The 69,073-nt window shown below is 32.4% G+C and overlaps 9 protein-coding genes and 1 non-coding gene across 15 annotated transcripts; 5 read left to right on the forward strand and 5 right to left on the reverse strand.

Moving 5' to 3' along the window:
- Positions 1-1,695: 1,695 nt before the first annotated feature.
- On the forward strand, positions 1,696-4,600 carry LOC118030649 (serine/threonine-protein kinase Aurora-1). The gene is made up of 9 exons (XM_035034835.2): positions 1,696-1,855; positions 2,045-2,161; positions 2,418-2,564; positions 2,653-2,748; positions 2,970-3,065; positions 3,157-3,253; positions 3,493-3,610; positions 3,928-4,000; positions 4,278-4,600. The coding sequence occupies exons 1-9, from the start codon at positions 1,820-1,822 to the stop codon at positions 4,377-4,379; spliced, it is 882 nt and encodes a 293-aa protein (XP_034890726.1). The 5' UTR covers positions 1,696-1,819; the 3' UTR covers positions 4,380-4,600.
- Positions 4,601-5,954: 1,354 nt separating this feature from the next.
- Positions 5,955-10,806, reverse strand: LOC118030646 (ATP-dependent 6-phosphofructokinase 6). 2 transcript variants are annotated; one of them, XM_035034830.2, is made up of 13 exons: positions 10,559-10,806; positions 10,225-10,271; positions 10,044-10,083; positions 9,880-9,942; positions 9,633-9,770; positions 9,203-9,361; positions 8,995-9,048; positions 8,272-8,340; positions 8,021-8,150; positions 7,647-7,912; positions 6,941-6,989; positions 6,692-6,846; positions 5,955-6,353 (listed from the first exon to the last, which is right to left on the reverse strand). In XM_035034830.2, the coding sequence occupies exons 1-13, from the start codon at positions 10,652-10,654 to the stop codon at positions 6,177-6,179; spliced, it is 1,443 nt and encodes a 480-aa protein (XP_034890721.1). In that variant the 5' UTR covers positions 10,655-10,806; the 3' UTR covers positions 5,955-6,176. The 2 variants fall into 2 exon arrangements, with proteins under 2 accessions (XP_034890721.1, XP_073266339.1); XM_073410238.1 differs by having other exon boundaries at positions 9,880-9,925; positions 10,559-10,805.
- Positions 10,807-19,726: 8,920 nt separating this feature from the next.
- Positions 19,727-21,779, forward strand: LOC118030659 (profilin-6). Its single transcript, XM_035034846.2, has 4 exons — positions 19,727-19,982; positions 20,116-20,253; positions 21,327-21,469; positions 21,578-21,779. The coding sequence occupies exons 1-3, from the start codon at positions 19,860-19,862 to the stop codon at positions 21,459-21,461; spliced, it is 396 nt and encodes a 131-aa protein (XP_034890737.1). The 5' UTR covers positions 19,727-19,859; the 3' UTR covers positions 21,462-21,469; positions 21,578-21,779.
- Positions 21,780-24,335: 2,556 nt separating this feature from the next.
- LOC118030661 (nuclear poly(A) polymerase 4) lies at positions 24,336-30,792 on the forward strand. 5 transcript variants are annotated; one of them, XR_004684368.2, is made up of 12 exons: positions 24,336-24,708; positions 24,793-24,870; positions 25,000-25,107; positions 26,184-26,246; positions 26,319-26,480; positions 27,128-27,241; positions 27,323-27,385; positions 27,468-28,052; positions 28,224-29,291; positions 29,391-29,494; positions 30,108-30,184; positions 30,276-30,792. XR_004684368.2 is itself a non-coding variant. In XM_035034848.2 (12 exons), the coding sequence occupies exons 1-10, from the start codon at positions 24,592-24,594 to the stop codon at positions 29,490-29,492; spliced, it is 2,460 nt and encodes an 819-aa protein (XP_034890739.1). In that variant the 5' UTR covers positions 24,336-24,591; the 3' UTR covers positions 29,493-29,494; positions 30,108-30,154; positions 30,276-30,792. The 5 variants fall into 5 exon arrangements, 4 of the variants coding, with proteins under 4 accessions (XP_034890739.1, XP_073266047.1, XP_073266048.1 ...); XM_035034848.2 differs by having other exon boundaries at positions 30,108-30,154; XM_073409947.1 differs by having other exon boundaries at positions 24,337-24,708; positions 27,468-27,797; positions 27,888-28,052; positions 30,108-30,792.
- Positions 30,793-31,110: 318 nt separating this feature from the next.
- On the reverse strand, positions 31,111-34,612 carry LOC118030660 (uncharacterized). Its single transcript, XM_035034847.2, has 2 exons — positions 31,815-34,612; positions 31,111-31,690 (listed from the first exon to the last, which is right to left on the reverse strand). Exons 1-2 carry the CDS (start codon positions 34,444-34,446, stop codon positions 31,326-31,328), a joined length of 2,997 nt encoding a protein of 998 aa, XP_034890738.1. The 5' UTR covers positions 34,447-34,612; the 3' UTR covers positions 31,111-31,325.
- Positions 34,613-38,819: 4,207 nt separating this feature from the next.
- Positions 38,820-42,542, reverse strand: LOC118030662 (amino acid permease 8). Its single transcript, XM_035034850.2, has 7 exons — positions 42,252-42,542; positions 41,017-41,250; positions 40,831-40,924; positions 40,370-40,587; positions 40,140-40,279; positions 39,507-39,734; positions 38,820-39,424 (listed from the first exon to the last, which is right to left on the reverse strand). The coding sequence occupies exons 1-7, from the start codon at positions 42,370-42,372 to the stop codon at positions 38,996-38,998; spliced, it is 1,464 nt and encodes a 487-aa protein (XP_034890741.1). The 5' UTR covers positions 42,373-42,542; the 3' UTR covers positions 38,820-38,995.
- A 2,946-nt stretch (positions 42,543-45,488) lies between these two features.
- Positions 45,489-52,307, forward strand: LOC118030878 (germin-like protein 8-6). Its single transcript, XM_035035175.1, has 2 exons — positions 45,489-45,736; positions 52,076-52,307. Exons 1-2 carry the CDS (start codon positions 45,489-45,491, stop codon positions 52,305-52,307), a joined length of 480 nt encoding a protein of 159 aa, XP_034891066.1.
- Positions 50,678-50,750, forward strand: TRNAR-CCU (transfer RNA arginine (anticodon CCU)). Its single transcript has one exon. It is a non-coding gene; the product is annotated as a tRNA-Arg (tRNA).
- Positions 52,308-52,541: 234 nt separating the features above from the next.
- LOC118030663 (auxin-responsive protein IAA2) lies at positions 52,542-56,187 on the reverse strand. Its single transcript, XM_035034851.2, has 5 exons — positions 55,334-56,187; positions 54,021-54,292; positions 53,791-53,935; positions 53,562-53,614; positions 52,542-53,452 (listed from the first exon to the last, which is right to left on the reverse strand). The coding sequence occupies exons 1-5, from the start codon at positions 55,795-55,797 to the stop codon at positions 53,388-53,390; spliced, it is 999 nt and encodes a 332-aa protein (XP_034890742.1). The 5' UTR covers positions 55,798-56,187; the 3' UTR covers positions 52,542-53,387.
- Positions 56,188-62,566: 6,379 nt separating this feature from the next.
- Positions 62,567-64,881, reverse strand: LOC118030665 (histidine-containing phosphotransfer protein 4). The gene is made up of 6 exons (XM_035034852.2): positions 64,734-64,881; positions 63,457-63,587; positions 63,295-63,366; positions 63,124-63,195; positions 62,959-63,031; positions 62,567-62,870 (listed from the first exon to the last, which is right to left on the reverse strand). Exons 1-6 carry the CDS (start codon positions 64,794-64,796, stop codon positions 62,832-62,834), a joined length of 450 nt encoding a protein of 149 aa, XP_034890743.1. The 5' UTR covers positions 64,797-64,881; the 3' UTR covers positions 62,567-62,831.
- Between the last annotated feature and the right edge of the window lie 4,192 nt (positions 64,882-69,073).

A 69,073-nucleotide genomic window follows, 5' to 3' on the forward strand; every position in this document is an offset into this window, starting at 1 on the left:
ATCAAACATTATCAACAGTTAATTTATGTGTTTGGTTGTAGGCTTAATTGATACTATGAATTTGTGAGATCAAGTGATTTGAAGCACAGGCAGGGAGGAGTTAAGCTGCTGGAGAGATTTTAAATTAATTTTTAACATAAAAGGAGATTAATGTGATAATATGATAGACGTATTTTAAATTAATTTGTAGGGTGCATTTAATTAAAAAAAATTAAAATTATGTAAATTAACAAATTGTTAAAATAATTGTTAATGGTAGTTAAAAATTAAAGTGAAAAGCTAAAAGATATAGATTTGTTAACTTTCTTTAAAAAAATTTATATTTAATTAATGTCAACAAAAATAAAGTTTCGGCATAAATACAATGATTTAAATATTGCAGGAAAAAATATAGTCTATTATCTAAGTAATTTAAAAATAAAGCTTATATATTGAATAAACTGTTAATATCTTAATTCTTAGTAATTAGATTTACTTCTCTTGATCAGGGTGGCTAGTACCAGTGTTTGGTAGACTAGAGTGGCTAGTGGTTAGTAATTAGTATCTATAAAAGTTTTTTTTTTTTTTTGTAGATTTTGAGATTCTCTTTATGTTTAAGTAGATTTTTTTTTTAAAAAAAACAATGATATTTTAAATAGATGAACAATTAAAATATGTACATTAAAACTATTAAGGGTAAAGGGATTATAAACTTGTGTTCTTTGAAGGACTCACATTATTTTTATAATTCACGAATCTTGTTTTTGTAAAGAAAATGTGTGGAAGTGTCATCTTTATTCGAATCTTGTCATCTTACATATTATTCATGAGAAAAAAATTACAGGTTCTTCTTGAAATTTTTATACAATTAGGGGTGTAAAAAGATTAGTTTGTTTGACTTTAACATTTTATATTAAAAGTTTCAAAATATAAAATAAATTTTTTTAAAACTTTATAACCCAGTTTATAGGGGGGGGGGAAAAACTTACTCATAAGTTACTCACTCAAAGACAAATTTATAAACCAAAATTTGGCAGACCAGAATTGAGCCAATCAAAAGTTCTCTCTTCACAAATTTTTAGTTTATAAGTTTTTAGTTTTTAAGAACTCAACTTGTTTATAAAAAACACTTCAAAAATAAAATCTTAATAAACTAAATTCTAATTTTAAAACACTCCAAAATCATTTTAAAAAATTAAAAAAAAAACTAATAAAAAAAAAACTAAATGGGCGGATTTATGGAAAACACCATTTCCTTTAATGAATACGAATCATTGACACAAAAGCATTAACTTTTAATTAAACCAACGTAATTTTCAAACCAAAATTAATTAAGTTACACCAATTGAAGAGCACAATTACCCTGTTAGAAACTTTCAACACTCTTGTTCTTATATTTGGCTTCTGAAAAAAGATGCCCCAAAACACAGGGTTTTTTTTGCCTTCATAGTGGAACCCATAAAATATTATGCCGTCGGTCCGTCCAAAGAATTTTTAGTGCTAACTCACGTCTTATTCTCCCACTTAACCTTTTGAAAAAGCCCAATCACACGTACAGTTCACATGTCAGTAACCATGAATGTCACTGCTCTGTCACATTAGACTTCCCGCTTTCCAAGACCCCATCCAAGCCAACGCTCCTCTACGTAAAAAAAAGTCAAAATAATTTGAAAAAGGAAAATAAGAGGGATTGGTCCCACGTACCAATTCGACCGTTGCAAAAAAAGTTATTCTTAGGAACCCCCCATTTTCTTCTCCGTCTCTCATCGATCTCGCAAAATCTCACTCTCTCTTGAAAAAAACTCTTCTCTCTCTTCCTCTCTCTAAAAATATTTCTCTAATGGCGATTGCTTCAGAGACCCAACCCCAAGAGAAGGTAATTTCTTGTAAAAGGTCGTGACTAGTTTAACTTGATTTCAAAATCTAGGGTTTTTGTTCTCTCATCTTGTAAAGGAACCGGTTCTCTTCTTTAATTTCTCTTTTATAGATCGAAATTGAATCTTTTCGTTAGTTTATATTTAGGGTTTTGAATTGTGGGTTTTTTTTTTTTTTAACTTTGGTACAGGCCGGTACGGAGGTATCAGGAGAAGAGAAGAAGAGATGGACGCTAAATGATTTTGATATAGGAAAGCCACTTGGACGTGGAAAGTTCGGTCATGTTTACTTAGCCAGAGAAAAAAGGGTGAGTTTTTCAGTTTCATTGATGATAAAAACCCTTTATTTTTATCTAATTAAATTTGAAATCTGTGCTTATTATTGTACATAAATTGGAGCTTATATGTGAATTTAGTTGGGTTCTCTTGTGTTAAAATGAATTTTTAATTTTTAGGTTTTTTTATTTTCGGGTTACCTTAGAAAATTAAAGGAAACTAGCAGGATTTTGTTTTAACTGATCATTGTACAATCAATTGATCTTTTAATGTTTGTTGCGGGTTCAGAGCAATCATATTGTGGCTTTGAAGGTTCTGTTTAAGAGTCAGTTGCAGCAATCACAAGTTGAACATCAGCTCCGTCGCGAAGTTGAAATTCAAAGTCATCTTAGGCATCCCAATATATTGCGCCTTTATGGTTACTTTTACGATCAGGTGTGTTTCTTACGATCCTCGTTTGAATTTTTGAAAGTTTTTGGTAAATTTGACTGATTTGTGTTTTTTCTACCTGAAATTGTGGCAGAAACGAGTTTATTTGATATTAGAATATGCAGCCAAAGGTGAACTCTACAAAGAATTGCAAAAATGTAAATACTTCAGCGAAAGACGTGCTGCTACTGTGAGTTATTTTTAAGCCGTCTCTTTCAATTATCTTCAGTTTACTTGTCCTACTGTTAATACCCTTGTGCCAGCATGTTTTACCTTCAGTTAATTTGCTTCAAACCATGATTTTTCCTTCAACTTCCAATTTGAGACACGAAAATTACATTTTGCACTGTCATGTCTGATCATGCGAATACTGATTAGTTATGTTGGGTGTGGATTTGGTAAATGTGGCAGTATGTTGCGTCATTAGCCCGGGCACTGATTTATTGTCACGGCAAGCATGTAATACACAGAGACATCAAGCCAGAGAACCTGTTAATAGGTGCACAGGTGATATGACAGCTATTCTTGATTGAATTTCCTATATCTATTAGATGATTATGTGCTCATAAACAAAGTTAACATTGATTTCTGTTATCAGGGTGAGCTCAAGATTGCAGATTTTGGTTGGTCAGTGCACACTTTTAACCGCAGGCAGACAATGTGTGGTACATTGGACTACCTCCCACCAGAGATGGGTATGTATGTAAGCCATTGGATTTAAAGGCCAATGGAGCTTCCTGTTTTTATTCTTGGATTTGTATTGTGGTCACTTGTATGGTTTGATTTGAGTGAAGCCATTCATATACCATTTGATTATGTGAAGGAAATGGTTTTTGAATAATCTTGAAACAGCTCTTCCAAAGCAATAACTTTATCTGATTCCATTGAAAAATAATTGTTACGGTATTCTGTTTTTTTTTATTTGATATTGCAGTGGAAAGTGTAGAGCATGATGCGAGTGTTGATATATGGAGCCTGGGTGTTTTGTGCTATGAATTTTTATATGGTGTTCCTCCATTTGAGGCCAAGGAACACTCAGACACTTACAGAAGGTAAGCATGAATTGGAGAAATGAAAGAAAATGAAGAAAACTGCAAAATATTCCTTAGTTCAGAATACATAAATACTTGTCCAATTTAAAGGCAATGAAGGGTCCTAAATGCTTCTCGTTTTTTATTTTTATGACTTGCTAATTACATTTCTCATATCTCTTGCTTCTGTGCTATAAACAAGAAACAAGAATAAAGTGATTTGTTGAAACCTTTGCTATTGAATTTATTTCTATTTCTCTCTTTTTTGTGGCATTATTTAGAGCAAACTTATAATCCTCGTTTTACTCTGTTGCTGATACCTGTTACCTTACCAATAGGATTGTGCAAGTGGATCTAAAGTTCCCCTCAAAACCAATTGTCTCTTCTGCAGCAAAGGACCTTATTAGTCAGGTGAAAAATCATTTCTTGCTTTTTAACCCACAGTGGCTGCTGCATCTTCCATGGTAGAACTTAATTTGAATGTCAACATTATAAATTAATTGCCTAAAATACGTTGGAGATGGGATTGAAAGCTGTGATAATATAACTTACATGGAATTAAAAACTGTGTTTTAGACCTTGCTAGCAGAATTAATTAACAATGCAGGAAATAATATTATGTTATCACTTTTGGAAGGATCTGTACTCATTCTCTTTTGCATTTTTTTTTTCCCTCTTCGAACAATAGATGCTTGTAAAGGATTCTGCAGAGCGCCTACCGTTACATAAGCTACTTGATCATCCCTGGATTGTTCAAAATGCTGATCCCTCTGGCATCTTTAGGGGTTGATTTGTCTTTCTCTAGATGCCTTACTGTTTCAAGGACCAATGGTGCAAGTTTATAGAGAAGAACGCAAAGAACCTCCAGGCGAGAGGTCTGTGTGAATTTGTGAAGAACCGGATCATTGTAACTTTTTCTTTTAAGAGTTCATTGCTCATGTTGTCTCCAAGCTCTATAGAACATAAAAACTAATGGTTTATTGAATCTATTTCAATTCAATTTTATGTTAATATGGGGGCACATTCTCTTCTTTCTAGGCTGTGTTTATTTCTTGAAAAATTATTTTTGAAAAATTATTTTTCAAAATTTTTTTTATTTATTTGCTATTAAAAAAGTTAATTAATAAAAAACGCTTTCTAGTCAAAAAAATAATTTTGTTTAAGTTTTTAGGAAAGTATTTTTTTTTATTATTTTAGGTGGAAAACACTTTCCAGAAATTGTGAAAAATTTAGAAATATTATATTATTTACTGATTATATCAAATTTGGTTCTCAAACTTTTAATTGCTACATATATATTTTGTTTTATATTCTTTTTCAATTTCATCTCTTAAAATTTGATTTTTATATCAATTTTGATCTTTATTTTTATAATTGTTATTTGTTTTTTTCTTATTATTTTTTTAATTAAAATTTTTTATCTATCAAATTTGATCTCATTTTATTATTTATTTTATTTGAAATAATTTAAAAATGTTAATTATTTTTTATTTTTATTTTTTTATTTTTATTTTTATTTTTTTTTTTTTTTAGATTTAATTTTTATTATTTTAATTATTATTTATTTTATTTGAGATAATTTATGAAATTATATTTTTTTTTCAATTTTATTCTCATTTTATTCCTTATTATTTTAATAAACCTGAAAAAAATAAAACATTAATAAGTTATTTTCTAACTCATTTCATAACATAACTAAACACTAAAAGTATTTTTCAACTTATTTTTTATTATACTACCAAATATCAAAAAATAATTTATTTTTTTTAAAATTTTCAAAATATAACTATTTTTCGACACAAATAAACAGGACAATAGATCTTCCATTTTTTCCATTTCCAGCTGTGACACGTACAGCACAATTTTTTTAGAGCAGTACTTGGTAGTGCGACTTTGCAGGGAAGAGAACGCAAAAAGGCAAAACAAAAACAAAAAATGGGTGCCAAACTGGCGTTATTGTTGATCATTTAACCATGCCTGTTTCTGATTTCAACAGCATGAAACAGTAGCTGCAACTTCATTAGGCAATTGCTCTTTTTGCGAACTGTTGACACAGCTTTTTCTATTCACAGCATGTGCCAAAAGCAACGAGATTTATTTATTTTTTCTTCTGTTGGGGGATGACTAGGACCTGATATGCCAAATTAACTTACCAAGCCGCATATATAATCATGAAAATAAATCATCTTAGATAAAAAATTTGTAAAAAATTGTAAATCAATCAAAACAAAGGCTGCATCTGAGAAACAGAGCAGAGAGCGAAACTTCCCCCTTGAGCAAAATATTTTTCTCACCATTTTACGCTGTTAAAAAGTTTCTGCACGGGCCTGTGGCCACTGCTGAATATAAACATCGCAAAAAGATATACAGCAAGGATAACTTGATTTAAAAATCTTAAGATTTGATCAGACATATAACCAGAGAAACTCCCACCAAGAACATGTTTAAGAAAAGATCCGCCCACACAACAGATAAATATTACGATGCAAATCCAAAGATAACAACTCCTGTGACCTGAGGTTTTAGCCTGTATGATGTTGGTTGGAAGTGGCTGATGGTGAGATATCATGCTAGGAATCTCTCAATATTAGTGATTGTTCTCACATCTGTCACCATCCAATAACTGGGTTGGAGGTTTGTACTGTTTTTTCTTGCTTTCGGCAACAACTCTGGGGCTTATGAAGCTTGGTTGGTTAGTTGAAGAAAGGAGTCTTGCCCACATCCTGTCAGTAATCACAACCTGGTTCTGCCTCTCATTAATGCGCTGAAAACAAAAATGAATAAATAACTCCAGCAATAAGCATTGGTGTCAAAAATCAACATCTTTTCCAAAAGATATCCCATCACAAATAGAAGTTGATCAAAGTAAATGATACAGAACAAAGGAAGAGAGAGCTGAGACTTGCAGCTGTGATTGCAAGGCTTTGAATTTATGGTAGTAGTCAAGAGGCAGAGGCAAACAATGTAAAATTTCCAGTCAGTGTCAAGTTAGTGGGCTTCTGACAGGAAAAAAAACAAAAATCTATAACAGCTAATGATTTTTTATCAGTTATTTCCACAATAATAAGTATAATTGTTATTTTGGTACATAAAGGAATTTACCTCAAAAGGAATGTAAGAATGTCGACCATTGACAGGTCCAACTGTAAAGCCTGTATATCCAGCCATTGCTCCATGAACTGCACTTTGAGCAAGGAGTGAGCAGTAGACATTATCAGATGCATTACCTGGAACAGCACGAATCATGTATGTAGGATCTGCAAGATGGTTGGGTCAAAGTTACGCCTTTGCACCTGAATTGAGTTAAAGCATAAAAACAATAAACAAAGAACGTTAATACAAGTCACATACCTATATATTTGAGAGTGATGGCCATCTTCTGTACTCTTGCAAAATGATCCTGCACAGAAGTTTAAATGAGGACAATAAATTAGCCAGTGGAGAAATTCCTAAAAATCATAAAATTTGCAAAGAATGTTCATCGTCAGAACTTCTCATCTGAGAGTACAAAAATGTGTATGGTATTTGAAAATCAACACATTATGATGGCTCTTTATCAAAGATATGAAGAGGCATTGAAATTCTAAGAGCTTGAGGTCATCATACCATGGTATATATAGATTTAAAATTCAATAAAAGAAGAGCTCTTACACACACACACACACAAAAATAAGTGAAATGTTTATGAAGCCATTCAGGAATAGAAGCAAATCATAAAGTAGACAACAACTATTAATTGACAAATTTCTATCTTTTGTATGTATAATATTTTAATCAAATGATCATCATGCTAAGCATTACTTAGAATGATTTTCTTGTAAAAGTAACATATCATTTAAAAGACCTTTACAAGGATTAAAAAGAAAAGATAAAAAAGGATTGCTCCATCAGCTGCATAAGAAAACGGGAAAAGTAAATTACTGATTGCTTAACAAGGCTAAGCTATTGTGATTTCATAAGATTGCCATGAAATTGAAAGTCGCCAAGAAATCACAAAAACAGGGAACAAAAGTGATAATAATATGAGATTATCTCTAAATTTTCTGTCAAGTATTACATTAATTTTATGAGATATCCATAACCCAACATCTTGAAGCAGATTGTTTCCTGAAGCATCTTGCTGGTTCATAGATTGCAAGTACTTTGCAAGAAGATCCTGTCCTGCTCCTTCAGCGACAACGATAACCATGTGTCCATTTTCTTTAAGTCGACGTTTAATGAATTCAAATAGTCCACCTTTTCCTTCAAGATAGAAGGGTGATTCTGGAATCAAACAGCAATCCACATCCCGGCTAGCAAGAGTTGCATACATTGCAATGAAACCTGCATCCATAATTCCCAATAGATTGGAGAGATGGTAAAACAACACATGGAGAGGTCTAATGTGTGACATGGTTGTCAGAGATTGTATCTGTCTATGCCTCAACTTACCACTGTGGCGACCCATCAGCTTCACAATGCCAATGCCATTCTCGAAACTTCCAGCCTCAACATGGGCTGCATTAATTGCACGTTGAGCCTCCTCGACTGCAGTATCAAAACCGAAGGACCTGTCGATGACCTGAATCATAATAAGGACACTCAATGCAACATATTTCTCCAATACTTAATGTGGGTTGTGCAGAAACATGACAGGAAAGAATTCAATGATATCACAACTAAAGATGTGTCAATGAAAGTACAGGAATGTCATTATCGATGGTTTTGGGAATTCCAGCAACTGCAACGTTGAGGCCGCGTCTTCTAATTTCCTGAACATCAAGAAGCACTTTGTTCAAAATTTAGCAAACACATTAAGGTAATGATGTGTACAGTCAGATAATCAAAGGCATTGAGAGATGGAAATCACATTGTGAAATGAAACGCAATATCACAGATGTACAAATGGTATGACAGAATGTTAAAAAGATCTGTCAACACAGCCTAAGAACATTTCAGTAGGCATGGAGTAGCAGAGCTATATGTATACTGAATTCAGAACCTCCTTTTATCCTGAAGCAGCAGTTTTTTGGGTTGAACATGGAAAGAAATACATGATAGGGTGTCAAAATTGGAACCCGCCAACATTCTCGAAAAAAAAAAAAAAAGCAACCTGCTAAGGATGGTAGCATTGAATTAATTGGTAAGATAATAAAGTAATTCCATCCAAGCAAAATCATCAAAAAACAAATTTATGCTGACTGTAGCTCAAAATCGCTGAAGAATATGTTGACTAGAGGAGAAGAAAAAATTCAATGGAAAAGTGTGGCTCAACACACATTCAAGAATTCCTTATTATTCAAGCAGCCATAAAATTCAAACTACGTGCCCCATGTGTCTAATATATCATTTTCAGCTAGTGGTATGTTATGCTCGGTAGATCAAAGAAGCCATTGAACAAATCAACTGTTACACATAAAGCTTACCTCATATATCACTGCTGCTCCTTTTTGAGTTCCATCACCTCCAATTATATAAACCTGGACCACAAGACGAGATGATCAGTGCCTTCACAAGGAAAGTGTAGGCCTACACTACAGTGAAAAATGAAATTTAAATTAACAATGCACTCAAAAATTCATTTTTTTTGTTTGGCAACTTCAATCTACAAAGAAAGTCACACCCAATACCAACCTGATTAATCCCCCGATCCTGAATACTGTCAACTATCTTTGATGTGTCATGACCACCTCTTGATGTCCCCAGGATTGTACCGCCACGTTTATGGATGTCATCAACTACCTTAGGAGTTAAATTAATGGTGTTCTTGGAATAGAAACCCCTGTAGCCTCCCTACAATGCGACACAATAGATTCATGCCATTGAGCGTGTGACATTACCAAATTTTGAAGAACAACATCTCAAACTTCGATACATTTCATTTTTTGAATTCACTACAATTACATTCAAATTCTTACTTTGTAGACAAAAGAATTCTAACAACTATAGGAAAAACACCTGAATGCATGCTGTGCAGGAGAAAAATGCAAAAATTGGATTACAAAACTGTGTTTGTGTCAAAACCATGTTTAGGCATCAAATAAAATAGAAATCAATCACTCACATCAATCCCAAGGACCTTGGTGACACCATACATGTGGTAAAGGCCACACACAATTTCCCTGATCACTGTGTTGAGGCCAGGACATAAACCCCCGCATGTTACTATACACGCGCGCACATCATCCGACTTAAAATACACCTGAGCAGAACAACAAGCTCCTATCAGTAAGGACATAAACACCATAAACACAAGATTAATATCAGTGTTTCAACATATTCAGACAGCAATCTGTAAAGGGCAACCATACCTTTTGACGAGGTCCGGCACGTCTAAAATGTGTCCCTCTTGGACTGCTGTTATGAACAACAATCTAAAAATCATTCATTACAACAAAAACATTAACAGCCAATATCTTTATCAAAAGTTATAAACATCTAACAAAATGAAATCGACATTGACAGAGCAACTAACCTTTTGAGCAACAGTATCATCCACATTAACAAAGTACTGCCTGAAATCAAATCATTCCATTTTATTTATTGGAAAAAAAAAAAAAAAACAGCAACTTGTACAATAACCTTAAGACAACAACCGAATCACGATTCATGCCACCTATTAAGTCAAATATATGCATATCAAAATTTTTACTTACTTGACTCCTGCATAGGCTGGATTGTCTTGTAACTGATTTGGATACGTCTGCCACAAATATAAAATGAAAAAAGAATGAAATTTATAAATTATGCAAAAGAAAAAATCTCAACTATCAAAAACCTAAATAGTAAATCTCAAATTCATTTTACTGATTAATCAAGCAAACACGATTGTTAAACAAAAGGAAAAGGAAGTGCAAGGTTTAGTGCTTTGGAGTACAGCGAGCAGAAGCAAACAATCAAAAGCACAGATTCGCACATTGATAAAAATACTTATAATCATGCGTCTATGATATAGACGTAAGAGAAATGAAAAGAGAAGGATGACATTACAGGGAGATGCGGAATATAGTCCGTTAAATGAGGCACATCTTCAAGCACATAACCAGCAGCACCATTCACTATTTTCATCTGTGAAACTCCAGCCATCTCTGATCTCTTTTATGGGTGCTTGAAGAAGAAGAGGTGGCAGATAGAAAGAAGAGCATAGTAAGAACTAAGAAGTGTAGCTTTTCATAGCCTGCGTTTGTTAAGGGGATGTGTGTCTATAAGCGACGTCGTGTGTGTCGGGGGATTTTTGTGGGCGGGGGTATGACGAAACAAGGGGCGTGGGTTTTGAGGAGTCATTTGATAAGACAGGATGCCAACTGGTTTTGGAAATGGTTTATCAGGGATGGTTTTGGTGTCTTGTCGTTTTAAGAACCTTGAAACCAAATGGGAATTCACTAAATTCTTTAACTGATGTTCGGGGGTTTTATCATTTTTCATCGTGAATTTTTTTTATTATCAAGTTGAATGATGGTATATTTATAATTAAATAAATATAAATATTATTAAAAAATATAATTAACATGTTAATTGCACGCCTTAGCACATAAAATTAAGTTACACCATTTAAACAATGCATGTGGGGGTATTTTGGTAGCTAAATGGTGATTTTTAGAGTTGCGAACAAATTATCTTGCCAAACTCATTAATATTTTTTTAATTTTATTAATTAACTTTAAATTAGTTGGAAAATAAATTTATATTTAAAATTTTATGAGTTATGAGTTTAAAAAATTAATAAAGGTTTAGAGATTTATTCAAGGTTGCTTTACCCTTTTTTAAGTTATATTTTTTTTAGTTTCATTCTTTAATATTTGTATAATTAAAGAATAAGCTCTATTTTTTTCTTTGTTGTTGTAATATTTTTCATTAAATTTGAAAATAATATAGATTATCTTAACTTTTTTTTTAATATCTAAAAAAAAAACTCACGATGAATCAATTGATAAATGTAAAGCTACAGTAATGGCTAGAGGATTTATACAAGGGCATATCATGGACATTCATTGGTGGATAAAATCACTTGTATAAGAATTATAATATATATTGTTGTTTCATTAGGTTTAAAAATATGGTTTTATAGCTTATAAATTTCATCTTTGTATTTGTCATCCGAACAATGGAGGTAGTTTAAATTTTTTATTAGTGATAATATCTTATTGTTGATAGAGATATTGTATATATTAAAAAATTAAATATATTTTTATTAATTTCATCCCTTATTATTTATTTAATTGAGAATTAAGCTTTATAATTTATTTTAATTTTTTATATATGGAATTATCATAATACCATTAATCATGTTATGAGTTCAATCAATCTAGGTCAATTCATTAATTCATCACCTCAATATATTGAAAGGATATTTATCTTATATGTTTTCGTTTTAATTGTTTTTAAAAGACATTGTTTTGTATGTATTATATTTTGAATTCATGATTAATTTAGAAAAAGAAAAACATTTTAACAATGTTTGAATATTATTTTTATATTTGAAAAAAAAATGACCTGTAAAAACTATATACCGTGGTAGCATGATAGCATCTAATAAATTTTAAATCGAATTTTAAATTAAAAACAATAGAAGATAATATAGAATATGTATTTGACCGATGGTTATACGTGGGCAAAAGAAATGAAAGTAAATGGTGAGCTTGTAGAACAACAAAAGTCCTTGTTTTTTTTTTTTTTTTAATATTTAACCCATTAACCATTACGTTTCAGCCCATGGAAACATTTAACAAATTTTTAATACAAAATAGCTGCCGCCCCCTGATAAATCTGCAGGTATTTAACTGTTTTGGAAATCATATCCAAATGAACAATAGCCCATCATGTTCGCCCTACGGGCATTGTAAAAATCCAGTTAATAAAATATTAAATTGAAAATAGAGTGTTAAATTAAATCAAAGATATATAGTTAAAATAATAAAGGATAAAAATAAAAGAAACTAAAAATTATATATACCAGATGTTGCCAGAAAAAAAAAGTTGTAAAAAAAGATAAATAAAACTATAAATAATTAATTAACTTTACAAAAATAAATTCCAAAAAGATAAAGCTTGGAGCTTGAAAAGAGAGATAAGTTGAAAACCAAGAGGCTTGAGAGAAAATTATTATCGAAACTGTAAGGGGCTTACCAAAAACTACAATGAACGTAACTATTTTTCTTGTTCCTAAAAATTGATATCTACATATAATTTTCATAGTAATGAGGTCTAAAAATATTTCAAATAGTTTAGAAATAAGATTTACATGTTAAATAATTGATCAAGCTTTTGATTCTAGCAATTAATACATTCTCTCCAACCAAGATAACTGATAGCTTATACCTAATACCTGGCAGGTCAAGGTAGCTGGTATATATAAAAGATTATCTTCTATAGATTTAAAGATACTTAAATGTTCAAGTAATTTATTTTTATAAAGAGAAAGTGTAATAATGTTTTTAAAAAATAGACTTTGAAAAATATATATACTAAAAATATTGAGAATGAGGATATTATGAATCTGGAGCTTGAAGGATTTATGAAATATTTATAATTTATGAGTCTTGATGATACAAAATAATAAAATATACAAACTAAGTCTTCGATAATTAATTAATTTATAACTTAAAATACAGCACATCATATACCTAAAAAATAAACCCTCGACGAACATATAATATATCACCTTTTGTTTCAAATATTAATTGGAACTTTATTGTAAATTCTACCCGATAAATCCAAATTTAAAGGGCTTAAAACCCCTAACAATCCTAAAAAAAATGGGTTTAAACATTGCTTGAACCTAACAACTAAGGGCTTCGAGTAGTGTATTTGAACCCATTTTCACCCTTATCAGACTAAAGCAACTCGCTCGAGCCTAACATCTTTTTAATATTTTTTTGAGACCTCCATGCGAGTGTCTTAATATTTTTTATTGATCCAATAAGTATTATTTTGAGTGAAATATAACTCAAAATATTATAAGAATGAAATGATTTTTCAATCCCTTCTTTCCATGAAAAGAAATCTTAATTAATTTTGTTTACTTTTTTATTTAAAACAGGGCGCCGTATTAACTAAAAGAAAGATAGTTTATATTGGGATATATTATTTTCGTAAGTAAAAACAATACCAAACAATCACTTGGATTGGTTGATTAGTGGATTTATTCTTTGGCTAGGATTTGTATTTTACAAGATATTGTAAATAATTTTTACAGAAGCACCAAATTCAGGTGTGGATGGCTTGATGATACCTTTTTGTACAAATTCAATCAGGAAGGCATTTAATTTTTAAACGTGAAAATCAGTCCAATAATATCCTTAATATTAAAACAAAAAAAATCATAACCTATCATGTTAAATAAAAACTACCATTGTTGAAATTTAACAAAAACTTTTCAAATAGCCAGTAGACATTCTCAATTTAGTTGGCAAAGCCATTAGTGTTATTGTAAGTGAAAAATAACTTATCGCGTTCATATTAAGATTGTATTTCATTGGAGTTGAAAACTGAGGATTAAATGCTCGGGATGTCAAAAAATGGTTGTAGAACAAGATATGAAGGATGATCGATGAACATTAACACAAAAACTAAGAGGCGTGGGGTTTTACTGTGCATGAATACAATATATTGCCTCTCACATTTCTTTGTGTATTCATTCAATGTATTTTTTTTCCATTTTGATAGTAGAATTTTTAGAGTGATTTAATCTTTTTATGGTCAAATTGAAGGTGAATACCTTCTGATTTGTTGATGCGGGAACGATTGGAAGTTAAGGGAACGAAGTAAAAAAAAGAGGTGGAAACTAGGTGGTTTTCTCAAAATTAGAGTGGAAAGTTAACTTTAATCTTTTTATTTTTTTATTGATAGTTTTTCAGTCCTTATTATTTTTTAAAATTCAATCTTGACCGAAAAGTTCATTTTCTTATTTCTCAGTCCTTGGTTTGAAATATAAAGGGAAAATTATTGAATTCTAGTGATAAAAAAAAAAAATCTCAATTGACATAGATAATGGGATGATGAGAATATGCAGAAATTCTATTTACATGTTATGAAATAAAGGAAACTTTACTGAAATTTTGATAAAAATAAATATTAAAATAAAAAAATTCTTGCACTTTCAATAATAATACAATATATTAATGAAATATCTTGCATTTGAATTTATGGGTTATTACAGGCATGGTTGTGGAAATTAGAGTTTAAGGAATGGAGGGGAGTTCCAGATTACTATAATTGTAGTTATATAATAATAATTAGTACTACTGCTGCTATATATATAAAAAACTAATTCTTATAAAGGATACATAGTGACCTGCCTCCCTCACAAACTATTATTGACATCTACAATAGCTTCTTTTTTTTTTTCAATTTTTTCACGAAAATCAAGAAGAGAGAGAGGCAAGAGGGAAAAGAAAGCAAGAAAGAAAAAGGGTTCCTATGCACTGTGTCATCTAGCATGTTTGAGAATATGGCTACAATTATTTTTTTTAAAATAATTTTTATATTGAAATGCATCAAAATAATATTTTTTTTTTTTTTAAAATTAACGTATCAAAACGATCCAAAACATATATAAAAAAAACTATTTAAAAAAAACAATTGAATTTCTTAGAAACGCGTGCAAGATCAGCGCGTCAAAATGATTCAAAACATATATATAAAAAAATATTTTTTAATAAAAAAATTTGTTTTTATGAAAATGCGGGTTGGCCCATGTTTCCAAACGCTCCCTTCATCAATAGCATGAGCCTTATTGGGATAGAAAGGCTGACAAGATGATTTCATAGACATTAAAGACATGTGATATCGAATCTTCGAGTAAGCTACACGCATTGTCTAAACATGACGACTACCTCACACGCCGACCTATGCAATTTTTATTTTTTAAAATTCCCCCCATCAATTTTTTGTTTTTTAATTCAATCCTTGATTATTTGATAACCATTAATTTTTTGTATTTAGTCCCTAGTTCTTTAATAGCTTTTTAGTTTGGTTTCAAACTTCATCCTTTTAGAGCCCAATAAAAACTCAAACGAGGAGAAAGGAAGGGAAGGGAAATGATTTTTTTTTTCTTTTAGTCCCTGGTTGCATGATGAATCTTATATTTTTTTTTATTTTTGTGTCAGGTTCTTTTGTAACTTTATAGTTTAGTCTCAAATTTCATCTTATTCGAGATTAGTAAAGACCCAATTAGGAAAAAAGAAAATAAAGAAAAATGGAAAAGACATATGACTATACCAGGTTAGCTCATTATGACCATGTCATAACCATGCCTGTTCATTTAGCATGTTAAACCGGGTTGGTAGGGGTCGATCCAATTCAACATTATATTTTTGTTACCCTCCTTGAATTTTTTTTTTCTTTTACAATTTTATTCTTATTTCGTGTTTGAGCCCAATCGAGCTAGTTAAGGTTTGAAATGACAATTTCCTTTTTTTTTTAGTCAAATATGATTTTGAATGAGGTTACCAGATCACAGATGGATCTCTTGATCAAATGGCACACGTTAAAACAAGTCCAACGCGACTGGGTTTGGAACCCAGGCCATCTAGTGACCAATGATATAAGGCAACGTTGGAAAAATAAAAAATCACAAGATCTAGTTTAGAAAATTGTTTTGTTTTGGATTTGATTTTTATTTTTCATTCACAAAAAATATTAACAAGTAATGAAATAAATATAATGAATAGCAGCATGCCACATCAGGTTTTTTTATCTACATTCATCACTTAGCATTTTGGTCCCATCTTTATTTGTTATTAATGTTTTTTTTTTTGGCATTTTTAATGCATATAATTTTCAATTAATTTTGCTGAACACACTAATCAAGTTTTCGATGCGTATTTTGAATTTTTCATCATCAGCAAAAATATTAACACTGTCCATTTTATTTTATGATTAAATTGAATTTTAATCTAACCTAGCACGATCACTTGAACTAGTTTTCTATCTAATCTCGGTATCCAGAAAAGTGTTGGTTCCCTAATAAAACAAATGTCCTCATTATCTACTCCACACAAATACCAAAAATAGTATTCTGGTCACCGTCGAAATCTCTAACCTAGCTGTCTTTTCTCCCGCCTTTAAAATTCAACCTCCCTCTTTTTTTATATAATTTCTAAATTTTGATACGATGGATGATCATTATCCATGACAATAATACATGTATAAATTGGTATTAGACCCGATAGGATAATATTTTAAGATGTTCTCTATGATTTTTTTTTTTATGATAAAAACATTGTTAAGCAACTTTCCATGTTGACCGATATTAAATCTTTATCCAGATGATTTTAAATAGAGGTAATTATTTTCAATTCAATTTGATTTTTATTAAAAAATAATAATAATCAAATCAAATTTTTTATTTTTAAAAAAAGTTGAAATCGGTTTAAACCGACCAATTTTGGTTCAGGTTGGTTTTTTAAAGATAAAACCGGTTCAAACCGGTTTTGCTCGGTTTTCGGTTTGGATTTGATTTGGTTTTTTCGGTTTTATATTTATAAAACCGAAAACTAAACCAGTCAGTTTTTTTAAAATTTTAATCTATTTAATCGGTTTTTTTTCATGGTTTAATTTTTTTAATTATTTTTTTTCTGATTTTTTTTGTTTTTTAATTTTTTTGTTCATCCTTAATCTTCAAGAGAGTGTGTATTCAGTTGATAAAAATCTAATACTTTCATAAAAAAAAAATTAATAAATTTTTCTTAGATGTTGACTAAAAAACTTGAAAAAAAAAATCAGGAGGACAACCCTAAATTCCCCGTTATAAAATTAACTCCTGGATAGGAGCTAAAGAAAAATTTTGAAATTAACAAGTTAATTATTTAAAATTTTGTTATTTAAAATAAAAACAAATTGGAATTTTTTTAATTGTTATTAAAATATCACATGGTAACATTTTCAACCAGTGACTTCCTCAAAGGATGAAGATTACATGGTATTATCATAATCAAATGCAGGACCACTTATGATCACCATCATATTCTAAAGTTAATCAATACTATCAAAGATTAGAAGAATAAAACTTGAATTTAAATGCTAGTCAAGACATTGTCACACTCAATATATATAGACTCTCGTTGGGATTGAATAATTGCTTTCTCATTCTTAAAAAGTATATTAATAAAAAGAACAATTTAATTCTCGACGTTACTACTTATTTTGGGAGATAAATGTGAGCGATAAAGCTTTTCATGAAATTATTAATTCAATATTATTATGGTATAAATTAAAATAGGTAGTGTTTTTACTATTCATCACCTTATAAAATATTATTTATTTTAATTGTTTTTTTAACTTATATTTATTTTTTAATTTTATACTTCAATATTTAGTTTACTGGAGAATAAATTTCATAATTTACTGTGGTTTATTTTATATTTAGTTAGCTCAATCTCATAACTAGTGTTACAGTTTGGTGGGTTGACTCGGGTTTTTTTTGTTTTTTTAATTGATAATTTTTTATTTTTCAATTTCATCCTTCAAAATTAAATTGATTGAGAATTATACTTCATGATTTATCTTGATTTGCTTTTTATGAAGTTATCTTGGTGTTATGATTCAAGTCACGGGATTTAATAGGTTAATCAAATTGACTTGAGTTTTTTTTTTATCTTTTTTAATTGATATATTTTTTTATTTCATCTTGAAGTTATCTTGGTTTTATGATTCAAGTCACGGATTTAATAGGTTGAATTATGAATTAAGCTTCATAATTTATTTTTGTTTGATTTCTATAAGATTATCTTGGTTTTATGACTCGGGTCATGCATTTTGTGGGTTAACTCAAGTAGACTCATGTTGTTTTATTTTGTCCTGTTTTTATATTGTTTCCCCCCCCAACATTTAACAACAAGTCTATTAAAAATTAGGTATCATAATTTATTTTGATTTACTTTTTATAAGGTTATTACAGTTTCATGATCTTAATCGTGGGTTTGACAGATTAATTCGGGTTGACCAGAGTCACTTTTTTTGCTTACTTTCTACAAAGCTACCTCGATCTCATGACCCGAGTCATGTGTTTGGCAGGTTAACCCGAGTCATTTTTTTGTTATTTTTTTTTTCAATCTCATTTTTCAATATTAGGTTGATTGATAATTGAGTTTCATAATTTATGTTGATTTACTTTATATGTATCATGGTCGCATGATCTAAGTCACAAATTTGTCGAATTAACTTAAGTTGACCCGAATGGATCAAATATCTTATCGTTTCAATATTATATTTTTTTTAAATGTTGTGTTTAATATTTATATTATAAAAATTTTAGAAATGCCAAGATGTTTTTTTTTTTATGTTAAAAATAGTTTTTTTAGATCACGTGTTTTGCGGATTAACCTAGATAGATTCAGGTTGTTTTATTGTGTCCTCTTTTTATATTGATTTTTTTTTTCATTTTCAACCTTTAAGAATTAGCTTATAGAAAATTGAGTTTCATAATTTATTTTTTACAGGGTTGCCATAATCTTATGACCTTGGTCATGGGTTTGGTAGATTAATTTGGGTTGACTCGAGTTATTTTTTTTTGTTTATTTTCTATAAGATTATCCTGATCTCGTGACTTAAGTCATAAGTTTGACAGGTTAACTCGAGTTATTTGTTTTTTATTATTATTATTTTTTTTTAATATTAAATTGATTGATAATCAAGCTTTATAATTTAATTTGCTTTATATGGAGTTATCATGATCTTATGATATGGATCACTGATTTGACTAGTTAACTAAGGTTGACCCGAATCAATCTAGTATCTTGTTGTTTCAATATTATTTTAAAAAAAAAATATTATCTTGATTTTTTGTGAATCAAATTATAATTTTATTGATTTTTCTAGGATACTTATAGATCCTTGAAGTTGATCATGTCACATCATATTAATCCACACACAATTTAAAATCTTTTTATTAGAAAAATGTTAGAAATAATTGAATGCTTCTTTTACATGTTAAAAATCATTTGATCCGACCGTGGGTGAACAGTCTAGCATTAACTAATTTGAAAATATCTTCATCTCTCTATTTTATTTATTAATTTTTTTTAAAATTAAATATAGGGATGAAATTAAACTCAATTAATTAAGAAGCTAATAATTAGAGAAGGGCCACGGTGGGCAATCGCGTTGGCTGTCGTCAGCGTAGTCATAACGCAACCTTCCTTTTTTAGCCCACTTTCATTCATCTCTCTCCCCTATATCTCTCTCCCCCTTCTCTTCCTCTTCACGCATCCTATCCCTCAACCCATAACTACTAGAAACTTGTCATATCAATCAAAACAGCGGCACCACCACCGCAAAAGCCAGAAACAAAATGTCGTGGCAGCAGTACGTTGATGAGCACTTGATGTGCGATATTGACGGTAATACCCTCACTTCCGCTGCTATCATCGGCCATGACGGTAGCGTCTGGGCTCAAAGCGCTTCCTTCCCTCAGGTTTCATTTCATCCAATTATTAATTTCTCCGATCTGATTCAGATCGGATTGGTTTTTTGCTCGACATGTCGTTTGCTTCATCTTGCATCCCTGATTTGTTAGTGCTATTCAATGATTAAATAAATTTTTGCAGTTTACCGCAGAAGAAGTGGCTGCGATTATGAAAGATTTTGATGAACCTGGATCTCTTGCTCCAACGGGGTTGTTCCTTGGTGGCACTAAGTACATGGTGATCCAGGGTGAAGCTGGAGCTGTTATTCGAGGAAAGAAGGTGACGACTCCCTTTTTTTATTCAGTAATTTTATTGCTAATTTTGAAATCTTGAATCTTTTTTTTTTTACCAATCTTAACTAATAATAATTATTATTATCTTCATGCATTGACAATTACCACATTGTAAGGGTCTGATTAACGGGTGCTGTTAGGGCATTTGCAAGGGATTAGTTGCTGTTAGTTAAATGTTGTGATGATTGGATAATTTAAATCCCAAACTTTTTTTTTTCACAACTTTTTGGATCAAATATCCAACGGCATTTAATGCATAGATTAGTAACGGTGATGATATGAAAATTTTGAAATTTTAAATTGTTTAATTATTGCAATGTTTAACTGACGACAGCTAACAACAACTAATCTCTTAATGATCACCCTAATCTGATAGCTCTTCCCATTGTCAATTTGCATCTGCAGTCGTTGCAATGCTAATAAACAAGCACATGGACTAAAATTTTCGTAAAGATCAAACTTTCTCCAAATTTGACTAATTATTTAATGCTTTTGAGACTCGGATATTACCACTTATTACTTGGCATATCAAATTGTAAGGAGTTTTGTGTTTTTTATGGTTTAAAAGCTGCTTTCTTATTGATTTAGATTTGCTATGTACAAGTTGGCAATGGTTTAATTAACAGTTAGTATTAAGCTGGCTTTTGAAATGGAATGATCGGTTGGTTATCTAAAGTCGCTGTCATTGGTGTTTTTGGAACAAAGGAAGGATGGCGTGATTTCTGGATGTGGATTTGAAATGCAAATTTGGCTTTTGTTGTTGTTCATTTCCTAGTTTGCAGCTAAGATGTTTGAATGAAAAGATGGCTTTAAATGTATGAAAGCTAGGGGCTTGCCAAATATATATTGTAGAGACTCATTGCTGAACTAGAATCTTAATTTTGAATTTGTGGAATGCGCATTAGCTGGCTGTTTTGTACATAAACTTTAAAGAACAGGAAAGACTAACATTACAGTTCTTCTTGCATGGTACACTGCGTTCAGCCTTTATTTACCATGATCTTTCTTTATTTGTCTCACCTTTACATGTTGCCATTGAATTGACGGTATTTTTATCAGGGTTCCGGCGGTGTCACCATCAAGAAGACCAATCAGGCACTTGTCATTGGTGTGTATGACGAGCCTCTAGCTCCCGGTCAATGCAACATGATTGTGGAGAGGCTTGGTGATTATCTATTTGACCAGGGTCTTTAGTCATCTAGGTATGTGGTTTGATTCTTTTATCTCTGTTATCCCATTTCTTTCTCTGGGAAGTTGATTTTAGGTTTGGAGGCTTGCATGAACCCACACGAAGTTGGAATTTCTTGCAGTTGCCCTCGTGTTTAAAGTTGAAGATTTGTCGGGGTCCAAGTGTGAGGTTGAAGTCGTTTTGCACTCTCTGAAGTGACAGTCATGGCTTCTCTTGTATGAAATATTTGTATTCTTAATATCAAACTTCTGAATGGAAGTGTGTTGATTTATATAGTGGACCTACAAGGGATTTAATGGATTTGAGATTGAAGTTTTTTGTTAGACTTGTATTTCTTGATTTTTAATATTAGCATCTCTTTACTCCTCTCATTTCCTTCCGAATAAAAAAACAAGATTATTTGTTGCTGTGAAATAATGGAAATGGAGGATCCAATCAGTTCACGGCCAATGGATGCAAAAAATTGAGTATCATCTGTCCATTTCTGAATTGTCAAAACAGATGCTAGTTGAAGAAGGCGCATGAATCTCATTCAGAAAAGAATAACGAGTCAAGGTTGAGGCTCCGGGAGGGGGCATGCCCAAATTAAAACCTCCTCGCCCCAAAAACATTTCAAAAAAAAAAGAAAAAGAGAGAGAGAGTGACATTGATTCTGAATACAAAGCCACCTAAGAAAATCCATGAAGCTCAAATCATGGCAATTGATCAATGGGAGAAAAAATGGGCGACCTTATTTGTATCGTCCTCTCGGGGACTTGCTTCAGAGGTCCTTCTATTAGCCAATAAGGAAAAAGGAGACGAGTTTTTATTTTCTTTTACGAGACCCCGTCTTTCATCCACAGAAAGAACAATAAATATTGTCAAAATTGACAGATTGCATCCAGCGCCATGTATATCGTGCCATATTACCTTCGTTCTAATTTTTCATGCTTGACATTATACCTTAGAATGCGCACCGGTAGATAGCATTAGTCGCACCATCTTCATCATTGCTGGCACCCAATTACATCAGCTACGTCTTTAGTCATCTCTGATCCATTGCCAAGTGCAATGCCTAGAGAAGCCAGCTCAAGCATCACGATGTCATTTTCACCATCGCCAATAGCCATTATTTGAAATATAAAGTTCTGCCATCCATCATCACCTCCCAATTCCAAGCATGTAAATATTTTTATGTATTTTATATTGTTTTTAATGCATTGATTTAAAATAAATAAATTATTTTAATATATTTTAACATAAAAAATATTTCAAAAAAACAACCACAATCATATTTTCAAACAGAACAATTAAAATATTATCCTACTATTAATCATTAAACTTTGATTAAACTTTGATTGATATATTTATTTAAATTTAATTTTGATGGTAAAATATTCAACTGGCTGATTTTCTTTTTTTGAAAAAATAATAATAATAAAACACCCAGATAATATTCGAAATCAATTCATATATAATATTCAAAATCAATTCAAGTACTATTCTGAGTTTTTTCTATATAAAAACAGCATCTCAGTTAGATTTTAACAATTAAGATATTTAGTCAAATTTAAAATTTAGATTTTAACAGTTAAAGAATCTAGTCAAGTTTAAAATAATCATTCCCAGCAAATTAAGAAATTTACTTCGATCAATATATTATAGTGTCACGCTTGACACTCTTAGCACACTATCAATCTTTTTACAACTATAATCACTAAACTTGGATTAATATGTTCAAATGAATTTTAATTTGAGAATTAATAGCCCATTCAGTTCAATTTTTATATCTAGATCAGTTCATCATGTAAGCTGATTAGCCTAGTTAAATAAATTTAGTGGGTTTTATCAAATCCAACTAACTAATCTGCTTTGTTAAAAAAAAAACACTCAAATAATATTCCAAGTCAATCCATATATTATATTACTCGAAATCAATTCTATGTATAAAAAACTCGTTTTAATTAGATTTTAACAATAAATTTAATATTAAATCCTGAAATAGTCATTCCCAATAAGTTGAAAAATTTACTTCAACCAATCAATATATTATAATGTTAACACTCAACACACTAATTTTTCCGCAACTATAATCATTGGATTATTATTTTCAATTGGATTTAAACTTGATGAATTAATAGCTCATTCAATTTTATGTTTTTTTTCGATTTTAAAATATTATTTTAAATCTATAAAACTGGTTAAAAGTGAAATCAAATTCAATTAACTAATCTCTCTCTCTCTCTCTCTAAAATCAGATAATATTCAAAGTCAAGACCAATACAATAACCTCATTAAAAAAAAAAAAAGTGTTTTCATTAGGGATGTTTGAATGTATAATTATAATTATTTTTTGAAGTATTTTTAGCTTGGAAATGTATCAAAATAATATATATTTTTTATTTTTTAAAAAATTATTTTTATAACATTACATTAAAATATTTAAAAACACAAAAAATATTAATTTAAAATAAAAAAAAATAAAAAAATATTATTTTTTAAAATACTTTTAAAAAATAAAAACAAAATTTTTTTTAATACGATGATTATTTAATAGATTTAAATTATAAATAAAAAACATTTTTTAAAAAATTAATATTACCACAAAATACTTTATAAGTCATGTGGTATTTGGTCCATATTTCAGTTTGAATTTTTTTAAAATCTTGATTTTTTTAAGTTAAATTTTTTATAATTTTAGATTATTTTGATAGGTTAATATTAAAAGTATTTTTAAAAATTTAAAAATATTATGTTAATATATTTAAAAATAAAAAATAATTTTAAAAATAACCTTCAAATACTATTTGATTATTTGATAAGACAAAGGGAAAGCGCGTGCTATGCAGCGCTCTTTTCTGTTACTAATAATAATAATAAAAATAATCTCTAGTACCTAATAATATCATTAGATACTCCAAAGTCCAAACACTCCCTTAGCCCACCGCTCCCTCTCGATCCCCACCCTCCCTCTCTCAATTTTTGACTTGACTTTTTCTCCGGATCTAAAAAATTCCCAATTTTATTAACTTCAATTCAGGGTTTTTAATAAAAAAAAAGGAAAAAAATCAACAGATTAGGGTTTTTTTTCCCGATCTGCTAATCTTTTTATTATTTCAATTTTGTGTTTTATTTTATTTGTTCGTGGGAATCGGAATGGCGGGTTCTCAGAGTCCAAACGGAACTGCGGCGAAGAGGTACGGAATAATGAAACCAATCTCCGTCGCGGGTCCTACTGAACCTGATCTCCATCGAAATGCCGAATTAGAGAAGGTGACCAGTGGATAATCACAAAAATTTGCTCTTCATTCTTTTAATTAATTTTACTTGCTATTAATCCAATTATGTTTTTGGTAGTTTTTGGTTGATTCGGGTTTATACGAGAGCAAAGAAGAGGCTATGAAGAGAGAAGAGGTTCTGGGCCGTATCGATCAGGTAACAATATTCGAAATCAGTTTTCTTATTATTGTATTTTATGTGTACTGTTTTGTTTTTTAATTAGATGGGATTTTTTTGTAGAAATTATTATGGTTTTGTGAAGAAGTTAATTTGTTGTTGCCGTAGATTGTGAAAGACTGGGTTAAGCGATTGACGCGTCAAAGGGGTTATACTGATCAGATGGTAGAGGAAGCCAATGCTGTTATTTTTACTTTCGGGTCTTATCGTCTTGGGGTATATATTTTCTTGTGCTTTATGATGACTTTATCTGTTTCCTCCTCTTTTTGTAGTTGTTTCTGCACAGTTGTATGAATGCTTGAATATATTTGTTGCTTTTGGATTGCCAATATGTAGTTTTTAGCTCAATAGGAAATTGCAATAAGATTAGCAGATTGGAAAAAGAAATGGTGATCTTTTATGTTTGTTAATGTATGGAAGCGGTAATGAACCTAGGAAAATTGTTTTCTTGCTAATTCAATGATTCAATATGATGTTATACTGGCCTATTATTCCAAGCACGAACCTGATGTGGAACAATGATAAAAAAGAATTAAAGCAGGAAAGAGAGAAGCTTTAGAGAAAGAAGCTAAGAACTAAAAGCAAATAAAGAGAATAAAAGGCCAGAAAAGAGAAGAATGGGAGTTGGAAAAGTATGCAACTCTGCAATTTTTATTCAATTCATCAAAAACTCCCTAACATTTAGAAAAGTATGATATAAATACTAAAACCCTAACTAGAACAAGCAATTGGGCTTATAGCCGACTAAATAAAATACTCAACAATAATTAAATCAAGCCCAACAAATAAAGTCTAATTAATAATCTCAACTAAAAGTTAAAATAAATTAAACCAAAACATAAGCTAAAGCCCAATCTTTCAATGGTGTGGGCTACCTTCCATCGTTTATGATCATACAAGTGTGTAAACAATGTCTCGGGTCTGGTGTCCCCACTAGAACCTATCATAGTTTTGCTTGAGCCACCCGGCTGCAAGTGTGTCCTTAGCAAATACCTAAACCAGTGACTGTGTGCCCAACTGTTTTGTCCTGCTTCACTTAAATCCTTGGGGTTTTAGTTGCAACCAACACTCATTCTGTACTGTTATAGTTTAGTTCTAGCTAATATTGTGGTGAAAGGATACTGCTGGCTTTTCTGCCCAGATGAAACAAAGTGGGCTTTTTAAAAATCATTCAAAAGTACACTAGAATTGTTAGGCTGTTGTTTCTGAATATGATGTAATCTTATTTTGTTACTTTAGTGATCTAATTACATTTTCTGTTGCATTTATGGCAATGATTACTGTTTTAACAGGTTCATGGTCCTGGGACTGACATTGACACCTTGTGTGTTGGACCATCATATGTGAATCGAGAGGTGACTTATAAACGTGGCTTATTTTCTTTTAGTTCTATGGTATTTTGACTGACATGCTAAGTTGTGTTTTAGGGAGACTTCTTTATTGTCTTGCATGATAAGCTGGCTGAGATGGAAGAAGTTACTGAACTTCAGCCAATTCCAGATGCTCATGTCCCGGTTATGAAGTTTAAATTCCAGGGAATATCAATTGACCTTCTTTATGCAAGTATATCCCTTTTGGTTGTTCCAGAAGTAAGCTCCCTAGTCTTTGAAATATCCATGCTACACATTATTTTCTTATGCTCTTTAATTTTATTGTGGCACATGCAGAAAAGTTTTAACATTTATCACTTGGTATGGTCCCCCCCCCTGCTCTTTCCTCGTTTTCATCATTCATTTTTCTCTCATTGATAAAGAACTTCAGTAGCAAATCTGGAGTCCAGTGTTTCTTTTTTTTTTTTTGATTTGAGATGCACTTTAATACTAAGAATGCTAATCTTTAACTCATAAAAAATCTCCTCTCTGTATTTTGGTAAAATTTTCTAAGACCTGCTCCTCCCATCCTGTTTTACCACTCTAGCCCAATAGTAGTTACTTTTGACAGTTGTAGGTTTTTGTAAAATATGCTTGGTGATTATTATATGTATTTTGTCAGAATCTTGTTTTGCATGGATTGCGGGGCTGGGTTTGCCTTGCATAGCCACTATCATCAGCTTTTGGAGTGTATTGTTGGTTTGTCAAAAGCTTCTTAGCTGACTGGGTCTTGTCAGCTTCAAGTTCTAGCATTTTTTTTTGTCATGAGTTTGGGGTAGCAAAGCCTATGGTTTGATGCGTTTTAACATTTGAAGCACTGATTATTGTTGCTTGCTCAATTTGATCTGGAACTAACTTGTCAACAGGACCTGGACATCTCCAATGGGTCTGTGCTCTACGAAGTGGATGAGCAAACTGTTCGAAGTCTAAATGGGTGCAGGGTTGCTGATCAAATTCTTAAACTTGTTCCAAATGTTGAGGTGACTTATTGTATTCTTACTTATTTTACTATAGTGCTTCAGTGATTTGACAGTCATTTTTAACCATTGAAAAAATTGTAGCACTTTCGGGCAACACTCAGATGTCTGAAGTTTTGGGCTAAAAGGCGCGGTGTTTATTCAAATGTAAGATTGGGCATCTTGATGAGTTATTCCAATTGCCATTTCACACTAAATTATGGTTTTCATCTTCTTCTTAAATGTTTAGGTTACTGGTTTCCTCGGTGGAGTGAACTGGGCTCTTCTAGTTGCCCGAGTGTGCCAGCTTTATCCTAATGCTATTCCTAGTATGCTAGTCTCTCGGTTCTTCAGAGTTTATACACAATGGCGTTGGCCGAATCCTGTGATGCTATGCTCAATAGAAGAAGATGCGCTTGGGTTTCCTGTGTGGGATCCTCGCAAAAATCCTCGAGACCGGTTTCATCATATGCCAATAATAACTCCTGCATATCCTTGCATGAATTCTAGCTATAATGTGTCTACAAGTACTCTTCGTGTTATGACAGAGCAATTCCAAAGTGGTAACAGGATATGTGGGGTGAGAGCACAAGTAGCAATCTATTTTCCTCTACTCTCCTACATTATACTATTGATACTTTGTTGCTTTGTCACTTTGTTCTCTTTGCAGGAGATTGAGCTGAACAAGGCACAGTGGAGTGCTCTTTTTGAGCCTTATCTTTTCTTCGAGGCATACAAAAATTACCTGCAAGTTGACATAGTTGCAGTAGATGCTGTTGATTTGCTAGCTTGGAAAGGCTGGGTAGAGTCTCGGCTTAGGCAGCTTACCTTGAAGGTAAGAATCCTACCTTGTAATCTTGTTGCAAGCTGATATACTCCTTTCAGTTTTTAGCCATGTTTTCTAACGTAGTAGTGAGTGTTTGTCTTATTTGAAGACAAGATGATCCAACAAAGTATGACAGCTGTCTTGCTTTACTTGCTGTCCTTTACATGTGACATTTCTCAGATAGAGCGGGACACCGATGGGATGCTGCAGTGCCATCCTTATCCAAATGAGTATATAGATCCATCCAAGCAATGCGCACATTGTGCTTTCTTCATGGGTTTGCAGAGGAAAGAGGGAGTGACTGGCCAGGAGGGCCAGCAATTTGATATACGGGGAACAGTTGATGAGTTTAGGCAAGATATAAACATGTACTTGCCTTGGAAACCAGGGATGGATATATATGTCTCTCATGTTCGTAGAAGACAGCTCCCGGGCTTTATTTTCCCTGATGGGTACAAGCGTTTTCGACCATCACGACATATGAACCAACAGACTAACAGGACTAGTGAAGATGTTGCAAGATCCCAGTCTGGGTCTGCTGAGAGACATGTTAAGCGGAAAAATGATTGTGAAATGGCAGATTTGAAGCCAGTTAAACCAGAGAAACGGGCGTCTACAAGCCCACAAAGACTGCAGTCTGTTTCTCCTTCTAGTAGTGCTGGTAGGTCTGGTGTGACATCTCTGGCTAGTTCCTGTGAAGGGGTTATAGTAGGGTGTTCAACCATCAGGGACATTGTTAGCAACTGCGAGGATGTTGCTAGCAACTCCGAGGTTAGGTCAACTAGTGGGAAGTTAGAGAGTGAAAAAGGTGATTTGGGGGATGCTAGGCAGCTGGGTGTGACTGTCTATCAGGAGTCACCCTTAAATCAGCAGACCTCAATGGATGTACATGATTCACCAATAGTTAGGAATGAGCTAGAACCAGCTGATCATATGAATGGCTCAGAGCCAATGGGATTGATGTTCGATCCAATTACAAAGCAGGAGTTGGTCGGTTCACATGAAGTGCCAAATTTTGAAACTGGGGAAAAACATAAGGAGGTTGGCGTGAATGAAAAAATTGAGGATTTGGGGTCAAATTTCTTGGAGAATGGATCTTCAAGGAAACTGACGAATTGGGTTGGGGGTGCTAGTCGAGGCATGGAGGTTGACCGAGAACTTGTCAAACCATGTAGTCAGACAGCTGTTGTAGAATTTGCTGAAAGTGTTGTAAGTTCACATTCTGGCTCTCAGAACCTCAACTACGAGGTGAGTTATTCTGTTTGAAGTTTTTGGGTTAAAGATTGTTGTGGATAGTTGTGGCAATACTAGAAGTTCTGGCAATAGTGAGAGTGGGGATCTTTGCAGGGTAATGTGTGTGCTGTGGATGCGGATTCACTTCTGGAAAGTGGATGTTTGAATGTGAGTGGAGCTGAGTATTATTGCAGAACGGCTTGCCAGAAGAATTAGAGGTTTAAACTCTGAATTGCTGCTGTACTTTACTATTACTATATAATAAAGAATTTTCTACATTTACTCACTGTGTTGCCTGCTCATTTTTCTTTCTTTCCTCCTCTTGCCTTGGAACTGGGTCAATGCGACAATGGCTCTGTTTTTATGAAAATTTTATGTGGAGAATCATGCATTTGGATTCCAGAAATTTGTTAGAGACCTCCAGCCTTGTAATCCTTGCAGTAGGAAATCAGGACCTAATGTTGAATGGTTCCACGCAACGAGATCTTTACTGTTGGCAGATCCAAAATTAGCAGATGAATTTGAAACGTCTGAATTGCTCTTTTATATTCTAGGTTTCATCTTTGCACAACTACTGTAAGGTTCTGTAATTAATACCTGTTCAATAGTCTTACCATGCTAATTGTTTTGCACAGAGTATCTCCCAACTGGTGCATGTGTGGTGACAGGTCCTGCACCACTATAAGTGCTATGTTTCCAGTAACTGTGCTTAAGAACCTGACCATGTTTTATGTCTAAGGCTCAGATACATTAACCCTTCCTTCAATTTTTTTTCTCCAATATTTGTCAGGAAGTTAACTCACCTCCTTGCCTTTCTTTTGTATCATGTAGCCGAAGACTGCAATTGGGAAAGTTTTAAATTCTCAAGATGGTGCTAGGTCAGAATCCTTGCAGAAGCCAATGATAAGGCATGCATTTTAAAACCCTGATTTTCATCATGTTAATCATGGTATCTTTATGCTGTCCTGTTTGGTTGGTTGCATGGCTCTCTCTTTGCAGGTCGAGTCTGAAGTCAACAGCGTAGCATTGGGCAAGGGGGAACACTGTAATGTAATCACTGTTTATAAAGGAAAGGACCAGCAACTTGGTAAGTTAAACATTAATTGCTGGCTTTCATTGCGGGTTTCTTGGCGTGGTGTTTGGCACTACCCTGTGGACTGGGACAGGTCAGCCATGAATTAAACTGTGAATAGCTCAGTGGTTTGGCCAAGTTTTGGGTGTGCGTTCCTTTGCTGCGTTTGGCAGAAGCTGTAAACTTCCTGGTGCCAAGAAACTGTTGAGCATGCTGGTGCTTTGAAGACTTTGTGCGTTGTTAGAGTTGTATTTGTTGTTTCCTTGTGGGCGTGGGGAATTCACCTAGGCAGTCCCCCCCCAGGTGGGTGAGGATAGTTTCCTGCCAATGAAATGTCTATTTGGAATCAACTATACGGCAAACAAGATCAACTTCGTTGTGTGATTTGTAAAGGTTTTTTGGTCTTTGTATACTCGACTTCTTGTATGTAAGTTTATTTAGTAATCCCTCTCCATCTCCCATTGGACCAGACATGCTTTTTTTAGTAATCTCTCTCTATCTCCCATTAAAGTGGACAAATGGTGGAATTTTTTCCTTGCGAAACCTTAGCAATTTAGGGCATCTTTCTGCAGTTACCTGCATGTCGTGCAGAACTCCTGTCTCTAGAGTTGTGGATGGCTTGCCGTCGGAAATAGTGCAGGATTGTTGTGGGAAGTGTTTCACTAACCAGTACCCAACAATTTAATATCTCCATGATCAAGCTCCTCTTTCAAGGTTCGCTGCACTAAATTGAATCCGGTTCTGCAGTCGTTTGACACTAAATTAAGGGTCTGAAACAAATTTAATACGATCATCAGAAACGAGTGGCTGCTTCGGACCGGGAAGAGACCGGGTATTATTTCATGACTATGCTGCGTTATGTTACCAAAAAAAAAACGGAGAGAGGCAGAGCTACGATACATCATAGGCTGTAAACTAAGCTGCTATTATCATATGGCAGTCTCGTGCTGTGTTGTGGCAGAAAGAGAAGTAGCTGTTCAAAGAAAAGGAACAACATCAAGCTCGGCACCTGTCTTTTTCTCTCCATTACTGTCTGCTGAACCTCGACGCAGAATCTCCAAAACATCCTTCATAGAAGGTCTGGTGGATGGCATGGAGTGCGTGCAAATGAGTCCTAGGTTGAATACAGTGGTCATTTCTTGCAAGAAACATGGTTCCGTAATCTCCTGGTCAAGGCAATCAACAACAGGCTTTCCCTGTCCAAACTGCTGCCATGCCCACTCTGCAAGGCTGGTATGCTCATCTCCACTATTAGGTTCTCTTCCAGTCGCCAATTCCAGGAGTACAACTCCAAAGCTATAGACATCTATCTTTTCATTCACCCTTGTCGTATAGGCATACTCTGCCATAAAAATGAGGAAAAAATAGATTTAAATGGTGTGGTGTGATCTCAAAATTCTGAGTTGGAATTAAATGAACAGTGAATATACTTGATAATGCACATTGAAGTTGTTGAATGATCTTACCAGGGGCCATATAACCGAAAGAACCTGCTACAACAGACATGGTATGAACCTCTCCTTGCTTAGCCAATATTCTGGCCAGTCCAAAATCTGCTATTCTTGCCTTCAATTCAGAATCCAACAAGATATTACTAGACTTCACGTCTCGATGAATGATAGGAGTGGAGCAATCATGATGCATGTAGCTTAGGCCTCGTGCAGCTCCAATGGCAATCTGGAACCTTGTGGGCCAATCCAAGACAGAATTATGGACTGAACTTGTTCCCATCGATGAACTTCTCTTCCTCCCATGAAGCCACCTATCAAGGCTTTGGTTCTCCATGAACTCATAAACAAGAAGCTTTGAGCTCTCACTTGAAATACAGCACAATAATTTAACTATGTTTGCATGCCTAATTGTTCCCAGTATCTGAACCTCTGCCAAAAATTCCTTTTCAAGATTGTGATCCATTTTTTCATTATTCAAAATCCTCTTGACAGCAACGCAGTCACCTGCACGGTTTATGGCCACCCGGTATACCTTTCCCGATCCTCCACTTCCAATCAGATTATTTTCTGTCAAACTTGCCAAAATGTTTGCTTCTGTGAAGTCCAATCTCTGGAATGAGGTCAGCTTCCATCCTGCCAGATCACGTTTTGCCTTCTTTCTTTGGTAGTCCCTAACCATAAAAAAGGTGACTATCATAGTGACTAGAAAAATGGTCACAGTAAGAACCAGAATCAAGGCAAGAGTTTTAGAGGGCATTTTTTTAGAGTCGCGAAGTTTAGCATAGCAATTTGGAAAGTTTAGAACTGGATTAACAGCACAGAGATTAGAATTGTTCAGGAAGCTGTTATCATAGGCAAGGTTATCAAACTGATCAGGGATTTTCCCAGATAGATGATTGGAGGACAAGTTGAGAAGAAGAAGTTTCAACTGGTCAAATTCAAGAGGGATTTCACCAGAAAAATGGTTTTGAGACAAATCTAAATACTGCAGGCCAGGTAAAGACCCAATCTCCTTTGGGATCTGGCCAGAAAGTGCATTTCTTGAGAGATTTAAACTAGTCAATGACTTCCAGGATATTATCTTGGATGGGAGTTGACCTGAAAATTGATTTCCATCAAGCAGAAGATTTGAAAGGTGAGGCAGACTCGTTATTTCCACAGGAATTTCACCAGAAAGATGATTGTTGCTCGCCTTGAAATCAACCACGTTCACCCAGCTAGAGATTCCAGGAGGAATCGGACCAGAAAATCTGTTGTTGCTGAGTTCCAACCTTGACAAATTCCATGACAGCTTGCTCGGAAGTCCCCCCGAAAAGGAATTGTCACTTAACATCAAGTAAGTCATATTGGAGGCTGTCCAAACACCTGCAGGTACCTCACCTGAAAAGCTGTTGCTGTAAAGTTGAATCGTGTGCAAACTATTGCAGTTTCCAAGAGATCGAGGAACCCGCCCAGAGAGATTGTTTTCAAAGGCAACTGCACCCTGCAAGACACCTCCAGCACATAAAGTCTCAGGCAGTTGGCCACTGAATTGATTGGTTGAAACATCAAATTCTTCAAGTTTTGAATAAAGGCCCATTTTAGGTGGCAAGGCTCCACTCAAGCTGTTGCTAAAAACCTTAAATGCTGTCAGTGCAGGAAGAAGGCCTATACTTGGTGGTACCTCACCGGACAAGTGATTGTCAAACAGACTCAGAAGTTGCAATTTCTTCAACTCGCCAAAATCTTCTGGAATCGAACCATTTAATTGGTTCATTGAAAGATCAATCTCCACCAAATTCAACGTTTCGACTCTCTGAGGTATCTCACCAGACAACTTATTCTGGAAGAGATACAAATTAGTCAAATTCTTCAACGAAAACAACCCATCAGGAATCTTACCTTCCAAATCGTTTATAGCTAAATCCAAGTGCTCAAGACTTGAAAGACTGGTCAAGCTCTCCGGTATTTCACCAATCAAATTCGCTTGTTTCATCCTCAAATACCTCAACTTCTTTAGCTGACCGAACTCCACGGGAATTGAAGAGGGCACAAACTCATTATACGCCAATTCCAGCTCTTCAAGATTGGAAAGCTTACCAATCTCCTTAGGAAACGTTCCGTTGAACTGATTCCCAAACAGACGCAATGTCTGCAACCCTGTCAGGTTCGCTATCTGTGGTGGAATACTGCCTGTGAAGTTATTATCTCCGAGGTCTATATACCTGAGACCTGATAATTTATCAATATCATCAGGTATTGGACCGACAAAAAAATTCTGTGACAGGTCCAAGTACTGAAGCTTTGTGCAATTGTACAGAACTTTTGGAAATCCTCCTGGAATGTGGTTCAAATTCATGTCGAGAAATGTCAGGTTTTTCAGGTCACAAACTGTTGCTGGGATTGTTTTTGTGATGTTTTTATCTCCTAGGTGAAGTCCAGACACCGAGCCATCGTCTCCACAGGTTACCCCTGTCCAATTACACGGTGAGGATGATGTGTTCCAGGACTGAATGGACGATGGATTGCCAAGTTGTTTTTGCAGGTTTAGAAGGATAGTTTTTTCAGTGTTGGCATCTTGGGAAATTACTTTGAAGGGCAGGGAAAGTAGGACTAGAACGCAGAGGAGGGTTGAAGTTCTGAGAAATAGGATGGTTAATTCGGACATCCTGAAGGGTTTCAGGTGGTTTTTCCGGTTGGGTTTATTTTGCCGCGAAGAGAAGGGCGAGGCTTAACGGCAGGATTTGAAATGTGGTTGGCATTTGGCAAAGGAAGATGAGGGGAGATGTTGGGTATAAATCCGGTTAGCGAAATGACATTCACAGCGACAATAATTACATATGCACCACTGAAAGTGATTTGATGAATCAACGACTAGTAAGAGTTTGTGGTTCTTTCACTGATCAATTACTTTAAATTAAGTGACCGTTTGTCATTTGATGCTCGTGCTTTTAAAATAGTTTTTAAATTATATTTAGTCTGAAAACATTAAATAAATTTTTTGAGATATTTTCTTGATAATTTTAATAATTTAATATTAAAAATAAGAGAGATTTTGATAAAAAAATACTATATTTTAATATTTTTCTAATTAAAAAGTAATTTAAATATACTATATCATGAGTTACTTTACATGTTGATACTCGTGTTTAGTATTATAATAACAATTATTTTTTAAAATATTTATTTTATTTAAAAATATTATTTTTTAAAATTTATTTTTAATATTAGTGCTTCAGAACAATCTCATGGCATAAAAAATAAAATTTAAATATAAGGTGTGTTTATGTATATAACTTGTCTTTGAGTGGACTTGAAAAGTGAATGATACTATGAGATCATAACAGTTTTTTTAAAAATCTACATGATAATTTCCTAGAATTTTCTCTAGAAAAAAAAATTCCTTTTATTTAAATTTAAAAACCCTTTGAGACACAACTTGCATAATAATTTTTTTAAAATATTTATCAAATTTGTTTTAGTAAGAATGGATAATAAAAATTTATATTTAAAAAAAAAAATGCTAATAACGTTGTAGCTCTGATTTTTTTTGCTCAATCATTAAAAAAAACTATTTATTTAGTTAAATAATTTCTATTTTTTGTACTCACTCTATATATAATTACATTTCAAATTTTAATTTTATAAAAACTAAAATAACATTTTTATTTATTTATTTTGCATCTAAAATTTATCTCACATAATCAGATATACTTTTTTAAAAATCACATTTAAATGGGTTGGGCTAGAGTGGGATCATATCCTGGGCCAATATGTCATAGTGGTCTAGAGATCAGGCTACCTGTATTGCAATTATGCAGCCGACCAAGTAAAAGTCCTCACAGTTAATGATTTATGCAATGGCGGTAAATTAGTTTCTTATGGAAAAACTTTGTGCCTCTAACCTTTGTAGCTAGCTAGTAGGCACTGTTGTTCTCTTCTCTGAAACTTGGCAAAATGCATTTTCTGAATCAATTTGAACAGAGTATGGAAGTCACATCTTAAGTATTGTGCTGCCCCGATTCTGTAACATCTAGAAACTTGACCATTATCCCTTTTTATGCACTGTTTGTTAAGTTAATTGTTTATAAGTAATACTGTATATGACTATTATGAGTGAGCTGAATGAAAATAAGCTTCTCAAATCTTTCGTGTAAAAGCTCTCTTCATCATTTATCTTCTCCTTCAGTTTGTAACAGTATACAGCTATACCAGAAGCAGCTGCAACATTATGCTTTATATATAGTTATGAAAAATTACCACCATATTATTCTCCTGAATGACTGGAAGAGTTACAAAAACCAAATTTTTATATATGAACTGATATGAAGGAGCTTTTAAGCCAGTGAAGTAAATAAATAATTACCAAAGTGAAAAAAAATAAATAAACCAATTGCTAAATCCTCATCTGGGTTCTTGTAATAATTTCCTTCACATGATTATTGCCCAATAATGAATGATAACAAGATTGAAAATCTGTTTGTTGGTGAAGAAGAAGGTGGTAATGGGATACTGCCAAACACGGTAGGGTAAGAGGGTGCATTGTCAGGCAATAGTCTGGTGACGTAAAAGAGGCACGAGGCAGCGACTGGGAAGGAAGGAAGGAAGGTTCATGCCCTTGGGTCTCCTTTACTCAATGGCTTTGATTCGCTGTACAATGCTGACTATTCTTATTTAAGTCTTCGGTCAAACTTCTGAAATTGAAAACCATTGTATTGCTTTTGGATGTATCTATCTATTTTCTACTTGAGGGGGGCTGGAAGGACGCAAAGATCCACTCTCTTTAATGGTCGTGGTGGCCACGTCTTGGACCGTACGTTATTTTCTTAATGAATGAAGGAAAGAATATGGAGGCATTCTATGGGAATAATGTTTTATCACTCTAAGCTAGAAAATCTATTTTAATCATTCTAGATTGAACTCTCGCTAAATTAGTGAAAGCATAGACCCACTAATTAAGAACTGAAATTAATAATAATAAAATTTAATTTCATCCCACGAGTTTAAAGGTTAAGCCGAGATATGAGCTATCATGTCCGAGCTCAAATATTTTTTAAATTTCATCTTTTAATATTGGATTGAATGATAATTGAGTTTTATAATTTGTTTCAATTTGCTTTCTATTAAGTTATTCTGGTTTAATGACCCAATTCGTTGATTTGACATGTTAACTCAAGTTGACTCAGATTATTTTTTTTGTATTTTTTAAATTAATTTTTAATAAAAATTCATCCTTTAACATGGAGTTTATTAGAAATTGAGCTTTATAATATGTTTTGATTTTTTTTTTATGAGGTTATTATGGTCTCATAACTCGATATACAGAGGTTAACCTAATTTAATCCAAATCGATCCAATATATTTCCATCTTGAATATTTATTTTGAATCAAATTATATTTTTATCGGTAATTTAGATTATCTTTTAATCCATTAAGTCAATTGATCATATCAAATTAGTTCTCATACGATTTAATTTTTTTCAAGTAATTTTTGTAAATATTACTAAATAATTTTATGCTTTATTGGGTATTAAATATTGTCCCCAAGAGGCGTGGCGTGGTGGCAAAGGGTTTGAGATCTGCACAGCAGGTCTCAAGTTCGAGTTAGGGCGTGCATCTTTTGTAAGAGCCTGGGACAACCGCGATTTTACTCGCTTATCTGGACTCACAAAATACGCTTTCCGGGAAGTGGGGTTTCCTCGAATAAAAAAAAAAAGGGTATAGATACCTGTAAGTTAATAAGTTTATAGCATTTGTTTTTGTTATAGCATGGTTAATTGTGCGCTATTTTCTCTGTTATTAAGTTTAAAGTTCAGAAACATATTTGATATCATAAAGATTATTTAGATTTTAAGTTGTGTATGGATTTATGTGTAGTATTTAATTAAACATTCTAATATATGCTTGAATTTCTATACAAAAGTTCCTTAATTGTTGTAAATTATGGATTAACCTCTGCAATGTGAGGCATAGTGTAAACACGAAGGAAATGTGGTGGAGTATGCATGCAATTGAATTCAAAAGTTTGGAGCACTGAGAGCATGTACCAGTTCTTCTTCGTCTGCCATCATCATCTACATCTTCAATAGCTGAAATGGCTCGAAGATTCAAACCAGATTCTTGAAAATCTACTGAACTCCCCAGTGTTTTGAATTATAAAAATAAAATCTACGTTAAATTGGTAAATTAAAACAAATAGCCCTGCTACTTCTCATGCTTAATGTGTAGATGAATTAAGGAGCATAAATGATAAATCTACACCTCACAGTTATATAAAGAGCCTCAAAGAATGCCCACAAAAAAAAAAAAATTAATAATTCCATTCTTGCACTTTTGATGTTGATGTAGAAAGAGCACGCAGCATCTGTATCTAGCTTTCTTTTTGTAGGCATATTGATCTTAACATTATAAAAATTTAAGGGTATGATATGAAGCAAACCATACTGTTATACACTAAAATTAACCAAAAATTTACAAAATAAGCCAAACTTGATTGCAGACTAGAAGTGGGCTTGAGCAGTTTTGAGTAAATAACAATAATAAGATTGGCGAAAAAAAGTATAAAGAGTGATCTACATGGTGCAAGATTTTTAAAACAAGAAATTAAATAGGATGAACGTAGAGTTACTTGAAGTTACCTTAAATGAAATATGGTGAATGAGTAATTATTGAAAATTATTTTGAATTTTTTTATTTAAAAAAAGATGCAAGATAGAGGAAAACAACAACAAAAAGAACAGTAATTACTATGCAATTGAATCAAGTTCACAAGGTTTTCAAAGCTTATTTATCTTGTAGGTTGATAGATTTAGTAGGCTTGTAAAAATACACTTAAAATAGTAGACTTGTAACAATAAATTTAAAAATAAATAGACTTGCGTTTTCATTGTAATTCGGTAAGCTTGTAGTTTTTATTATAAAAAAAACTTAAAAAATATAAAAAATATGTTTTTTTTTTATCAAGAATCTCACTTCTATCAAGAATAACTTTATAGTTAATTTAAAAGGTTTTTTTTTTTCTAGTTGAGGCATCCCTACAAAAAAACAAAAAACCCGAGTCATATATAATTCAATTACTTGCCACTTTCACATTTAGAACTCACGGGTTAATTTTACATGGAAGATTTATGGGCTATTTATTGGTGACACATTTGATTCAGACCTAGCTGATGACCCATGACTAAAATCCATTGAACAACGGCTGCACCGTAAAGGGATCACACTTTATACTGGAAGGGCTTGGAGGCACGGAGACCGTGACCCATACCCTGGATGGCACCGCTCGCTGCAGCTATGGACACAAGGAAGCAGACCAGGTTCAAAAGCTGAAGGGCCAACCCCCTAATGCTTAGCCTTTTAATCTTATTCTGGGCAATGTGCATCTCCACAGGGAAATAGACTGTCATGGGGCCATACGAAATTGCCCCAAGAAGTGCTAGTATTTCATTGAAGAAAGGCAACGCCATTGCAAGCAAAGTTGCTACCACAACGAAGGTTGTTCTCCCAGTTAGCCTTAAGAAGTTGACGCTAAAATTCAACTTCTTGCTGCCAATTCTTAGTGGGTATTCGGTGTTTACAAATTCGGAATCCGGCCACCTCATGCTAGCCCACGACTCAAATGTGCTGAAAAGGGGCTGGGCAAGTACCTGTCAATGGAGAGAAACTCTTTAGCAAAACATGCCATTAAATTGATATGCAGGGATGGGATCTTAGGAGGTATGGAGGCACCTGGTATGCACCCACGAGGTGCACCACAATGCAGACATTGGCTAGGTCTATCAGCCAGAAAGGCTCGTAAAATCCAAAGCCAGTTAGCATGTTCCCTGGTGCTTTGTTCCCAAATGCGGCGTAGCCAAAGCAACCACACATCAAGTAGAAGGTTGTTGAGGTTAATATAGCTATCATGTTGGCCTTCTTCATTGCTTTATTTTCTGGTGGTGATGACCTTAGTGTGTCCTGATAATTCACAGTAAATGCAGTGTCAAAAGGGTTCAGTGCTCCGTAGAGCTCAATTGGAAGCAACGCAGACTCCTTTTATGATTTGTTCATACAAAACACAGCACACAAAGGAGGTAATTTAGCCTTGCTATTTAACATTCAGCCACGCATCAGGATTGTGGAAAAGCAAATTGGTCAAAGACGTACCCTTGAGCTTTTAGTCAAACCCAACTCAGCCCCTAACCTTTTGTTTTTCTGATTTTAGTCCCTAAAACTGACCACCTCCATTAAAAATAGATGGCTATTTTGATAGGTTAAAAACGTAACTGATATGGCTGTAAATTACTATTGTCATTGTTGACTATGCTCTTAACTTTTGTTTCAGGCACTCAGAAATGTTGCTCAATATTCTCGAAATCTTACTTGAATTTCAATCAAAATGACAGAATACGCGCAAGCGAATGCCATATCACCGATTGCTCTAAATATTGTCCATATTTTTTCTGCTGCTGTTACATCCACTCCAACTTCTACTCCTGTAAGTGTTGTTCTATGCCCATGCCCTGTTTCAGAAGGAAAAAAAGACACCATTTTAATACTACCTGAGAAAAAAAAAGAAGGTGAACTGACTTGAAGGAACAGAGGAAAACTACCTGAGATGACCTTGGCAAACGCCAGTCCTAGTCCAATTGATGAATAAGCAAAAGACATGATGGCAGCAACGATTGAGAGCCATGAAAGCTTGTGGAAATTTGGGATTTGTGACACCAAGATTTCAGTAATCCCAAGTCCAATCATGTACTTGTTGTTGGAAAACTTGCATGGAGCTCCACGGCCTCTCTTGTGGAAGCAATTTGATTTTCTTATAGCCCTAGAACAATATCCACCATCTTTATACAAACAAGCACACTTAACTTTATAGATTATAGCCAGCAACACTAACATGTTCATCAATCATCCTATAATAAATCTTGTTTTATATATTTTTTTAAAATCAAGGGCCATTTCACTGCGTTTGTGCATATGCTCACAGATTGTGATTTCTGTCCACTATATTACATGTAAATCATTGCTCACATCATCATATACGTAAAAAAAAAAAATGTTTACTTACACCATGCTAACAGAAGCAGTAATCGTGTAGCCAATTGTTGCTCCACCAAGAATGAGAAATTGGAACAGCCCACAAACCTTGCGCATGTTTTCACCTGTTTGTTGAAATAAACAGTCATCTAAGACTTTAATGACATTTACATAAAGTTTAAGCTGTGCATTTACTTATACTCTGCAAAAAACATACCCAGATAGGCATTGACAGCGGCCATGTAAGTGTAGTTTCTCTTGCCAGAGACAGACTTTGGATATCTGTAACAATCTGCTAAGAGACTAGAGGTGTAATATGTAATGACTGAAAAGGTTAAGAGAATGCCTATGCCAGCGATCCATCCGAGCTGGGCCATGCCCCAGGCTAGTGAGAGAACCCCGGAGCCTATAATTGCTGTTATTATATGTGCACTTGCCGTCCACACCATCCCTGCATTTTCACACACAATTACAGTTATTGAAATCATGTTTTAACGATAATATTTTGACCATAGCTCTAAAACTCGAGCTAATGCACATATTACAGCCAAGATCGTGGGTTCGAGTTGTAGGGATGACAGAAATAATTTATTGGATCTGGTCTTTAGGCCCGTGCATCTATTTTTTTTTTTTAATTAATATTTTTTCTCTTTTTTTTTTTATTTGAGAATAACTTTGAGATTTATCCCACAATTAAATGAACTTATTAGGCATCGGATAAGCATGGAAATTAAGAGCAACATATCTGAAAATGTTATTCTGTATATATCCACCTTTTTAATTAGAAAGTAGTTGTGCTAGTTGTCAAAACATACTTTTCCCTATCTTTCCAAACTGCTTATGTTGCTAATAAAATAATATTTTTGTTATAAAGTGACTTATTGGGTTGGTAATACTGTATTATATTATTGTTATATTTTGATTTAAAGTACGTTTGTTTTCATGGTTAAAAAATATTTTGGAAAATTTTTAATTTTTTTTATATTTTTAAATAATTTTGATGTGCTGATGTCAGAAAATAAATTTAAACAAATAAAAAAAATATTATTTTAATAAAATTTTAAATAAAGATTACTACCTCAATTTATTTTTTATATTTTCCTTGTAGAGAAATCTATTTTCTTTCTAAGAAATTAAAAACTGTTTCATCAATAATTAACAAGTTGAAGAACAAAAAATCCCAGTCTCCAGTTATATTATCTCTTAAATAGAAACGAGTTGCGTGTATTGAATAAAAACGGAGAAAATTTAAAGGTAGCTGTTATCAAACTAATAAATATCCATGGCTTGTCCATTGCATAGTTAATGACATTTGAGAACTACAAGAAGTGGAGTAGGCTACACATGTAATTAATTACAGAAACGGCCATGCATGACCACAGGACCACATGAAGATTGTGAGATTCAAGAATTGCAGTTGATTAAGGAAAGAAACATAGAGAGATGGAGTACCTGTTCTTCTTGGTTTGCCATCATCATCCACCTCCCCGTCTGAAATGGTGCGATGATCGGAGCCAGATTCACACACTGCATGTTGGATCATCAACTCTTGACGGCCTATCGCCGTCCCCATGCCTTTCTCCTCTGGTTTCTCAGGTGAACCTTGAAGAGCAAAAACAGATTGAATCGGCTGTATGAGATTGACAAAGCAAAAATATCTCTGTCTTTCTTGCTCACTATCTCCGGATTCTAGACAACGAAGAAGCCTGTAATTACTACCTCTCAGTCAACTTCTTTTGTGTGTGTGTGTGTGTGTGTGTGTGTGTGTGTGTATACAAACATATATATATATATAGCTGGTAGCGTATCTCTTAACTTTAGTTTCTCAATGTGGAGCGGCCACGTTGATACAGCACCAGGCACCGCGAGGTGTCAACCGCACTTAGAAAAATATGTCAATCCCAGAGAATATATACATAATACATAATTTAATTACTAATTTAGAAGAAGAATATCTTGCATTGTGGATTTGAGTTGTACATGATACAGTGTTATTAAATTAATAGGAGAGATGCTGGCTATATATCATTCATACCTTTTATAGCATTTTTAGGATTATGATAATGATTACTTTTTAAAATATTTTTTATTTAAAAATATATTAAAATAATATATATTTTTTATTTTTAAAAATTTATTTTTGATATCATCACATTCAAAATAATATATAAACACAACAAAAAATATTAATTTGAAGTAAATAATTTTTTTAAATTTTTTTAAAATACAAAAATAAATAAGCTTTTAGTCTAATATACAAGTCACGTAATATTTTTAAAATTTTTCTACTTTGGTGATATTTTTTACGAGGGTAAAAAAATAATTTATTTTTTAAAGTAACTATTATAAAGAGAGATTTTAAGGATATAAAACTTGTTTTTGAATAATATTTTGTGTATTCATAAATCAAAGGGTTAAATGTTAGTGAAAATAGGGGGAAATAATTAAATTATTAGTAATAATAAGTGAGAGACGGTTAAAAAATAATTTGGTATATATATTTTAAATAAAAAAGAAGAGGGAAATTTAAAAATTGTTTGGAGGGTAATAGTAATCCATTCCAAATTTTTAAAAATTTAAAAATTGTTTGAAGGGTAATCCATTCCCGATTAGCAATCCTCTTAACAATTAAGTACCCCTCTTAAATAATACCAAATAAGCTTAGGATTTATAAATGCAAAATCAAACCCATTATCAAACACTCCCTTATAATGTAAAATAGTCTTATTAAGTTTTGTACTCAATATTGAGTACTCAGAACAAAATGTTTTTCTCAATTCGAACCCAATCTATAAAACATTATCCGATTAACCCCATGTTAAATCCAATATTATATACTAACTCGTGTTAGAAAATGTTAAGATCATAAATATTGTTTAGAGTAAATTATATAAAATCTTAAAGATTATTATCTTAGGATACACACACACATATAACCATATAACCATTGGGTATTAAATATTCCTAATTTTTATAGTTAAGTTCAAATTTATTATTCTTGTAAAAAAATGAAATATATAATTATTGGTCATACATTATCAAAGTTTATATAAAAATATTATTTAGATTTTAATTTTTCAAGTGTCTAAATTGTATTCATTATTTTATTTTCATTTATAGAAAATCTAAAACAATAAAAATATTAAATATATAGATGGATAGCACACGTTTCACGTGGCTAGAAAACTAAGTGATAAGAAAAGTGTATTTAATTTATATTCTTAGAACTTTCACAATAAAGTATTAATTTGTCCAATTGGTGAAAAAGTCAAATAAATCTAATGTGCTGAACTGGAACTCATGACAAAAACGTCGTGGTTTCATGATCTTAACGTGGATTCAGATTGGAGACGTCATGGGGAAAGGTTAGTTTGCTAGGGGCTCAATCAAGAGATAAATGATAGTTGTGTGGGGTAAATAAAAAATGCTGTGAGTGGAATACGATGCCGTGTTGAAACATGTGTGCCCAAACATTTCTACAAAGTTTGTCTTTTGTCCTTATAACATACTAGGTTTAATCAGAGTTATGCATTAACACTCATTCCCAAATCCTGGCTATGTTCAAAGCGAAGCAGCATTTCTTTTCTGCAATCTTGCCTCTATGAGAGACAACTTTCTGTGGGTGTTCAATTCTTCCCCTTTTTTAAAGTCTCTCTCTCTCTCTCTCTCTCTCTCTCTCTCTATATATATATATATATATATATATATATATATATATATATATAAAAGTAGCCTGGGAGTGGATTCATGTGGAAAGTGAGTCAGCGGAACATCTGTAAAATGTGTTTCTCCTTGAAGTAGAATAGGTATGGTGGCTGCATTATAAAAGCAAATCATCAAGAACTATTATACGGATTTGATGCAAAAATGTGTGTTTGAAATGGTGTAGGTTTGTTTTTAAAAATGTTTTTTGCTTGAGAATATATTAAGATTATTATTTTTGATATATCAACACATCAAAACCAATCAAAAATATTTAAAATATTGAAAAGCACCCCCACTGGAGATTGTTCTCATCTTCTATTATCTATGTCCAGGTTAAGTGTATGCTAAGTTGCTAACAACTTGGAATTATATGATCGTAATTATAAAGATTTGAAAGCGAATATGTACTTTAAATTAATGGTTGGTATTTCAACAGAGATTTAATAGTTACAATGACAACTAGTCAAGCACGCTTGCAAAGGCACGTTTATTTTATAGAATAATTTTCTCATTAATGGAAAACGTTTAAATTGAAGACTTCAAGTGGGATAGTAGTCTCTAAGAACCCTAACAAAAACAAAAGTAAAATAGGAACCAGTCTATTTTCTAGAATCATGAAGCTTGGAAACTAACTTTTAATCTGAAAACTCTGTTCAAATCCAGTGATATTTTCAGCCATGAAATGATCTTGTGATAGTTCTGGTGAGTCTCAAATGAACAGAAAACAGTTTAAAATAAACTTCAAATAAAAGACATAATAATCTATTTATGGCTTTCCTGCCCTATGTAACACTACATACAACATATATATGCTAGCTCCTGCACCATATATATAGATATAGGTAATGTTGTGTTTACACTTGCATAGACATTGAAGCAGGATGCTGATTTTAAGAGCTGACTCAAATAATTAATATCCGGTACTTTTGATGCTCTTAAAACTTGAAGGGCTTAGAGTTTTGAAGAGCATGATTCAATCCTTCAATGGCGCCACATGCCGCAGCTATGGCAACCAGTAAGCACACCAGGTTCAGAAGCTGGAGAGCAAACCACTTGACTGATCGCCGTTGGATCTTCTTTCGAGCAATGTACATCTCCACAGGAAAATATACTGTCATTGGCCAATACCCGACGGCTCCAAGGAGTGCAAGGACGTCGTTGAAGAAGGGGAACGCCATGGCAAGCACAGTTACCACCACCACATATACTGTTCTCCATGTCAGTCTTAGCAGGTTCCCCCTAAAATTTATGTATTTCCCTATCCTTATTGAGTGCTCGATGGTTACAAACTTTGAATCAGGCCACACCAGGCTAGCCCAGGTCTCCAAGGCACCGAAAACTGGTTGGGATAATACCTGTCCGTACATGAGCACCCGATTAGATTAAACTAAATTAATTAAAGGGTTAATAACTCAATCTGTTGTTGTATAATATAATAATCCTTCAATTTTTCCTTAGGAATCAATTTTATTTCGAGTATATATTAAATTCTTCATCTATCATTCTAAGAGATTTTCAAACCAAATTATTGAGATTTGTCATGTAATTTATACATGATTTTTTTAAAATATTCTCAAATTGCTACCCAGATAAATGGAAGGTTTTCATATGCAATTCACGTAATTAATTTCTATGATTTATCCTGAAAAATATTGCAAAATATTAGATTAGAAACTTAATTTATATTCAATGATAAAATTGGCTTAGTTAGAGATATAATAAGAGATCGGATAATTATCCTATTATATAAAGATGAATTAAGTCATTAATAAATCCCAAATTAAATTAAGGAAAACAAAAAAATTTAAAAATTGTCTCAATAGATGATTGACTAACTTAAAGATATTCTTCACTCCAAAGCATAAAAAGGGTTCGGACAAGTTTCAGTCCTCCTCTGAAGGATAGAAAAAGAGAGGGTATAAAGTATAGATAATTAAGTTACCGGTGAATCTTAAAACCTTTCGGTACTGTCAAAGCAGTACTGTTAAATCACAAGTTTGTAAATAAAATCAGTTCCACAACCAGGTTAAGAGTTTTTTATGAAATATATAGCTAAATTTATCCAGTTAGGTCGTCTTTTGTTTTTGATGGTGATCGCACGTAGGTGACTTACTGGATTTAAAATAATATATTCAAATTTCGGTAGCATGGATGTGCAAGCTTGAAATCACCATAACTCAAGCCAGATCAGCCAGATGAAATCTAACAAACTATGATCCTATCATATCTAGTAAACTATAAAGGAACAATAACAATCAAAATACAAGGGAAGAAACACTTTAATTAATGTCAAAAACATTAATTGTTGTCTACAGTTCCCAATGTGAATTTCATAAAAGCAATATGCAGGTGCATAACACGTCTCAATCTCACATTGCATGCATGATCTGTACTCTTCTTTCCCTTGACCACACACTGACCCTATTCATGCACCTATCAAGTCTAAAATCTTTTGTAAGCATCAACGTGTTATTTCCAAAAAATACCTCTTTTAATAAAAAATGAAGAAATATTAAGCATGATTCCTCCAGTTTATTCATCTGGGATATATATATAGGCTTGAGCAAGCAGGCTTTTTTGGCAGATAAATACATGCTTGTGTGTTTGAGAGAGAGAAGAGAGCGATACCAGTTCTTCTGGGTTTTCCATCGTCATCTACATCAGCAACTTTGTGGTGATACAGGCCAAATTCACATAACTCGTGTTGAAATTCCTGATCTTCCAAGCTAACCATCTTCTAGTTGCCTAATTAACTTCTCCTATATCTTTGGATAGGAACGTTTTCTACAGGAAATTAAATAAACGTACATGCATAAAAACAAGAAGCTAGCTATGAAATTTGCATGAAGTTGACTAATTACCTTAGCAAGTGGTAACCTTGGACGATATTTTGACTTCAACTTGAAAATGAGACCTCTCTACAGTCTTATTTATAGACATGCTCCCATCTCTCTAGACACCTGTCTTAATAAAAATAAATAAAACGTCCTTTGTCCCACTTTGTTGGTATAACAGTTCTATCTACAAACATTTCAAAATGTATTTCCATAGTTCTTAAAACAAAATACATGAAAAATCTTGATATATTAATTACTCATGAAAGAAGAATTTTAAGAACACACATAATAATAAAAAATAATATTTTGATAAATATTTATCAAAATCTAATTATGAATAAACGAAATGATAAGGGGTGAGTGTATGTTGTTTTTGTGGTCTAACTAAACTTCTTAAAAATCTTGATTTTTTTTTTGTTTTGAGTGAATTTTTATGTGTTTTTAATTTATTTTGATATATTAATATCAAAAATAAAATTTAATTGACTTTCTAAACTATTTTTCGTCACTTGCATGTAATTATTTAGAAATTTAAAGTCATGTGAGGAAGAGCCAAAACAGGGCACTGCTCTGTTTTCAAGGGTGATATTGTTTTTCATTTCTAACATCCTTTTCAAAGTATTCTATGTTTAAAAAAAATATTAAATTAGTGTTTTCTTATGGTTTTAAAATATTAATATAAAATCTAAAAAATATATTTTAATTAAAAAGCATTTTGGACAAGAATTCGCACCGCAATACTAAAATATAAACAAACCTTAATTAATTAATTAGGTGAGAAACTCCTTGACCAGTATTTAATGATGCTTTCAGGACATCGATGGCCTGCTAGACTCGGCCACGGATTTTTGTCAGCCTGCAGCAGTAAATTTTTGTGTCTTCGAATTTAATTTTATTTTCACGTATAATAATAATTGTAATGGGTTGTGTACAGTCTCCAGAGGCAAATTCATCGCAAGAAAGAGTTGTTCCTATTTAGTAATAAATAATTAAACAAGTATGTAATTCACTAAAAGAGAGTGGACCGTTGAGATTATGGTGCTAAAAGCAGATTCTAGGATGCCAATCATAGCATAAGGTTAATTAAACTAATAAAATCAATGAAGATGCCAAGAAAAGAAAGGTTGCAGTTCTTCCTGCAGGCTTAAAAATGTGAAGGTCAGAGAGCATCAGAAAGATGCATCAATCTTTTTGGATACTGCAGGGATTGCATAATCCTTATTATAATTACCAAGACATTAATCTATAGATGTTGAAACTACAGTAATTTCCCAATTAAAAGAAAAAAAACCGCAATATTCTATAACAAGTATTGGCAATTACAATTACCAAAATTAAAAAACTAAACTAAAATGTATAGTAAAATCAATATAGCATTAGAAAGAAATTATTGTGAATTGCAATAGTGTTACACATTAATTTCTTTTTAGTTTTTTTTATTCTATTTTGATTCCTTAGCTTTTTCTTCCAACTTGATCATTTTGTGTTGCTTAAATCTTGGATTGGACTCGATGACATGTTCTAGTTGACTATAAGGGATCACGGGCCTTTTTTTCAATGAAAATTTATTGATTTTGAAATAATTAAACATTTGGGGATGGAATTTGAATTGAAACAAATTCTCTTCCTAGACAAAATGCCCCCAACCTCCCTTTATTTTAGTCCCTTTGATTATTATTTTTTTATTATTTTTTAACTTTTAGATTTGATGGTTTATTTTGGTTGACTTGATATGAAGATCTTGTGATGCCAAGAAAAAATCTTGATGCTCAGTTAATGATCAATTTAAAAAAATAAAATTCAATTTAAAACAATTGAGGCTTTAAAGACCAAATTTAAACTAAAAAAAAATGAATCCCATTTTTTGCAAGGTCACGAACTAAATTGTATGGCAGGGTTAAAGTAGCTAACGCGTGTAACACATACTAGCATGTGAAGTAGCCATTGCACTCTAGTGGTGTGTGATTAGTGGCCCTCAACCTCCAAATGTTGCCTTTATTGGTGGCATTGTAATCGGCAAGACGAGGCCTTCATTTTCCAATGGCCCGTGCTGGTTGAGGAGCAACGATGTCGCTTTGGTCGACCACTCTTCTTTCCCATCTTCCCCTCTCTTTTCTCATCCATTTTCATGCATGCCCAACATTTTCAAAAATATTAGAGCGGCTATCAATTTTTTCTCATGTAATATTTGGTTATTATTTTTATGTTTTGATTTGATTTAATTTTTAATTTTATTATTTAACATTGAATTAATTTGTTTTCAATTGAGATATTCTTGTCTTATGGCCTGGTCTACGAGTTTAGAACATTAACCTAAGTTGACTTAAGTTAATTTTTAGATTTTTTTTTAAAATTCAAATTTATCTTTTAATATTTTGTTCGTTGGGAATTGGACTTCATAATTTTTCTTTGATTTACTTTTTTATAGAGTTATCCCAATCTAATGATCTAGGATGTGGGTTTGGTGTGTTTTTTCGAATTGACTCAGGTTGGTTTTTTCTATTTTTTTGTTAATTTTTTTTCAATTTCATCTTTCAATATTTGTGGTGGTTGAGAATTGAATTTTGTATTTTTTTTTTTTGAAATTGCTTTCTATTTGGTAATCTTGTTCTCATGACATGTATTATTATGAGTTTAACAAATTTATTTAGATTGACTTAAGTCATTTTTTTTTTGTCTTTTTAATATATATATATATATATATATATTATATATAGATTGGAATTAAGTTTCATAATTTATTTTGATTTGTTTTATATAAAATTATCATAGTCTCATATCTTAAGTTATGAATTTTATAGAATAACTAGAATTAACTTGGATTGATCTAATATATCACTATCTTAATATATAAAAAAATATCATATAATATATAATCATCTCTATATTTATAAAAGATGTGATCTAATTATAGTACCAAGGTGAGCAAGGGTAGAGGTTTTCCCTTGTATTTGTATCCAACAGTCAATTTTATTTTATTCCAGATTCAATGAATTTGCCCATATGTTTTCGAATGTAAATCAATCAGGCTAATTATTAAAAACTTTATAAATCAAACATTAATTTTTATTAACGTAGCATTAAGTGGATTCAATCAAAAGAGAGAGAAAAAACAAAAATGATGAAAGAACCCTGAAATCCCAATTGGTCTCCTTCCCTTTCTATTTACGAGAAAGAGTTGAAACCAGATCAGGAGCATCCAGGTACAAAAGCTTGCTTCCTAAGGTTCGGATTAAGCTACGGCACTGATCCAAAACCTCCAGAGTTTTCAGGAAATTATTTGTTCGGTATTGTAATTAAATTAGTTTATTTATATTAAATGAATTGTAACAAGAAGCGCCTGTAGCTCAGTGGATAGAGCGTCTGTTTCCTAAGCAGAAAGTCGTAGGTTCGACCCCTACCTGGCGCGAATTTATTTAAGTTTTATTTAAAAGACTTATAACAGCACTGCTACTGCTAGTCTACGATGTAAGTTCAACATTTTTGGGAAGGTTTTTGTTATAGTTTTCTTTTTAAAAGAATTTTTTGAAAAGCTTTTGTTTTTGTTTTTGCTTCTGGCGCTATCCTGCTGGGGATTTTGTCCTTCATGGCGGATGCAAAAACATCGATACAGCTCTTATTACCTAGACGTGTAGTCTTTTGTTTTTTAGACATTGTGATTCTGTTGCAGATTGGCAATGTAAGCATGCTAGGACTGTTGCTAGTTTTGAAGACTGGGTAAACTTCACCCATATTAAGCTTAGGTTGCTTCTATATCTTGATTTAAACCAGTAATGGAGGTTTCTTGTTCGTTCAAAAGGAGTCATCAGGGCAGCTGCAAACTTCGGCGGAGAGTCATCAGGCAGCTCCTAATTTGGAATAAAACACCTATCATCCCTCTGAAAATTTTACATCGCTGCCGTCAGCTTTAAATGGCTTTACCCAGTTGATTGTATTCAATGAGTCTGGTTCAATCTCCAGTTTGCCCACATAGGGTTGGTTCTTTAATTGCTTGACCTTTGCTTCATCAGAGTTTAAGATACCTGCAGGGAATGAGAAAATCATGCAAAATCGACCTTGAGAGTTGATTAGGAGACATTATCCAGAGACAAGTTTTTTCAAAACCATTCTATTGCCACCAGCAGTCCATAAAGCGGCAGAGTCTAGCTCCCCATGTAGAGGACAATCATCTGATAGCCCTCTCTGCAGACCTGTCAAATTTATAGAGCAGCAAGGGACTGTCAGAACTTTTGTAATTAGGATGATTTGAACATAATTGATGCATCTTGTACAGTTAGAAGTAGAACAGGAAGATTGGAAGGTTTGATTTTTAATACTTTAGATGATCATTTTTTGACTTCTGAGCCTGCTTTGATTTAAAAAGACTTGCAAAAGAGAGATGGGTAGAGATTGACATAAAAAAATGGAGTTTACTCGGTCAATTGCTTTGGAGTTCAGAATCTTGCAGGAAAAGAAAACAGATCAGATAGAGAGATCAAATTCAATGCAAGAGTCTGTCTGTACCACATTGCTATTACTCAATAATTGGGTTAGCAAATAAGTGATTTAGCTCAATGTCATTAATGAATGGAACCACACAAGTTCTTTGAATTCTCTGTACAAGAATACTAGCTGATTTTCTATTGCTTCCTCCATTATCCCCTTGAGTTCTTGGACATGCACATTACAGTGAAATCAATTGCATCGAGCTCTAGCTTTAGATCGTCAATTTCTTCTGCTTGGTATGGATACCAGGTTCTTACAAAAGGGAGCTGTGCTTGTATTCCCGATCAATCTTGTTCATTTCCAAAGAAATGCAGGACACGGCATCGCTGTTGCTCTTGCTGCCTTGTGCAGTCAAAACCCAGGTGTCATTACTATTGCAAATGCTGTGTTTGAGTCTCCTCCAAAGATTCCATGTGACGTTCTTGCAAAAGCTTTCCAATTGGACAAGATTGTTGTCAATTACCTGCAATCAGTATTCTAGACGAGGAGTGGAAAATGATGGGACAGGAAACACAATTATAGTCCGGCCATATGTTTGTTACGTGTTAGTCTTGTTGTCCAAGTGTGTGTGTGAACTGAGCTTTTTTGTGTGTCAGATTAAGTTAATAATCACCGAGTGGATTTTAAGAGTATGCTGGTCTTGAATTCATGTATTAAACATTCTTTTGTTGTATTAAATCTCTGTTTCCCATACCTTCTTTTCGTAGAACAAAAAGAAAAGTAAAACAGTCCATAATTCATTAAGAACAGTAGTAGCACACAAAGTCAAACTCGCCTTAAAAAGGAGGAGACAACAGGGAGAAAATAATCTATAAATCCTAAGCAAAGCTGAACAAAAGGGAGCATTTTATGCATACACAGGATAGCGCAGGACAGGACAAGACATCACATGAAATTATCCCAGGCCAGCAGAAGATCCACTACGATGTGCTTGGACTTCATAACATTATGACACAACAGCCTTAGTAATTTGCACCAAGAACACTATTTGAGGAGTACAGACTGCTTGATCTTCTGAGTAAACACGTGAGGATACTAGAAGACACATTAATATCTTGCATTGAGTGATTCCTTTCCTTTCTTATATACCAGTTGTAGCACCATTAGTTGGGTCATTGCTTCCATTCTGTCGAATTCACAGAGCCTCCTGCTTTTTCCTGAATCACGTTACATTTTGATGAACACTGTGGAGGAATTAAATCAATCTTGGTTGAACTACTAAGTTTTCCAGGTCCCGTGAAGCCCTTGAAGAAACTAGACTGAAAATGAACCATATATGTACATACATCACAAGATACTGTCAAAGTATTTTTGCATCCACAAATTACTTATTCTAAAAAGGTTGAGCAGGCTACTTATTTTACAAAAACTGAGTTTAATCTGGCTCTCCAAGTGGTGACAGACAAGGGAAGTTTGCAATTTTCTTTTTCAGCATCAGGAAATAAAAGGAAGGTATACTCTTTATGAAAGGATTGCCACTTGACGTCATTTGGGAAATCCAAGTCAGGCTTCATTCTATGGAAATTTCTCCACTTGAAGATTTCATTCTCCACTCAAAACCTCATCTTCCAAGTTCTACTGCACAGCTAGGTGGAGTCTTTTCTTGCTTATTGATACCAACTGAAACTGAAAATGGCCACAGATCCACCACAAGTCTTAAAAGCTCAAAAGTGCAAAAAGAAAAAGGGGAAATCATTGGACAGTTATCAACTCGATGACTTTAAAGTAAACGCACCTTTCTCAGTGCTCTTCAGTACGCGCAGTCTCTTCGCTGTAGATACAAACATACTGCAGGAAACATACAATTTCCTTAAAATCAGAAATAGCAGGGGAAAGAAAAGGAGTAACCATCATTCTTCAATGATCGTTGAAATCTCCAAGCACAGCCATGGACAACTGTTAACCAGGCCTACAGGTTATTAAAGAATTGAAAGCTACTGACGAGAGAGGTAAATGAAACTTACTGCCAAGGAACATCTCCAACGAGAATCCTGTCACCTTCATTGTCCTCATAAACAAGAGTATATTCCCTGCTACCAGAAACTGAACAATTTTCCTTTGCTTCATCCATCTTGTTTTCACCCATAGGATCACAAGTTTCCCTTTGAGCTAAAACAAGAAACTAACAAGTAAATAACCTGATATTTACAGCATAAACACAATGCACTCAGATATGATGGAGTTTCTATCTAACCTGCAAGAAAACCTCTGAAGAGCTCATCTATGGCAACAGAGAGTTTCTCATAACTGTCATAGGCATTGAGGTTTATTTTTCTTCCAATAGGGACTCCTTCCATATTGATCTTTACAAACAAATCATTCCTGAAACGGTCAGGCTTTAAGCTGCTCCCTTCTTCTGGAGTTTTATTTGGTAACTCAGATACCATCTTTGAAGTACTGCTACTTGCAATATTTTTCCTGAATGACCGGATTGGAGGCCACCCAACTACTGTTGCAAGTGCACATCTGATTGTTTAAACCAACAAAATCAGAGCAGAAAAGAAACATCAATCAAACATCAAATTATAGCCAACAAGGTAATTCAACTCAACATGACTTTCTATTCATACAACTTTTTGGTTCCACATTTCAATTTAATTATCAGCATACGATTCTGTTCACTACAATAGACATGACAGTATGACTAGATAATCTCATGATAAATTTGGGGTGTGCGAGGAGATCCACTTAGGTACAAAAATTTAAAATTCCATTTGACATAAATATTGATTTTGAATCATACCTCAAAAGTTATTTTTATAAATAACTTATGATAAAAATAAGTTAGAATGACTTTAACTTGGAAACATGTTTGGTAAAAATGACTCGCATCAACTTTTTCAAAGAAGAAATATGGTTTAAGTCATAATCCACAAGTTAAAAATTAAACTTCTGATTAAATCAAAATAATTTTATATTAAACTATTGATTTAAATCAAAAGTTTTCTTCTAACCAGACATACTTATAATTTAAAAGTTAATGACTGTACATAGCTGCTTTTGTAAGTTGTAACCACCATTCCTTACCAAAAAGAAGAATTGTTAAGCTATGAGTTCTGCTGATATGACATGAAACACAAATGGCTTCATTAAATGGTTGACTTGTCAATGCATGATTGTTAAGAGACAGCCTGCAGATCAGATGCTAACCAGAAACGGTAAAGATCTTTAATTTCAGATGTGGTCAAGACCTTGTTAGAATGTCAGGATACCATGAACTAGATCATTTTGAGCTACCCTATCTGCATCCTACTTGTACCTTTCTTCTGTACTTGGGTCACAGTTATCAACTTATCATGGTATGGACAAAATCATTTCATCTATAACAGTTACTTGAGTAACTTTGTTCTGATCAAACAGAATCATATGCATGTACTGTGCTGCCTTTTTGTTTCATAATTAATCCTCTAGATTTGGTTTATGAGAATCAATCAGCAAGTAACAGTACTGGAACGGAATGATTATGATCAATTCACATCAACAGGAAGAAAAAGTTAGAAAAGTAACCTTTTCTGACAGCTGTTGGCCCCATCTGTGGTGACAGAAAATGAAGCACTAGCAGGGGTAGAACATGCCATCTTATCTGGGTACTGTAACTCTTCAACTTTAGAGCACTGGAGAAATGAAGGCTTGGGCTTCTGGAACTCCTTCTTGGCCTCCCTGTGAAACGATGAAGCATGTAAAGAGCTACTTAACCATGGGGAAGAGAATACCTTTTCAGCTTCTTCTTGATAACATGAGAACTTCTTGCATTGCTTTACATTAGTATCTATAAACCAGTTTGCCTCTGATGTTTTTGCTGCAACTGGGTGTTGAAGTACTCTTTTGGCTCCATGAGTGGTGGGATCGGTCTTGTAACCAAGGAATGTTTCTCCTGGAGGACCGAGCCTCAACTCCAGCTTTTTTTCCTCTGATGCCTTTTGGCTTTTATGCTCAGATGTCATATTGAAACACCGAGTATTTTCCTCCATCTTTCTTTTACCAGAAAATTGAGCTGAGCAGACAAACTTGATAATATTCTGCTTCAATCCTTTCCAGGAATAAAACAGTGATCTAACCTTTAATGAAAGAGGAGAATTGCAAAAGGAAATGAGACGGGAAAGAACTCAACAAGCCTACAGGAGAAAGTGCCACCGAGTATATTAATGATTTAGGCACTTAGATTATTCCTCCACTCCAACACAGCTAGCTTTTACATTAAAACACTCAACAAAGAAACAAGAAATCCATTAACTCCTAGATTACTTTCTATTGCTAGCCTAAAAATCAATCTAATTTTTCTCAGCAAGAAGAAAAACAAACAGCATATTCTACAACCAAAAGGGCCTACACGACTCAGAGAAGGAAGCACAGTGTCATATTTCAAGCTAAGCTTGGGGGTTATAAAGCAAGTTGGCATATTGACTCTGTTCAACTTGTCATAATGACAAGAAAAGCGAAATGATATGGGAAATCACTATTTTTATTTTTTCTTACACATGGTTTTGTATTTTTTTTTTCAATTTTTTTATTTTATTATTTAATATTGAAATAATTGAAAATTTAATTTTATATTTTTATTTAATTTTATTTTTTTATGAGATTAGCATGATTTGTGGGTTTGTCGAGATAACCCAAGTTATCATAATTTATGGATGTAATGTGTTTTTTTAATTGAATTTGACTTTTTTATAGTCAATTTTTTTTGTTAAAAAAATAGTATGAGAGAGTAATGATATTAAATTTTATGAAGTAACAAAAATTAAAAGTTGTGGAAGAAACCATTGTTCATCCAATACCCATTGCAATGTGGATTACAATAGTAATCCACAGTGTTTTGTTTTTTTTTTTTAATTTGCTTTCATTTTCTTTTATTTTTTGAATTTTTGTTATGATTTTTTTTCAAATCTATTTTTGTTGATTTCATTTTTTAAAATTGAGATTGTTAAGAATTTAACTTTGTAATTTGCTTCTTTTTAGTTTGCCTTTAAATGATTAACATGGTTTATAAGTTTGCCAAAATAACCCGGGTTGCCTCCGTTTACGATTTGGTGGGTTATTTTTTTTTTCTTTTTTTAATTAATTGAACTTGAATTTATAGTCTATTTTTTCTCATATGGTTATAAAAATAGTTTTAGAAAAAAGTCATGTTATTAAATTTTATAAAGTAACAAAAATTAAAAAGTGTAAGGAAACTATTGTTCACCCATATATATTGCATTGTGAATGACAATAGTAATCTCTAATGTTTTGCTTTCTTTCCTTTTTCTTTATGTTTTTAAATTTTTGTTATGATTTTTTTTTCAAATTTATTTTTGTCGATTTCATCTTTTAATATTGAGATGGTTTAAAATTTGGCTTCATAATTTATTTCTTTTTATTTTATCTTTTCTATAAGGTTAACATGGTTTGCGGGTTTGCTAGAATAACTCGGGTTATCTTAGTTTATGAGTTTGGTGTGGTGTCTTTCTCTTTTTAATTGATTTTGAGTTTTTTATAATCTATTTTTTTCTCATATAGTTAAAAAAAAAATAGTTTCAACAAAAAATTATGTTATTAAACTTTATAAAATCCATGAACCTATTCATAGGTTTGGCTTGTTAACTTAGTTTGCAGGTCTGGCAAGTTTAACTTTTTTAAAATTATTTTTTTTTATTCTTAGATATTGGGTTAATTGGGAATTCAGTTTCATAATTAGTTTTGTTTCGCCTTTTATGATGTTATCATGATCTAAAAAAACATATCGATATTGAGTTGGTGTTTAACTTTGCCATTATCTATTTTTGTTATCATATAGTTAAATAAATAATAGATAAAATAACAAATTATAATATCAATGGATTCCATAGCTCAGTTCACGTGTTTGACATATTAGACTGACTTACTTGATTCATAAGTTTAACAAGTTTATCCACCATTAAGATATGCTTTTTTTGTTTTTGATCTTTTAATTGTTTTTAATTTATTCTTCTTTTATTTCATCATTTAATATTGGATTAGTTGGGAAATGAACTGTATTATTGATTTTTATTTATTTTCTAGGGATAATTATCTTAAATAAATGTTTATTTTTAGGTCGATCATTATCTTAATATTTTTTTTTAAAATTATCATTTTGCAGTTTTTTTATAAGTTAAGTCATGTTTTTATCAATTATCAAAAGTTGCATTTGGACCTATAAAATTAATTGATTTGAGTCGAGCTAACTCTCACAGAATTTAATTAAAAACTTGAGTTAAATAAAGAATTGAGTTAGGAGATTTTAAAATTAACCCACTTGATCAGGTTTAATAGCATCATTAAAAAAATTCTTCATGCTTTTAATATATTTTTTACATTTTTTAAAAAAAAATGATCAAACCCGGATATGATAAAGCACGACCAACATCCTAGTTTTCAATAAAAGGGAAATTAGATAGAGACTGAGTGTATGGAGCAACATGATGAAAATAAACATAAATTTCTGGGCCCAAAACTGCTTAGTTATATTAGTTTTTTTAATGCTTGTAGTATCATTGAACCCAATTCTGTACTTCAAGATAAAATAACTTTTAAACCATTTTCTCTCAGTCAAGAAGACAAAGAATAGGGGTAGAAATACACAGCTACAGGGACTCAGAGGAAATCTTTACATAAAATCATAAAATCTTTACATTCTTAATTACCATATATGAAGAATGGATATTTAATTAATCCCATGATCCAACAACCACCGAAGCCACGAAGATTACATGGTACATGACAGATGTCCAAGACAAACAATGGTGTTGATCTACTCAAGAAGCAGCGTCTTGGCCTCCCATGATGGACCCTTTGTGGCAGACTGACAGTGACAATACGAATTTTAGCAGTCCTTTTTCAACAATATATATTCTGTTAATGGTTTTTCAATGATGTCTCCCTCTCGTCTCATTGTCAAGCTTCTATCAAATAATGGTCTCAGCTCTTGAGCCTGCCCTAAGACTGGTGAATATTACACAGTATCAGATCAGCGAGGCAACCAAATGGCAAGTTAATTTTGTGTCTCTTGATTATAACTAGCAATCAAATGCTTTTGACTTTTGAATCCATTCAAATAAGTAGCAAAAAAACGTGCGTGGCAGTGGCTAATTGACTCTGTTAGAGAAGACTTATAAGTCACTAGTCTAATGGTCCACTAACAAGAGAACCCTCTTGGCTGCCAGCAAATTGTCTCAAACACACGCAGCAGCAGCAGCTTAAGACCAAGGTTGAGAAATATGGCACCCAAAGTAGCTGACGAAGGTTGAGAAAACTAGGAAATCACAGTAAATTAGTGAAGGAGCCATTATGGAAATTGTTGACGCTTCATCTTTTTTGGCATGCTTTTGCCACCCGGAGCTTCAAGGGTGGGGGAGGTGAGCCTGCCAAATGTTGACATGTTGAACCCAATTCTTGTTCTTTTCAAAGGAATCAATGGATTGTTCAATGAATTTATCGAACAAAATATCAAGTCATTCACTTCATAATTAGCATCACAACACCAAACATCTCTGGTGCCTTGCGGACCCCTACATCCCACTTGTTTAGATATGATAGAAAGCTGCACTGATAATTCCCAACTTCACTTTTGGGATGCTCTTTTGGCCCTTTTTAGCTTTCTCCTTTCATCCTTTTCCCCCCCTTGATTGTTATTATCATTACAATTTCTCCTCCTAACCACCTACCTACCTATCTACTTGTAGGATTTGTGAGCTTAATTTCGTGGCCATGACGAGGACTTTCGAGTTCTTTTCTTTTTTTTAAGAAAAAGGAAGTAAGGTTAACCTGTCGCCTGTTCATTGAACCTGTAACATAATTATGAACATAACCCCGGTTATATATCTAGTACCAAGAAAGATTAACAATCTTTATTAAAGCAAGATTATGATGGTGATAATTAGAAGCATCTGGTTTCTTTTTCGTAGCCAAGCTCATGATCACTTGTTTTAATGAAAGTACTGTAGTTTTCGTCATCTGGGTTCTGAAGAATGAACCAAACCAGTATCAGCACAACTGGAGGCTCTGTTTTCATGAATCCCTGCCGTTTCAAAGCAGGATACGTTGGAGAGTAAACAGCTGAACATGGTCTAAAACTACAAGCAGAAGAAAGATGGATTTTGGTATGCGAGGTCAGATAGAGATCAGAAACTTTAATTATCTTCATAATAAAATCCTAATATAGAGGAGAGTCTAATTCACTCTGGAATTTATAGCGCCTCACGTCTGTATATTAGTTGAAGCCACCATAAATTAATGAAGAAACGATCGAGTTGTACCACTTAATCTTATTAATTGAAGATCCAAATCTGCTAACCCTTATCAAAATCTTCAAACCATCTAAAATTAATTACCAAACAATTATATAGATGGAAGAAATGTCCCAACAAATAAGAAAATAAACATCCAACTAGAGAAAACCAAACAATCTAAATATATCTAGATAATCTAAATTTAAATCTACAATAACAAAAACTATAGATTTAGATTCATAAAGATCCAGATCATTTTTATTTATAATAGAAAATCAAATAAATATCTGAAAATATAATTCCTAATCTAAGATAAATGAAAAGGAATTATAAAATTAAAATATGCATTATATGGGTCTGGCACCTGTTGTCAGATATATTTTACTTGATAAATCAGTAATATTTTATCCTTAAAAATCAAAGATATTTGACTGATATATAAATTATTTTTCCTTTCATGAAAAAAAAAAAAAAACTAATGTAACCTTCACTTAGATATTTATTATTTTTCCCATGATTTGAATATTACTCTCTTTACATTTCTTTTAAATATACATTTTGAGAGGGGGGATTCTAGTCGAAAAACTTCGGTTGCTTAGATATTTGATAATATTTCGAAACAGGAGGAGTAAATTTGATAATATTTGCTGCAATCATATCACTAGAACCACCATTATCATATAATTATCACCCACAACTATATATCATTATTTATCAATAAAATAACAATCATCATAAAGTTGATATTACTATAATCCTTATCATTATTTTCAGCATCATATCAACTATCACATGTCATCGCATGCAGCAACCACCGGCGTCATGCATGTTTTAATCATAACGATTAAATTAATTATGTATTATCGCTACTTTTTATATTTTTTTTAATTGATAATACATTATTATAATTTACGTTAAGTTTGAATAAATAATTTTTAGAAAATATCGAAAAATTCAGAGCACAAGGAGATAATGTTCTGCAAGTTTGATTGGAATTCAAATAATATTCCAAATCCTATGCGCATATTGAGCAATATGTAAATTTTCACTTTAACATCCTGATAATAAAATCAATTGAAGTAATTGATTGGTTAAATTTTAAGGATACAGTTATTTTTTAAAAAATATAAAAATTTAAATAGCAAAAACGAGAGGGTATAGATACTTTAAATATTTTTTATAAAAAAATGATCAATATATTAAAAAAAAAAACTAACCAAAAAATAGCTAAAAAACAAGAAGATGTGAGTGCTCTGCTGGTGAAGTTGCATTTTGGCTTGTTCTTTCTACAAAGCTAGGTTCTTTTGTCCCTTCTCCTCTCCCATTTTAAGTTTTGTTCTCTCTTGTGCGCTTCGTCACGTTTGTATTGTTATTATCTTGCTAACAACCTTTTAACCATTTAAAATGCTATCAGAAATTTATTTGTTTTTATTTTGTATTTTAAATTAATATTTTTTTAATATTTTAAGATTACTTTAATGTAGTAGTGTCAGAAATACATTTTAAAAAATAAAAAATAATATTATTTTAATATATTTACAAACAAAATTGGCATCATGAGTATTTATTCTTGTGGTTGGATATGTTTTTCAAATTATTTTTTTCTTGAAAAATATTACATTAATGTTTTTTAAGTGATTTTAAATTATTTTAATATGTAAATATTAAAAATTAAAAATTAAAAAAAATTATTATAATATATTTTTAACTAAAAAGTACTTTTGAAAAACATTCTACATTCCCATTACAGGTAGTTTTAATTAGAGATAATAATTAATCCAACTTTATTAATGTATGATATGAATTTGCCATAAACAAGGTAGAATGTAGATTGACTTGTAGAGAAAAGTTATGGCGGGCTGATCAAGAGGCATCGAGTCAAGGCCGAGTATTTAGCGCGAGTCATTCGGCTTCGGTGGCATCGTTACTCTTTAGATTTACTCGTAAGGATTTGGTATTTTCGGAGAATTGGAAATTGAAATTGTTGCTGTTATCTACAACAATATAGAATTAAGTTTTATTTCTGAAATAAATTAAGAATCAACAAAAACCCATCGGGCTTAATTTCCCTTGTTTTCACTTCTTCTTCTTTTTAACCATATATCATTATTATTATTAAACCCACTTAGCCCAATAAAACCCGGTTAACCTATCTAGTCCTGGCTTGGGTCACATGTAAAAAAATCAATCTTAGGTTTGATTTAAAAAAAATATATATTCGATTGATAAACCAAAATCTTGGATGCTGAGTTAGATTTAGAGGGTGTTTAGGAGTGCTTTTTAAAAGCGCTTCAAAAAAATTTGAATTTTTTTATTATTTTGTTTTAAATTAATATGTTTTTTATGTTTTCAAATCATTTTGATGTACTACTGATCTCAAAAATAATTTTTAAAAAAATAAAAAAAATATTATTAACATGTTTTTAAAGGTAAAAAACACTTTTAAAAAGCAGCAAAAACAACATTTCCAAACACGTTATTAATAACTTGTATAAACATATAGCTTAGATTATCCATTTTGACAATACATTAGTTATTGCTAAGCGTATGAGAGCCTGGCCTTGGTACTCTCTGCATGTCTTTGCAATGTCCAATGCAACTCTATACATAACATCATCATGCACGGATAAAAGCCATGAGAAATTACTGGAATCATATTTTTTAAAACCCATAACATATAACTCACAACTATATTATATTAATCCAGCTTTACGCGTCTAGAAAAATCATTCCACAAAATGCTGGTTAGGATCACTGGTCTCTCTTATATTATTACTTCAGGCACTCTCGGCTACTACTCCAGCTTGTTTTACCAGCTGAAATATTTTCAAACAGCACATTTTAGAAACAATTTAGGAACTATATCAGAAAGACATTAGAATTATTTTGTGCAGACACACAGACCTGAAAGTAAGTCTCTAGCTTCCTCCTCAGAGTGGCATGCTCTTGCTTGAGCAGCTGAAATGTCTTGATGCATCTGCAAAATCGACAGACCACTTGAACAAGACCAAAAGAGTGGCTGCAGCACCTTGAAAAATAAAGAGCAAAGGATATATACTAGTTACGTACCCTTCGATGTTTCCTGCACAACAATATTCCCTGAACTTTGAGCATTCCTTCATCACCTTCGTAGCTCCGATGCTGCAGATCATTAATAATTTCCCGCAGATAAACTCAGATCAAGCAAGATGCTAAACGACCATCTCCTTTTCTACAACGTAACAGCTAATTAGTGATTACCTTGAGCTGCTACCCTTGAACTGATGCATGAAGGCATCCAGCTTGCCAAAATCAACATTAGGCTTGTTGATCCTGCAAGGCAGGAAAAAGGCAAAAGAATCGCTCTTACAAGTGTTATTGCTGTGGTGGTGTGGATTGAAATGTTGGCGATTGGATACTTACATCGCCTGCTCAATGTTCTGAATCAATCTAACTGAATCACTGTAAAACAGTCTCACAACTTCCTCGACAAAATTAGGGTTTGCTTCATCTTGCAAATGCTCGAGCTGAATGAATTGGTCGTCAAGGTATCCCTGCAATCATCGATTATAAAGTTTAACTTTTCTATTAGTTTAAAGCGTGACCTTTTCTCTTTGGGCAATTACGTGTGTTTTTTCATCTTTTTTCTGGTCAAAAATTCAGAGCTTCATAGTTTAACCTCTCTTCAGCTTAACAGTTGCAAACCGGGACAATTTAGGTCGTTTTTATTGGCTGGAAAGTAATTTTAAATGATTTTTTTATAAAAATAAATTTTTAAGAAGTGAATTATTTTTTTTATATTTGGTAGAACCATGAAAAATAAATTAGAAAATATTTTTCATTGTTTAGCTATCTCATGAAAAATAAGCTGAAAAATAAATTGTTGATATTTTTTCAAGTTTATTAAAATAATGAGGAACAAACTTACAAATTAAAAGGTAGAATGAGAATAAATTTGAAAAAAAAAATCATAAATTATCTCAAATAAAATAAATAATAATCAAAATAATAGAGATCAAATCTAACAGATAAAAAAGTTAAAAAACAATGAAATTAAAAAAAATTAAAATTTCATAAATTATTTCAAATAAAATAAATAACAATTAAAAAAATGAGGATCAAATCTAATAGATAAAATTTAAATTAAGAAAACAAAAGCAAATACTAATCATAAAAGTGAGAACCAAAGTTGATATAAAAATTAAATTTTAAGGGATGAAATTGAAAAAAATATATTCAAAACAAAATATATAGCAATTAAAAGTTTGAGGATCAAATTTGATATAATCAACAAATAACATGATATTTTTAAATTTTTCACAACTTCTGAAAAGTATTTTCCTCCCAAAATAAAAAGAAAATATTTTCCTCGAAACCAAGTTAAATTATTTTTTAACTGAAAAATATTTTTCGTTGACTAACTTTTCTAATAACAAATAAACACAAAAAAAATTTAAAAAAAATAATTTTTATAAAATCATGAAGCAAAAAAGTACTAGTTTGAATTACCAAGCATGGCTTTAATATAAGGTTGGACCGAGCATAGTTGGAAGGAGAACAAACCCGAAATTTTTTGTTTATATTTTTTATTATTCATCAAACCAGCACATAGTTTTTTCTCTTAAAAAAAGAACTTAAAAAGAAAACAATCCAAATAAGAATGACGAGTTGATGCATTGCAAAGAGGTGGTGTAGAGAACCTGATCAAACAGGGACCTCCTCGTGCAGGCGACCTGGTGTTGCAATTGTTTTCTGACGTCCATCTGTGCACACTTGATGACAAAAACAGTGGTGGGGAAAGAATATTAATGTCTCTCGCTACCAGTAGGGTCTCTGTGCATCTTTCCACATGATTCTGCATTTCTACTCAGAAGGCAAGAGCAGAGCTATTTATATAGTTCGTCCATGGAAGAGATGCCATTGCATGATTGGTGAATAGGTTGAAAATATCAGAGGACACGCGTCATGCCTTCTTCTTGGATAGAGTATATCCATGGTGGTCACAGATCTGTTCGCATGATAATCAGTCCACGTATGCTTTTGTTTTCTCCTTTCACTTTTGTTGTCTTGTGCATTGGATCATCGCTCCCTCTCTATCCACTATCCCTGCTTGGATTCGGGGCTTGTTTGATAAAAGGAGAAGGGAAATTGCTGGATGTGAATGTGATGGGTCTATCACTTCAATAATAATAAAACAAAAGGGATGTAGAGTTATTTTATAAAAACAATATATGGAATTACAAGATAATAGTTTGCTAAACGCTAATTAACTACTTCTGCAATCACACTCTGTTTTTGCTGTTTTCATTTTTATTTTTTTTGAAATAATAACTAAATACTAATAAATTTAAAAATATCAAGTTTTTCTTTTAAATAGATTAACTGTAAATCTATTTTAATATATTTTCAATTAAAAAATTTATTAAAAAAAATACAAGTGTTTCTGGACCTAGCATGCTAGGTATGCTTAGGCCTCTAAATCCAGGCCATCTTAGCTAGGCTCCGTTTGTTTGCAGGAAAGTGAATTCCTTTTGTAAAGTGAATTCCGGGGAAAGTGAATTCCTGGAAAGTGAATTCCGGAAAAGTATTTTCCGATGTTTTGTAGTGTTATGGAAAATAAACTGGAAAACACTTTCCAGTGTTTGGTTGTATTATGAAAAATGAACTGGAAAATAATTTATTAATGAATTAATTTTTTTTTCAAATTTATCTAATATATATATATATATATATTTAATCACTTACAATAATAATAAAAAAAAGAAATCTAAAATGTATAATGATGAATTTTTTTTTATTATATTCTATATTCATACATAGCTTATTTTATAAAATATAACTATATATATCATATCATATTATAGAGAAATAAGCTTGTGAAATTTTTTTTACTATTCCATGAAACTATTTATAATTTCATTACGTATGGAATACATCCGACAAAAACTATAGTTTTAATAATATTTTTAGCATGTAATAAAATTGGATAAAATATTAAGGTATAAAATTCACTCTAAACTATTTTTTTTTAAAATATTAAAAAAATAGCACACCTTAAAAAAGAAAAAAATCACACAGGCAAGTGAACAGTGCAAGAGAACTGCACTGTTCACTATTTTTCAGTGAACAGTGTACGCAATACACTGTTCATGTTAATTGCACTATTCATTGAACAGTGTAATTAACATGAATAGTTAATAAAAGGCATGAAAAAATGGCTGCTTTTCACCTCTGGCCACTGTCGGAAAGTGTTTTCCTTTATTTAAGAAAGGAAAACACTTTCCTTTGTTAACACTAATTCATTTTTCATTGACTGAATTTATTTTCCTTTGACTTTTTTCTTATTATTTGCCAAACATTGGAAACGCAAGAAAGTGAATTCCAGGAATTCACTTTCCTGCAATCAAACACAGCCTAGGCTTATGTTATTTTCTGCAATAATAGGTAGTTGTCTGCATGTTTTTATTTTCAAAACAAAAAAATAATAATACAAATGATGCGTCGTCTCCAATCCCAGATTTTAACCACCTAGAGGCGGTCGGAAAAATTAGACTGAAGTTTTTTTGGGTTCAAAACTTCATTTCTTAACATGTTTTGACATGAAAACAAAAGAAAATATCCTAAAAACCTCAATAAATTAATTTATCAATTTAAAACACTTAAAAATTGGTAAAGAAAAAAATTTATCTTGAGCCCAATCTGCTTTTTCATGCAAGATAAAAGAAAAAAATCATTACCATATATCTAACTACTCTTTTCAAATGGAATTTTATTTTGGACACAAAGCTTGACTATTTTATTTGTCAGAATCATGACAAATATCAATTTTTTTTTATTATTATTGTTTTTCAATGAGTTTCAAAGATTGAAAAACTAACAAAATAAATTTTAGAATCAAAATGAAAATGATCATAAATTTAGAATTGATCATATTTTTTCTTTGTGTTTTGCATGTCACTCCTTTGTATTTTTATTTGGTATGGCCATCATAATATTAAACCACTTTTATCTAAATAGATTATAAAAAAAATTCAATAAAATTTTTTTTTAAAAAAAAAAATAGGTCAGTGTAGCGCGATATCAAATTCCAGGTCTTTTAATTGTTTTTAAAATTACAATCACAATTATAATAAACATAGATAAACCGAAGAAAGAGAACGATTCGCAGCTTAATTATCCTTTTGCCCGCCTCATAAAGGAGGTTTTGCGAGACTCACCGATCGATCCCTCGCTGATATCTCTCTCAGCCGTGGTCACATCTCCTCCTTTTAACCAACCAAGGACCCCCGTGGTGTCTTACCTGTTCACTGGGCTTGCAAGATGTTCAGTGGGCCCGGGGATTAGTTGTGGTGCGCGCAAGCTGGCCCGGACACCCCGGTTATCAAAAAAAAAAAAAAAAAAAAAAGGAGAGGGGCTGAATAGGTGGATTCGTCTCGCATTTCCATCGGAAAGGTTCAATATTCTCTCTCTCGCTTCCATCACTGTCTTCCCATGCTGATAAGAATCAACCACCATAAATCCATCCTACGTCAAATGTGAGGCTTGGCGTCTAATATTAAAGATGCATGTGCTTCCAAGAAAGAGTTGACAAGTACATCGAAAAAATTCTCATCAATAATTTATGATATCTTTATAAATTTATTGATAATAAATATAATAATAAATTTATTAACGGACAAAATACATCAAAAACAAATTTTCTACTTTGTTTTTGTTGATATCTTCATCAATAAATTTAGCTTATCATCAACAAAAAAATCATGTATAATGTCATTAGTGTTTTTATTTGTTTGTGAGTATATCCATTACTAAACGTAACACATCACCAATCGAATACCGTCTGTAATCTTGTCAGTGTGTTTTTAACTCTCTCTAGAATATATTTACGGAGTTGTTTTAACGATAACTCTGTCATTAATATTTTAAAAACAAAATATTGAATAGAAGTAGAAAAATAATTAAAATAATATAAAAATAAATATTTATTATAAATTTAAAATGAAGACGAAGCTGGGGCAAGAGGAGGAGAAGGAAAAGTAGAAAAAAAAATATCTTAATATCTAAGCCAATTTTCTATTTAGACAACGAATAACTTTTATAATTAATAATTCGCATGTGCAACTGTCAATGATCTTTAGTTTTATGGTTAATCTTCATTTTTGTGAATTTGTAGATGTATTTTGTATAATTAATTTTATAATTTTTTAGGTTCGGTCTGATTTAAGACTCAGATTCTGGGTTTTGACTGGGTTGTCCGGGTCAATTTTTTTTAATTAAAAGATATTGTTTTAATAAAAAAAAAAATCAACAGGTTGCAACAGGATTTTTTACCTGGTCTTGCTGAATCAACCAAGTCACACTAGGTTTTTCTTTCTTTGTTTTTTATAATCCAACCCGATTTCAATCTCAAATCAGCCTGTTTTCAATCAACCCGTCGAGCTGGTCAAGTTTCAAAACTATAATTAATTAGTAAAAAAATATGTACAATTGGTCTTTGATCTTTTTACCTTTTATTATCATGCTATCATTCAGTATTAGTTAAGTACATAATATGCATGGGACAATCTCTGTCTCCTTTCTCTTTAAATTATACTTTGTGTATATAAATCAACAATTTTATTTGTTTTCAAACAAAATAAGATATATCTTTCACAATTCAAACACGAATGGACGAGTTTCAACACACAGTACTATAAAACCATAAATTGATTCTCTTTTTCAGTAACCAATAATTGTGGGAATGTTGGACTCTCCAAAAGGTAACATAAATTCTGGTCGAAGCATCGATTCTGCCCGTCTCTGCCAAAGTATGAGAGTTGCAATCTACGAGTGCTGCTGCTTTTAGGGATGGCAAACTTCCCCCAAAACTCTATCCATTGAGCTGGATCAGATTTTATTTTATACACACACACACATAGAAACATTTTCTTGGTAATAAACCTGGAAAACGGAACCGGTGATGAAGACTCGTCAATCGCTTATGAACTTGTTATAAGTAACGATAAATTATTAATACCTAGAAGAAAAGTTATCTCAAATA

Source organism: Populus alba, chromosome 6 (genome assembly GCF_005239225.2).
Source record: "Populus alba chromosome 6, ASM523922v2, whole genome shotgun sequence".
Taxonomy (NCBI): Eukaryota; Viridiplantae; Streptophyta; class Magnoliopsida; order Malpighiales; family Salicaceae; genus Populus; species Populus alba.

Bases quoted from the DNA above. Each gene is read 5' to 3' on its own strand.
- LOC118030649 (XM_035034835.2), top strand. From the start codon at position 1,820: ATGGCGATTGCTTCAGAGACCCAACCCCAAGAGAAG. The intron at 3,066-3,156 runs GTGATATGACAG...TTCTGTTATCAG, and splicing joins ACCTGTTAATAGGTGCACAG to GGTGAGCTCAAGATTGCAGA. The intron at 4,001-4,277 runs GTGAAAAATCAT...TTCGAACAATAG, and splicing joins CAAAGGACCTTATTAGTCAG to ATGCTTGTAAAGGATTCTGC.
- LOC118030646 (XM_035034830.2), bottom strand. From the start codon at position 10,654: ATGGCTGGAGTTTCACAGATGAAAATAGTGAATGGTGCTGCTGGTTAT. The intron at 9,943-10,043 runs GTTAGTTGCTCT...AATGATTTTTAG, and splicing joins ATGATACTGTTGCTCAAAAG to ATTGTTGTTCATAACAGCAG. The intron at 7,913-8,020 runs GTAAGTTGAGGC...TTATGGATGCAG, and splicing joins GCTGATGGGTCGCCACAGTG to GTTTCATTGCAATGTATGCA.
- LOC118030659 (XM_035034846.2), top strand. From the start codon at position 19,860: ATGTCGTGGCAGCAGTACGTTGATGAGCACTTGATGTGCGATATTGAC. The intron at 19,983-20,115 runs GTTTCATTTCAT...AAATTTTTGCAG, and splicing joins AAAGCGCTTCCTTCCCTCAG to TTTACCGCAGAAGAAGTGGC. The intron at 20,254-21,326 runs GTGACGACTCCC...TATTTTTATCAG, and splicing joins CTGTTATTCGAGGAAAGAAG to GGTTCCGGCGGTGTCACCAT.
- LOC118030661 (XM_073409946.1), top strand. From the start codon at position 24,592: ATGGCGGGTTCTCAGAGTCCAAACGGAACTGCGGCGAAGAGGTACGGA. The intron at 24,871-24,999 runs GTAACAATATTC...TTGTTGCCGTAG, and splicing joins TTCTGGGCCGTATCGATCAG to ATTGTGAAAGACTGGGTTAA. The intron at 27,242-27,322 runs GTGACTTATTGT...AAAAAATTGTAG, and splicing joins AACTTGTTCCAAATGTTGAG to CACTTTCGGGCAACACTCAG.
- LOC118030660 (XM_035034847.2), bottom strand. From the start codon at position 34,446: ATGTCCGAATTAACCATCCTATTTCTCAGAACTTCAACCCTCCTCTGC. The intron at 31,691-31,814 runs GTAAGATCATTC...TTTTTATGGCAG, and splicing joins TTTCGGTTATATGGCCCCTG to AGTATGCCTATACGACAAGG.
- LOC118030662 (XM_035034850.2), bottom strand. From the start codon at position 42,372: ATGGGGACGGCGATAGGCCGTCAAGAGTTGATGATCCAACATGCAGTG. The intron at 41,251-42,251 runs GTACTCCATCTC...GTGAAAATGCAG, and splicing joins TGGCAAACCAAGAAGAACAG to GGATGGTGTGGACGGCAAGT. The intron at 39,735-40,139 runs GTAAGATTTCGA...GTGAATTATCAG, and splicing joins TCATTTTGATTGAAATTCAA to GACACACTAAGGTCATCACC.
- LOC118030878 (XM_035035175.1), top strand. From the start codon at position 45,489: ATGGCGCCACATGCCGCAGCTATGGCAACCAGTAAGCACACCAGGTTC. The intron at 45,737-52,075 runs GTTCCCCCTAAA...TATGGATACCAG, and splicing joins CTCCATGTCAGTCTTAGCAG to GTTCTTACAAAAGGGAGCTG.
- LOC118030663 (XM_035034851.2), bottom strand. From the start codon at position 55,797: ATGGAGGAAAATACTCGGTGTTTCAATATGACATCTGAGCATAAAAGC. The intron at 54,293-55,333 runs GTTACTTTTCTA...TTAAACAATCAG, and splicing joins GCCAACAGCTGTCAGAAAAG to ATGTGCACTTGCAACAGTAG. The intron at 53,453-53,561 runs GTGCGTTTACTT...GGCCATTTTCAG, and splicing joins ACTGAAGAGCACTGAGAAAG to TTTCAGTTGGTATCAATAAG.
- LOC118030665 (XM_035034852.2), bottom strand. From the start codon at position 64,796: ATGGACGTCAGAAAACAATTGCAACACCAGGTCGCCTGCACGAGGAGG. The intron at 63,588-64,733 runs GTTCTCTACACC...CGATGATTGCAG, and splicing joins GGAGGTCCCTGTTTGATCAG to GGATACCTTGACGACCAATT. The intron at 63,032-63,123 runs GTACGTAACTAG...TCGATTTTGCAG, and splicing joins TGTGCAGGAAACATCGAAGG to ATGCATCAAGACATTTCAGC.